Below are 72,089 nucleotides of genomic sequence, written 5' to 3' on the forward strand. Positions count from 1 at the left end.
TGCCAGGTGGAGCTAAAGACATCAATATCATCCAGATAGGCTGCACTGAAGGATTCCACCCCAGTCAGGACTTGATTCACCAACCTCTGGAAGGTGGCAGGGGCATTCTTTAACCCAAAGGCATCACAGTAAACTGATAGTGCCCATTAGGGGTGGAGAATGCTGTTTTCTCTTTGACTCCTGGGGCCATGCCAATTTGCCAGTACCCTGCAGTTAAGTCAAAGGTGCTTAGGAATTTGGCTGCACATAGTTTGTCTATCAACTCATCTGCCCTTGGAATGGGGTGAGCATCTGTCTTGGTGACAGAGTTGAGCCCTCTATAGTCCACACAGAACCTCATCTCTCTCTTTCCACCCTGTTGATGAGATTTGGGGACCAGAACCACTGGGCTAGCCCAGGGGCTCTCACAGGGTTCAATCACCCCTAGCTCCAGCATCTTGCTGACTTCAGCTTTGATGCTTTCCTTGACTTGGTCTGAGTGTCGATAGATTTTGTTTTTGACAGGGTTACTGTCCCCAGTGTCCACATCATGGGTACACCAGCCAGTTAGACCAGGGGTCGAGGAAAAGATGCTATCAAACTGTTGCAAGACTTGCTTGCAGTCAGTCTACTGTTGGGGAGAGGGCTTGTCTGAAAAGACCACTCCATCTACTGACCCATCATTTGGTCTGGAAGAGAGGAGATCAGGGAGAGGTTCACTCTCTGCTTCCTGTTCCTCATCAGTCACCATCAACATGGTGAGGTCAGCCCTGTCATTGTAGAGTTTCAGGCGGTTCACATGGATAACCCTCTTGGGTGTCTTGCTGGTGCCCAGGTCCACTAAGTAAGTGACCTCACTCTTTTTCTCCAGGATAGGGTAAGGGCCACTCCATCTGTCATGGAGAGCCCTTGGTGCCACTGGCTCCAAAACCCACACCTGTTGCCCAGGTTGAAATTCAACCATGGCAGCTTTTTGGTGATACCAGTGCTTCTGCAGCTCCTGGCTGGCCTCAAGATTCTTGGATGCCTTATCCATGTACTCAGCCATTCTGGACCTTAGGCCAAGCACATAGACCATAATGTCTTGTTTGGGTTCTTGGAAAGGCCTCTCCCAACCCTCCTTTACAAGACAAAGTGTTCCCCTTACAGGATGACCAAACAGAAGTTCAAAGGGTGAAAACCCCACTCCCTTCTGTGGCACCTCCTTATAAGCGAAAAGCAGGCATGGCAACAGGACATCCCATCTCCTTTTGAGTTTTTCAGGGAGCCCCATGATCATACCTTTCAATGTCTTGTTGAACCTTTCCACAAGACCATTGGTTTGTGGGTGGTATGGGGTAGTGAACTTGTACTGCACACCACACTCCTTCCACATGTTTCAGGTAAGCAGACATGAAGTTGGTACCTCTGTCTGAAACCACCTCCTTAGGAAACCCTACCCTGGTGAAGACACCTAGGAGGGCCTTGGCTACTGCAGGGGCTGTAGTAACCCGAAGGGGAATTGCCCCAGGGTACCTAGTAGCATGATCCACTACTACTAGAATGAATGTGTACCCTGAGGCTGTGGGAGGTTCTAGTGGGCCCAGAATGTCCACATCTACCCTCTCAAAGGGTACCCCCACCTCTGGTAGTGGTATCAGGGGGGTCTTTGGCTTGCCACCTGTCTTGCCATTGGCCTGACAGGTAACACAGGAGCTCACAAACTCCTTTTCTTTTTGGTTCATCTGGGGCCAGTAGAAATGACTAACTAGCCTTTCCCAAGTCTTGGTCTGCCCCAGATGTCCAGCTAGGGGGATGTCATGAGCTAACATTAGGAGGAACTCCCTGTACTTCTGTGGCACTACCACCCTCCTGGTAGCTCCAGGTTTGGGGTCTCTTGCCTCAGCGTACAGTAATCCCTCTTCCCTATAGGCTCTGTGGGTACCACTGACATCTCCCTTGGCTTCTGAAACAGCTTGCTACCTCAGGCTCTCAAGAGTAGGGCATTCTCGCTGGCCCTGGCACAGCTCTTCCCTAGTGGGTCCCCCTGGACCCAGGAGTCCAACCTGGTAAGGCTCAAGCTCCATGGGCTCAGTTCCCTCTAGGGTTTCCAAGTCCTCTCCCTGAGGAGAGGGGTCCTGGGAGGTTTGCTGTGTAGAAGCTGGTTCCCCAGTCTTCTTGCTTTTTATCTTGGTTGGTTGGGCCATATTTTCAGGCTCCAAACCTACTTGTTCACCCTGCTTTTTGCTCTGTGCTCTGGTTTGCACAGACACCAGTGTAGGGGCAGTTCTTATCTACAGTTAAATGTCCCAGCTTCTTACAGTAGTTACAATAGGCCTTGTTAGGATCAAAGTTTCTTCCCCTATAGGGCTGAGGCACATAGGGAGTAGTTTGGGACCCACCCACCTGCACAGGTTTTTGGGGCCCTTTGGAAGACTCAGACTTTTTATCTTGGGGATTCTCACCACCTTCCCCCTGGGGAGGTTTTGTGACCCCTTTATTTTGGTCACCCCCAGTGGCTGTCCTTGTCACCCTAGTCTTGACCCAATTCTTGGGGAGAAATTAGACCTAGGTCTACCAAATGCTGATGCAACTTTTCATTTGTGCAATTACTCAAAATGTGTTCCTTCATAAACAAATTATAAAGTCCAGTAAAATCATGCACATTGTGTCCAGTTAACCAACCATCCAGTGTCTTTACTGTGTATTCTACAAAATCTATCCAGGATTGGGTCTGGGTTTTGTGAGCCCCCCTGAACCTAATTCTATACTCCTCAGTAGTGGGTCCAAATCCCTCAATCAAAATTTTCGTCATGAGGTCATAGGACCCAGCATCTGGCCCAGAGAGGGTCAGAGGCCTGTCTCTGCATTTACCAGAGAACAGTTCCCAGAGAAGTGCCCCCCAGAGAGGTTTCTTTAGTTGTCTGATATCACAAGCCCTCTCAAAGGCTGTGAACCACTTGGTGATGTTATCACCTTCCTCACATTTAGGGACAATCCCTTTGGGGATTTTAGGATCATAAGATTGCTCTCTGTCCTTGTTATTGGTATTGCTGCCACCAGAGATGGGGGCTAAGCCCATCTCTTTTCTTTCTTTTTCTAGAGACAGGAGTCTGGTCTCTAGGTCTAATCTCTTGGCCAACTTTGCTAAGAAGTTGTTCTCTTCATTGGGGTTCTCCCCAATGTATTCCCTGGGGCCCAGTCTGCCTGTGTAGTTCCCAGGCTCCCAAAGTTTGACTCTTGGAGTCAAGGGTACAGAGACCCTTTCTTCCCTAGGAATGATGGGGGGTCATCAGTATTATCCTCCTCATCCACTCCTTCTCCCTCTGGCAGGGTGTCACCCTGCTTAGAGGGGTGGTCTGTTGCATACTCAGCCAGGAGCTCCTGGAGCCCTTTTTGGTTGGGTGCAGACCTACAGCTATTTTTTTAACTTTGCATAGGGCCCTCAATTCCTTGAAGTCCAAGTGCAAGTAAGGTGTGAGGTCGAGTTCCTCCACCATGTTTATATTATCTTCACTACTAAGCTGGGTTCTTTTGAGACATTCTAACCTGGTAGTTCTAACCCTCTACCCTAGCTTGCAGTGATTTTTATTTTTCACAAATCCTAATGTGACTTAAGCAAGGCCCTATCGACTTTTAGTATTTTTGTAAAGACCAAATTCAGAATTCTAAAGGCAATTTATGAGTTCTGTCGTGTAATCAGATGGTAACCAAGTAGTCCAACAAATGCAAGTTTGTATCCCACCGCTGATCCACCAATGTGAGAAAGTGGCTCTATATATACTGGACTAGAATGAAGTACAGTGTGTATAGAGTCCACCAACCCCAGAGGTATAACAGAGGTTAAAGTCAGAAGTGACCTTACTCTCAAAAGTGGTAGCTTGGTCGAGCAGTAAGGCAGTACCAGAGGACAGTGTAAAGCATTTGTTGTACACACTCAGCCAGCAAAGGGTTTCACACACTCAAGGACTGAACTTCCGGCCAATTGGTTTTATACCCACAGATATAGTTTTTTTATTTTTAGAACCAACAGTTATAAAAATATACTTTTCTGGTTATGAGCAATCTCATGTAAATACTTTGCAAGGGAGCAATAACGTTTGTGCACACAATGATTACAGTATTGGTAGTAAGCATCACAATCCTAAAACACACTCTAGCATTGAGCTCAATGGGTTTTCTACATATAAGTACAGTTGATTACTTTATGGATTACTTTGGTAGTTCCAGGACTAGATCTGTGATTCAGTCCCGGGGTCTAAGCTGAAACCAGCTAAGCAGAAACGTTTTAGTTACTGTGGTGAATTTTCATGAATATAAAGCTGGTTTAAAAGTTCATACTTCGAAACTTTTCAATGTAAATCTGACAATGTTATTCAATGGGAGAAAATTCAGGTTGCAGGTAAAGTACGGTTGCGTTACTTTTGTAACTCTGCACTGCTCTCCTAGGGCCAGTACTGGGGGTTTAACTTAAAACAGGTAGGTAATTGCGTTTCAGTATTTCGTATGATTTTTAAAGAATAGTTCCAGTTTTCAAAAGTAGAGACAGAAGAAATTTCATAGAAAAGGAGACAATGGGTTCCTATGGAGAAAATACAGATTACTAGTAAACTCGCTAGGGATTACTTTAGCGGTTCAGTACTGGGCTGAAAAGGTACAGTACTGGCTTCTCCCCTGGTCATAGGGGAGTACTTCGGAATTCGGACTTTGGCTGATTTTAAGTGAATATTTCCAGTTTTCCAAACTTCACACTTGGAAAATTTTCGAGTCAAAAGGAGTCAATGTTATCCAATGGCAGGTAAGTGAATTACCGGTTTCCAGGTGAGCACTTCGTTGGTGAAGTTAAGGTTCTGGGTATAAACTCAGGGGTCCCCCAGGGTCAGGTAAGTACAGTTAGTTCAATCCCAGCGGCACAGGGGCGACCGGGTGCAGAGGTAGGTAGGCCCAATGATATCCAATGAGGGAAAGGGGGCCTTCGGTTGGTGGCTGCTGGCTAGCAGGCCACGCGGCTCTGGGAGCTGGGCTCCTGGTCCCTTGTCAGGGTAAAGGAGGAAGTAGGATAGGACAAAGGGGTCACAGCCAGCGGCACTGGGGCAGCTGGGTACAGGGTGCTTTTGAGCCTTCGGGCGCTCAATATTATCCAATGAGGATCTTGAAAAGGGAACAAAGGCTTCAGACTCGGGGACGGAGACTCTCCAGGGGCGACCAGCACTTCGAGAGGTAAGTTGCGATCTTGGAGCACAGGTAGGTACCCCAAAGGGAGGCACAGGGGGCTGTAGAGCGCCGGGTGCAGGGGTGTCTTTGGGTGTCGGAAAAGCTTACCCACGGTTGGTCGCGGTTGGGGTGGCCCCTGGTTCTGAGTCTGCAGGCGTCGGCTGGTTCGTCGAGGAGGGTCTTTGGGCACTGGACTTCGGGTCCCAGTCGCCAGGGGGATGTCCTTGTGGTCTTGGTTCGGGTTGGCCCGGCCTGGGCTCGGCTGGTGCAGAGTGGTCTGGTCCAGAGCTTCCTGGTGGGCACCAGGTGGGCTGTTGCAGCAGAGCCTCTGCTGATGGGAGTCCCAATCTTCAAGCGGGTCAAGGCAGGCAGGTCCTTTGGGTGTCCCAAGGTTGCTGTCCGCGGGGGTCGCCGGGTTTACGCAGGAGCAGGTTCCGGGGTCAACAGGCCGGTAGGGCTGGGGCCAAGTCAGTTGTTGTTGCCCTGTTGTTAGCAGCTGCACGGCGGGTCTCCGTCTTCTTGATCTTCTTTCTTCTTTTTTGGTATCGGGATCTGAGGAAGGAAGGTTCAGGGAGCCCCTAAATACTAAATTTAGGGGAGTTACAGGTAGGGCAAGGGCAGGGACCAATGGGTCCCTGTCCTGGGGTGAGTACACCCCCTAGCCTGCTCCTTTCCTGGGGCAAGGGGGACAGGAGCCTAGCTGGGATTGGGCAGGGCTCCCCATCTTCAAGATGGCCGGGGCCCGGGGTCATGCTTCACCTCGCCTCCTCCACCTTAGGGGTGGAGTTAGCAAAGGTTGGCACCCCCCCTTCCTGATGTAGTTTTTCCCGCCAGTCTTCCCACCAGCGTGGGGGCAGAACTGGTGGGGGCCAGTTGCTGGGTACAGCAAATGGCCTGGGGAAGCTCTCAGAGGCGGCATGCCGTTGAAGCTTCCCCCTGTCCATCCTGGGGGAGGAGACATAGCACCTCGCCCAGGATGTGCATTGTTGCAGGCCCAGGAGAGGGGGGGCTCTCCACCTCGGGGTCCAGCAACATGTCTGCTGTGTGGCAGCCTCTGCAGCCACTCAGCCCAGACGTGGATTGTAGGTTTGGGTTTTGGAGGGCATCTCTAAGATGCCCTCTGGTGCATCCTACATTAAATCCCACACTGGCATCAGTGCGGGTTTAATGTGCTGAGAAGTTTGGTACCAAACTTATCAGTCTTCAGTGTAGCCATTATGGTGCTGTGAAGTTCGTAATGACAACCTCCCAGCACCATATACTCTTAATGGCATCACTGCACTTACAGTGCCCAGGAATTGCCCTGGGTACTGTAGGGGCACAGGGCTCATGCACCTGTGCCCTCACCTCTGGCATAGGGCACCCAGCTAGAGGGGTGACTGAAGTATGCCAGGGCAGTGGGTTCTGTGGGCATGGCACACAGGGATGTGTGCCATGTCGACTTCTTGTTTTAAATCTGTACTTAGGCACTCAGCCTGCAAAGGCAGTGTGTGGGTGCCAGGGTACAGGGCCCCTGAGGGTGGCACAATAAGTGCTGCAGCCCTCAGGGGTCTTCCCTGGTCACCATTCCCTGGTTACCTAGGGTACCATTACTAGGGGCTGATAGGTGGCCAGAGATGCCAATTGGGTTTTTTGTTTCAGCATAGTTTTAGGGAAGTAACACATGCCCTGGGTACCTGGGTGGCAGGAACTCAGAGCACACTCAGTCAAAGCACATCAGCAGTTCAGAAAAAAGTGGGAGCATACCAATGCAAGAAAGATGGCACTTTCTCACAGTAACAGAATGTTGGTGTGACTGTGATGAATGGAATGCCTGGGTGCCTGGGTGGATGATTGGGGACAGTTGGAGATGGGCTGAGCAGCAGGGAGGCTGTTCCTGGTGGGGCTGGTGTAAGAGCTGGAAATAGAGCTGGAATATGGGCTGGCAACTGGAATGTGGACTGATGTACATATAACCTGGAACCAATAAAGAAGTCTACAAACTCGTCATGGCTACCTGTGTCGTCATGTGTGCAAGGGCACAACACTATGACTGCCCCACGTCCCCAAGAAAAGGCCTCATAGTAATCAACAATAAGGGACATTGTGGTTTGTTTGAGGGCAGTACGTGGCAGTCGATCTGACCCCCCCCAGGGGGTCCCTTAGTATACTAACCATGGTAACCCTGCAAGGTATGTAAGTGGGTATTGGGTTCCAGGCCTTTCTTAAATGGACATTAACCTCCTAAGATTGAAGCATTCTAGCCACCTGAAGATACTATTTTCTTTAGTGAAATTATGTTTATTAATGACAGGGCATAGTAAAAAGTTATTTCAAATTGAGAATTTGCTGCTGCTTGTTTGATACAAATTCCATTGGCATATGCATGTCAGTAATACAATTAGTACATTGAATATGAACTAGAATGTTACAAATCCCCTGACTTCCTCACCACCACCCTCATTCGGAACCTTCATCCGATGCTGTCAGAGGCGGAGTACAAATATATCCTGTATACTTATTCCATGCTCCCCATATTCTACCCCATTTTTGGAGACAGCCTCGATGGACATATGTCGCCTTCTCCGCCACAATGGCCCCATCCATGTCTTTACACCAGTCATGGAGCGTTGGCGAGCACCGTGAACCCCACAATCTCGCTATATGGAAGATAGTTTTTTGACAGTTCGGATTTGAGGACACACTTGGTAGCAAGTTTCTAGGCAATGCACTTTCCGTTCTCCTTGACAGGTACCTGTGCAGATTAGGGTGTTTGAGTAGACGTGCATGAAGTGTGTTCTTGGGTCTTGAACAACTGTCATCTCCCCTGTGCAAGCAGATCTTGTGTGAATGTCAGATGGGACACTTTCTAGTTCGTTACTAGCCTTTCGTTAGGATTTAAAGATTTTCTTTTATAGCCAAGTATAGTTCCTTATTCTGTGCTATCATTTGCAGTCTGTGGCTTGATTATTGTCCTGCTCAGCGCCGGGAAACCCTATTGGGTAGCTGCTCGCTTTATACATCTATAATATTAATAATGGTTTAATGTTAGTTAATGCAGCTTTCCACACTGTACCAAGGGCGTACTAATCATCAATAACTTGGACTCGCCTTCTGCAGCTGCTGCTTCTCATAACTGGATTGTTTGACCTTCTTTTGGACACAATCAACATTGCAATTTATGATGGATGTCTAATGTTTTAAAGATCTCAGCGTGGCCTCTCCATGATGTGTGCTTAAACTGGTGATTGAAGAGGGAAGATGATGTGTCAGATTGAACATCCTAGTTGTACAAAAGGGTATTCTTTAACCATTTGATGGACAAATAAGAACTGCCTTTTAATAGTATTTGAAAAAGCAAGCCTAAAGGTCAATATTTTAATGAATGTACATTTATTATTTTCAACGTAAACAATATATTACATTTGAAAATATTAAAACATTTCAAAATTTAGGTTTAAAAAAAATTGTCATATACAGATTTAGGTATATTGCTTGTTTTTAAATATGGAAGCATATTTATTAATGTTAATATTGTTTCAAATATGCAAAACCTATGCACATTCTTGGCTGTATGGTAAGGAAATTTCTCTGCATGCTCTAAATATGCCATGATAAAGCTAATGGATTTGCGTACACTCAAAGATGACATGGATTTCTCTTGGCATCAATCCGGAAGGTCTATGGCTCACATGAACTAAACTTCCATTTTGCATTTCGTAAATAGCGAATCCTATGAAGTAGCTATTTAGGAAATGCAAAATGGAATGTACTAAAACTGTGATTTCCTAATATCGATTCCTACAAAGTCACAATTGCTATTAGGAAATCGCCATTTAGGAAATGCAAAAGCATTTGTTACTATGGGTCTAAGGCCGAAAGGTACAAATGGGTTTTCATTTCCAAATTTGCGATTTCCTGATAGGAAATCACTGTTTAGTAAATGCAAAATGAATAATAAATAAAGTGGTGCATGTGTAAAGCGTTCCAATGCTCTAGGGGCGAGTGGGCGCTTTATGGCGCTGCCAAAACAGAAGTTTTGGGTGCCTTTGTTTATTTTGCGCATGGTTACCATTGAATTGGATTAGATGATAATAGTATATCCTATGCGCCCATTCGCATTTAAGAAATGCTTTTCACATGGGCTTACGAAATCACAAATAGGAAATCCCAATTTGCAAATTCCTATTTTGGTAATCGTAAAAAGCGATTTATATTGGGTAGAAATTGCAATTTGCGATTGTGATTCTGCTTTTGTGCATATGGAAAGCCTTTTTAGCATTTCTTAAACGGCCCACAATTGCGATTCAGTCCATTAATAAATGCTAAATAGCTTTGTACATATGGGCCTGTATCCTCTACAGAAGGTCAGTAGAGCGCAAACTCCATTAACGTGGTATAGAATCCATCTGTCCGTCTGGTTTCACCTGCATAACAGAAACTGAGGGAGTCCACCTGCTGAGACCCATAGTTGTTCACCAGAATATCTCCATAGAGGGCACGGGACAGCTGGAGCGAAGGATACTTCTGGGCAGTGCGCCTGGGGATCTTGGCGATTGTCAGATGGAGGCTGTCATAGCTGGGTGGTCTGATGACAGTTAGTCCCTTCTCGCTGAAATTGCGCTCAAGAGTCCTAGCAAACCTGCACAGTTCTGGGGTGGCGGAGGGCTCCAAGTACAGCACTCGGGAGTGAAAGTCATTCAGTCCCTGGAAGTACAGGATGAGTGCAGGAGGGAGGAGGCGCTGGCTCTCGCACCGCAGCTCATGCAAAGTGGTTAACGCCATCTGGATTTCCTCTGGTGACTCTAGGTGGAGGAGGCACAGTGTAAGGTGAAGCGTAGGCACTGGTGTGCAGAACTCCACTAGTCCAGGTTCAGTCTTCACCAGTCGGTTTTGTACCTCCTTTACAGCACTTCGAACCTCTTCACTAGCGATTCTGATTGCAACAAAGTGGCTGGGTCTGTTCTTCGTAAAAGCTCCACGCTGAGGAAGGTCATCAGTTCTTTGATGCGTTAAATGGTCTTCTGCCTCATCATCATCACCAGAATCATAGCTGTTTTTTAGAGCAGAGTCTCCAATATCCCCTTCGGCAGCTTCAGTATCCTGCATCTTCTCTTCCAATTGACACTTTTCAACAATATCCAATATAGTGTGGTCACCCCCCGTGGAGCCAAATACATCATCTGTGCGTGTGGCCTTGTCCCACACCACCACATCTTTGTATTTAAAGTACTGGATACGATGTTTCGGTATTGCTAACACATCATACCCTACGGATGCAAAATCCTCCCAAGAGAAGGCTGAAAATGGTTTCTCAATGATGCCAAGGAACCGGTCCAGGTAGCCGATGGTGAAAGAGTCCTTAGGCAACTGATCATCCCACTGAATTCTGGCAATGACATCTTCTGCAGTTTTCATTGGGGGCTTCTTCTCCTTGGTTTCCAAATTCTCTGTTTTAGTCTTTCCTGTCTTGGGCTTGGAGGGAGAGGTTTGCTTAACTGTCCCCAAGTGGAGATTCCGGCAGCGGTCTCCAAATCGGCAACGGCCTTCAAGAAAGAAGTGGCAGGCACTTTCATTTTTGGTGGTTTCTGAATCTGCTTCTGAGGGTGTTGGCTCCATAGTCGTCTCAAATGCCATGGTGGCTGCAGACGCATCAGCTTCCGAACAGTCCTTATTCGGTACAGCAGAGCTTGTAGCACCGTCCGTTTGGTCCACGATCATCTTGCCGTCCATTGCTTGTAAATTGTCACTAGTGGGGCAAAAAAAGAGAAATTAGAAACAGTGGCGGCATGAAGCCATCAATATTTAATGTTAGCAACTGAAATTCTCATATATAATCATTTAATTAAGCTAACATTACTGGTGATTCTACATTTTTCTCATTTGACATTAGTGCACTTTTTTTCTAGTCTCTTGTGAAGTGCTTGCTCTCTACTATCCTGAGATATTAGTGCCCTATCCCACGTTGTGTTTTTATGAGCTCGAAGCAAACTCTCTGCTTGTCCCACTAACATTTTCTCTGTTTGTCTCATATTAGAACAGTGCAAAGGCTGTGAATATGTTCAAATAATGTGTCTGTTCTTTCAAATAATCCAGCAATGCTGCAGTAGGCACATTAGCGTCCTTACTGTGTGCACTATGTGGAACTAGCTTTTGGTTCCGCCTTATTGTTTTGGTTTAATGTGTTCTTTGCATATGAAAGCAGGTGTTAGTGAAGTGTCTGTGATTCAATTTTAAGAAGGCTCAGCACAGGCCTACTGGATCTGAGCGAGAGCACAGCTGGAATAAGGAGGGAAAAGCAGAAAATAATTCGGTGCAGACTTCCTTGTGATTTTACCAGAGGTTACCTGAAGAGGTTCTAGGGCAGGGCAGTACCTACTAAAGTATTGATGGGGTTTTCCTCAAGCTCCGTAGTTGGTGTGGTGTGGGGTGTCAGGGCAATAGATTGAAGTCCTAAACTACTGTATCCCACCTCTTTTGACAGTGAGATGCCTGGCTGAGAGACAACCTCTGAAATTATAGGACAGCACATGAGTTGTCAGAATCCCTTTCGATAGCCCATATAGTGTCCTAATGCTGTCAAAGGATTGCGGAAATGTAGGATGAATGAATGATAGCTCACATGAGGTGACTAAATACCAAGGTTTCCAACAGGTAGGGACAAGACCATAGTACAATATAATACGTATTTTTTAAGTGCACGGATACTCAGAGTTTCCTCAGCGCTACACATAAAGACGGGCAGAACAGAAAGCTAGAACAGCCAGGTTTTCAACAGTTTTCAAAACTCCACAAATGATGAGCAGCTACAAATTTTCCAAGGAGGAAAATTCCATAGAGTTGAACCCAGAACAGAAAAAGTCCTGCCACAATGTCTAACGTGGGGAAGAGTAGCAATGTGCTGATATCCTGAGCGAACTTTACGCTGAGGAAAGTAGCGATGTACCAACATTTAAGAAATAGAGGGTAATTCCCAAACAAAGCCTTATGAATAAAGCATAGTGTTTTAAAGTGCATGTGCTTCTCTACCATCAGCCAGAGAAGTGATTGAAGGTGGGAGGTGATCGGCAACTGTCGTGGCGCATGACAAAGCAAACGGGCTGCAGAATGTTTTACCAGCTGAAGCCTTTTCAAGGATTGGAATCATTGTTTTTTATTCCTACAGTGGAAGGACACAAATAATTTTCTTGCGGCATTTAAGTAGACAGGAAAAGTAGGTTGCACTTTTGGAAATTTTAATGTCCATAGTGAGCCTATCATCCAGCCACATACCCAGATTTTTGCAGCCTTACAAGAGGTGAGTAATGGACCCAGGTCAGCCGGCCACAACTGGGAACCTCAAAGCTGTGGTTGATTCCCAACTATTATTACCACGGTCTTGTCTTCATTTAACTTAAAAGAATTTCAACTCATCCACCCGGCTACCTCGGAGTTGAAGATTGGTGGAACCATCTTCTTTGTCATTAATGAGCGTGACATTGACCAGAGTATCGACTGCATATATAAAGATAGTTACACCATAGCCCTCGACTAGATCTGCGAGAGGCTTGACATATTCATTAAATAATGGCGGTCTTAATGAGAAGCCTTGTGGAACCCCGCTTGGCAGATGGAAAATGGAAGACTTAAGCAGCTTACAACATACATGAAAGGTACGATCCTGTAAAAAAGAAGATAGCCAGGAAAGAGCAGAATTCTGGAGGCAACACAGGACTGCATGTGATACTGTGTCAAATGCCGCACTATGGTTTAAGAGACTGGTGGAGGCCATGCCCCAAAGATCCAATTGTTTCCTAAGATTCTCTACTGCACTCGAAGGGCAGTCTCTTTACTAAATCCAGTAAGGAAGTATTTCTATTTTTTTTTTCTATTTAAAATTATTTATACAGCGCACGTACACCAGCGGTTTCATGGCGCTAGACTGACAGAGAGCTAAACATGAGGGGGAAGCTCCGATTATTTAGTTAAAAAGATTTAGCAAAGAGATGTGCCTTAAGCTGTTTCCGAAACAGTAGGTACGAAGTAGAAGCTCTAAGTTTCAAAGGCAGTGAGTTCCAAAAAATCGGGGCAAGGGTCGCAAATTTAGAGCCTCCCCATTTCTTTCTCCGGAACCGTGGGACCGTCAGAAGGGATTGGGTAGAAGACCGCAGTTCCCTGGCGGGGACATAGGGAACAATCTCAGATGAGATGAAAGCCGGAGCCGTGCCCAGTCGTGCTTGGAAGGTGATAGAGGCAAGCTTGAACTGGACACGGGCACAGACAGGAAGCCAGTGTAGGGACTTTAGGAGGGGAGTGACATGGTGGGATTTAGGGAGTTTGAACACCAGGCGCGCCGCCTGGTTTTGGATCTGCTGCAACCGCCGAAGACTATATGCAGGAATACCTGCATATAGGGCGTTGCCGTAATCCAGGCGTGACACGACCATGGCAAGAGTAATCAGTTTAAGTGCATCAAATGAGAAAAAACGGGACACCTTGCGTATGGTACGCAGTGCCAGAAAGGAGGAGGAGACCACGGAGCTGACCTGGGAGTGGAGGGTGAGTTGGGGATTAAGCTTGATGCCGAGAGTTTTAACTGAGTTTGAGGGGGCAGGTGGGGGGCCAAGGGAAGGGGGCCAGAAGATAGGGGACCAGGGGCTGGATGAACCACCCGTCAACACCAGCTCTGTTTTGTCTGGGTTGAGTTTAAGATGATTGTGGTTCATCCAGTCACGGATGTGAATCATGATGGTTTGAAAGTTAAGAGCAGAGTCGGGGGAGGAAGAAAGGTTAAAGACAAGCTGGAGGTCGTCCGCATAATTAAACACGGCGACCTCCATTTGTTGCAGTGAAAAAATAAGAGGGGAGATGTATAGGTTAAATAAAAGGGGGGAAAGGGAGGAGCCTTGGGGGACCCCGCACTGAACATTACAGAAGTCCGCAGTGAAGTCACCCAGGCGGACAGCCTGGGTGCGGTCCCTCAGGAAGGAGGATAACCAGACCAGCGCCGTACCCCCGATCCCCGCCGCCTTGACACGGGAAAGCAAGATGGAATGATCCACCGTGTCAAAAGCGGCTGAGAGATCGAGGAGGACCAGGGCCTGAGGTTGATTGGTATCCATACCCTCCCTGAGGTTGTCAAGGACCGAAAGCACTACGGACTCCGTAGAGTGTGCGGGGCGAAACCCGGCCTGGCGGGGGGCGAGGACCCCATTCTTCTCCACGAAAGAACTCAAGGCAGAAGTAACATGGCGCTCGAGAACTTTCGCCAGAAACGGCAGGAGGGAAATGGGGCGAAAGTTGGCTGGAACTGAGGGATCAGCGCCCGGTTTTTTCAATATTGTGTGTATTGTATTGATATCGCCAGGTAGGAGATATACCAATGTGTTAGTCAGTGTGTATAATAAATATAATTATTTTTATAACTACATTGTGTGGTTCTTTTTTGCTTAACTTGCACTACATGATTAGTTCTGGTAAAACAAGCTGCTTAACACTCCTTTGGAACTGAGCTTGAAAGCTGCTCTCCACAGCTATCGCTTAGAGAGCTTTCTGTGCTTGTCTAAGAACACTAAAATAACCATAAGGGTTGTCTAGATTAGTGCGGGGTGCTTCACTTAAATGAGTGTGCACCATATACTAAGCCAGCCTACTACAGTATTTCATCACAAAACACAAAGGTACAAGAGGGAGATATATCAAATCACACAATCATATTATTTGAACTGTCAGACACAAACTCACACTGTCCTGGGGGCAGCACATTCAAGTTAAATATGGAGTGGCTGCTTCAAAGACACTCTGTGTTAAACTGTAAAGGGGTCACCCACCTGCACTTTAAAGAGGGGAGAGAGATCCCCTTGCAGGTGAGTGCAGTGAGTGAATGAACCCACCTGCAAGTGAATGTCTTGACCCTCTCCAGGGGCTGCCAACAGAGGGCACACTATCAGTGAGCCGATTTTTTGTGGTGCACTGCCACAGTCCCTGCTGACAGCTACTTTACTTCTGTGCCTGAGTACATAATACAGCGCGGGCGCAGAAGTAAAAGATTCTTTGCACAGAGCCATGCCCCCATTCAAATGAGGGAATGCCCCCTTGAGATAGCACTGGTGCAACATATGTGACGGCGTTATCTATATTACAGAAGGGGCCGTACGAGCGTCCGTGCCCCTTCTGTAATACCAAAGTGCCAAAAGGGTGCACAAAGCGGGTGTAAATGCCTGTTACGCCCCTGGGGCACTTCTATAATATGGGCCCTGGCGTTCTTGGTGACTGAACCACCTGAAAACTCCTGCTGATTATCAGGCTTGTTTTTCGCACAATGAAAGTATCAGAATTTTTCATGATGGACCTTTCAGACTCCCTATAAGGAGTTTCGCTAATTTATTTTAAAATTATATTATAAATTTGATCAACTTGTGAAAATATTTTGGAGAGGACTGTGTTGGGGCAGGGGATGGGTATCACTCTCTTTGTTGGCTCATAAGGTGCAAGTCAAAGCTGCAAGGTACGTCCTCCCTCCACTTTCAGAGTTCACCCACCATCTCTGCTATATAGGAACCATGATTCTGGAGGGAGGTCTCCTACCCTCATCTGCTTTGGAGTCAATATCCCTTAGACATCCACCATCCAACAACAGTAAGTGCCTTGGCCGACTACTTGTGATTGCCGGAGACTCCTGCCGTCATCACCTACGCTCTGCCCTTCAATACTGCCTGGCCTCCAGCTAACTTGACTGTCAAGGAGGAAGACAAGTATCACGATCCTCCGCAAGCTGTGGTGGCCATCATAGAAGTGCTGCAAGTCCTTGTGGTTCAGGTCGGGGGAGAGGGGAGAAGGGTGTTCCTTGCTGCTGTTCAGCTCCTACAGACACCAGAGCCTCTGACTATATATTCCACAGAACAGCCTAATCCATTTTAATTCTCCAGCATTTGAGTGCACTTTGGAACCTCCACTGAAAACACTGCAACGGCAGCACACAGAAGGGTAAATCTTTAGCACACAACTTCAGACACAGGCAATCACTTCATGATGGTTCACCTCTTTCAGAAGGATTATGGTGCCTTTATTGAAAAGAATTACTGGGGGCTTCCCAGTACCAATTGTTTTGAATAAATGGGATAATTGTATTATAGTTGTGGAGTTAGTTCCACCTTTTTAAAGGTGGATTTATAGTAGCCATTTTTTTCCTAACACCTTATTAGAGGGCAAAGAAAAATCAGAAATGGGCTGTGATGGCTCTGAAGGCTTTCTGACCCCTTTGGAATAGTAAAAGTGATAGATTTTCTTTTTATGTGGTTGACATACGCATTCCAGTCCTAGGCCCTCCCCTGTTTAAAACTCATGTGGTTGAAGGACCAACTTACAACAAAGGTGTGTTGCTGACCTTTAGCATTGTATCGCGCCCTGTAACGACGTTATTTTGGAACGGTTCCAACAGTGAATGTCAAGGCGTGGCTGAAGTTCTGCTCTGCTGCCTCACCTGGTTAAATAATCCTGTTGCCATGGAAGCCTGCAGGGTTTACTAACATTAAACTCGATCTGTTCTGGCCAAAACTACTCAAGTAGTTTGGCTGTATCAGGCTCTGTTAGGTATACTAATTAGAGAATACTCTTGAATTGGGTAAGAAAAACTCGGAATATTTTACCCCCAGCTGTACATAGCAAGTATATGTACGCTACTGAGACGTGCTATGCTTTATGAAGCATGGACTGCAGGCAGAGCACAGCAGACCTCCTTATGCAGGCACAGAACTCCAAGGTGACATATAACATCCTTAAAGTGTACTTTATCAGTTGGATTTGTTCTACTGAACAACAAAATAACAATGGACATTGGGCCTCAGGTACTAAAATTCCTAAAAGTAAATCGTAAATTGCGATAAATACTGATTTACAATTATATATTTGGAACGTATTTTAGTGGGTTTGGTAGATGTGGTTGCAATTTGCGCACTAACTTCTACCGAATACATTGGAATCTGGCAAGTCAACCTATGTATTAATAGGTTGGTATTCGAAGTACTGCATCATTAATATGAGGTAGGTTGCAAACTGTGATTCACTTCAACTCACTGGAGTCACAGGCATGATGATTTGATGGGGGCAAGCAGACCACCATGTCTGTGTTTGCTTTTAAGAAAGCTATCTGTTTTTTTGTGTGGTTTTTTTGCAGCCAGTTTGATTAATAGAAAAACGGGATGCGTTTTTAATAAGTGCAACGTTTTACAAGCATCTTTTAGGAGTAGGCAGTGGTACCAGGGACTCCTGATCCTAAAAAGAGAAGGTAGTAAAATATTAATGTTTTGAGACTCGATTGCAAAAACTTTAATACACACCTTTACATGGCCCTTCCAAATACTAATTCAATATTTAATTGAAAACCCAAATTGTGATTCGATAACACGTTATCAAATTGCAACTTGGGTCTTGTACAGTCAAAAAAGCCATTTTGCAATCGCAGAAGCTCAGATTTGATCTTTAACACCATAACATTGCTTTGTACACGAGGCCCATTGCACTTGTGCATAGGCTGTTGTGTTCCCTGAAATTAGAAAAAAAGTGTTTCTGTACAGTGCAGCCATGAAAGGCAATGTGCACAGGGACATGCTTTCCGCTTGTGATGCTGGATGCTGTACCCGTCTTCCATAAGACTTTACCTTCCGTCAGCAAGCATTCAGTGACGCCACAACTCAGTGACTTCAGTAACTTGTGGCATCAAACTTGATTAAATTCATGAATCAACTTTGATAAATGTAAGAAAAAGATAATATGCTTTGAGCTATACAAATGACATATATGATGTTACTAAAACTGCCTGACTTTTGCAGAACATGAATGTTCTAGTGGAAATTTCAATTCAAACACTCTTTGAAAGGTAGATAAAAATGTACATTCCTTATTCTTCCTACCTGGTTGAATTAAGTGACACAAACATATCCAAAAGACGGTAGGGATAGATGACAGTTCTGCTTGTAATACAGCATTCCAAACTCCAGTAGCCAAGACCCCATGACCCACATTTTGTTCAGGGGCATATGCTAAAACTGAGGGTGACTATTTTGTATCTCAAAAACAGGTACATTGAACCTCAAACAGATCAGAATCACCAGTATAAGTGAATTACAGAAGTGTTCCTTTTTAGGCCATAGGACTCTCACCCACCAATGGTGGTATGCGTCATCCTTGGGTCCTCTCCTCATTCAGGATTTCTAATAATTCTGAATTGGCTAAACATCAAGGGAGCTTTTTTCAAAGATGTCCAAGTGGGGATCCTAATATATTAGTGCATACAATTACCTAGTGAATATCTATTTGATAATCTTTTTTAAAATTGCAGTCCTACATCTTAGAGGTCAACATGTTTCAGCCATCGATTAAGCTCGACTGGGTCAGTGGCATTCATCAGTACCAGAGATTCCTATCAGCTGTCCCTACACTGAATGTTATGTAGTTGAATAATGTAGGTGTAAGGGAAAGACAAGGTTTAAATAAACAAAGACAGTAGGGGTTATACTCACAGTTTCAAGTTTCCCCATAGTGGTTAATATCCCAAATGCGGACCCCTATTTTCCGAAAGAGGGAGAGGGTAAGTACCTCCCTATTGTAAAACAGACTCCAGGGGATGGGACTCATCACAGAACCTATACACCATACATCCTCTGCTAGATGATGATTTTGTAATATATATGAAATAGCTGAAAGTATTAGTGAACCGGTTTCTCCTGTTACTCCCCCGTTTTTTTAAGCAATATAATACTTAGAGCTGAGTGCGAGTGAGTGGCGCTTACATTAGATTACTTGCGCATGATATCAAAGTGAAAATAAACAACAACTCTGCACTGAATTCTCATACAATAACTGAAATGTTTATAAGGTTAAATTGCAATCATAATCCCATAACAGAGACATTCATGCATAGTCCGTAAACCTGACAGATGGCTTACTGTGATAATGACAGAGGGATATTTAAGTTGACATGTTGAATAGAAAGAAATTACAATATATTTAGTCTTTTTATCTTCTTAAATATGAGAGACCATGAAGGTTCAGTCCTCACAAAAATGTCTACTAGAGGGTAAGGCATAGTTTCATCATAGAACTCAGCAGCTATAATGTATAGATTCTGCCATTTCTGTGCAGGCTTAGGGTTCAGAACTGAATCTTCATCTTCAGATTTGGAGTTTGGCAGACAGGGTTCTCCCCATAACTGTAGCAGAGCACCCTGCCTGGCAAACTGAAGGTTTATCCACTCTATTTAGAGTCCCTTTCTCACGCTGATGGCTCAATGAACCTGGGGCTGTTGGTGTAGGCACACCATACAGCTTACCCTATTTAAGGCGGTCATTCTGATGTAGATGTTTTTTTCTCTAACTTTCCCATCACAAGATCCAGAGTCAGTAGAATGATTCATTTGTCACAGAAAATATACTTTTTTTTCAAATGTATTCTAAGTTAAAAAGTGCAAACTTCAGCAGCTTTTCAATTCAATAAATGTAGTCATTTAAGCTCTACACCAACACGGTGCATTTGGGGAGAAGAAATCTCCCTTCTTTAGGGTTTCACTGGAGCAAAATGTGTGAGCAGAGCAACTCGTTGAGCATGTTCCCTCAGAGAGGGAGATACATTTCCCCAAAACACGCCGTGTTGGAATGGAGCTTTAATGATAGCATGATCCAGTTTATCGAACTATATATGTGCTCAATTTTATTTAAACTCTGGATAAGTATAAAAAGTATTTTTTTTAATATAATTTTTGTGACATGCTGATAATTCTACTGACTCTTGATCTTGTGCGGTAAAAGTTTGAACTACCTGAATGGCAGGTATGTGAGAAATATTTCAAAGGTGATTTCCCCATCCCCGTATCTTTCACTTCGCACGCAGTTTGGTAGTGGGAAACCTTATAAACTACATTGTGTTTATGTCAGTGCAGATTAATGAAACTGATGAGAAAGATTACCTTTTTTCTGTTCGGTTTGCCAAGAAAAGCCTGTGGTCCACAGACAAAAAGCAAAATGATGCCCACACCCTGGGACAAAATCTTAATCCTGCTTTGGGTGTTTACTTTTCTCAAACAAAATGTTTGCTGAGTGACTGCATGAAACAAGCCAGGCACGTGGAAATATCTACATATGGCATGCTGTATGTCTGCCAGTTTTTAGGAATAGGGGTGATTGGGCCCTGTGGGAAAGAGGGTAGGTTGGGCCACTGTATACTGCAAAACACGGATTTTTTACCTATGCTACTGTTTATTTCAAACAATTAATGCCTTAACAAGAATAAACAAAACTTTATTAGTTTATCCTGACATTTTTATTTATGTCGTTTTGTTTTCAATTATTTGATAGTCTTAGTTTATAGTTTGCCAGAGAAAGAACGTCATCAACTCAACGTCTTGCCATACTGTGAGTTTACAAAACATAAATCCTACAGAAAAACACACAAATTAAAGTGTAGATCAACCAAAATGCAAAAACATGATTTGTGACAATTTATACAAACATTATTATACAGTTGCCAATGGACAGTGAAAAAAAACAAACAGATATATATTTCAGTTCCCGGGGGATGAGAAAAACTTTTTGTAAACACCCCACAAAAACCGATCCAATATCACATTTAATCTTTTATATTAGATCAGGGAGTGAATCTTTTTGGCAATCAAATGCCATTAACATTATTAACGGATGAAATGCCGTTGCCGACGCGTTTAGAGTCCAGCTGTATAAGTCACAGGACTCTCATCAGGGCTGAATGAATCGTTTACATATGGAACTGTTTAAGATAAAAAAAACGAGGAAGAATTTTTAGCAATCGTTCCTCCATCCATTATAAATTAGTTAAACATGAGTTGCATCAACAGATGCGCATACCTTCTATATAGCCACGGTTGCGCTGATCTTTAGAGTGTCGTCAATACTGTGGGTGTCACACTGCAACAGAGTAAGAAGTACGGGTCAGAGGGCAATTATACCCAGTGTGTGTGGCGCCCTACTGCACTTGTAAAACCAAGATAGTTGTATTACCTGATTAATATTTAGCTGGGCGGCGTACTGCGTGGTCGTCATCAATTTCAATGGGCTCGAAATACCGGTTTTTAAATTACATCTCTAGAAAGAAGTACAAAGCCTCGCATGAGAGTCATTCGGGGGGATGGCGGAACTTCTATGTTGGTAAAGTGAATAAAGACTTACTCGTTTGTAGGTGGAAGGAGCGCGGGAATGGATGCCGCTTTTTTTTCAAAATTCCTAACAGTCGTGTTTCCTGTGAATAACAACAGGAAAAATTTCTCAGCCGCTCAGTCAAGCCGTAAATCAGAAAGGCGGCGGATATAGTTTGTGAGTCTCACCTTAAGTTATCGAGCTCTCAGCTTTCACCGTGTCATGTCACTCGCGAGTGTGTACAAGCAGCCTGGCCCGTTCATGCGGGGTGGAGTTCAGCGGTCGGGTACTGGTCACATGGTATCACTCTGACCAATTCAGACCTCTTGGGACGCTATTGTTGGTTGAGATGCGTTGTGGGAATTGTAGTGTCAGCTTAGTGTTTCAGTAAATCATGCCTCACTGAGTCTGATTATCATAAGGAAGTAATTGTGAAACTATCACATATGTTGACCACTCGAGTAATGCTGGTCTAAGCTCTATTTACTTCAGTCATGCAGTTAAGTCCTTTATTTACACTGTCGAACTAACATAATTAGATACGCCTCTTTGCGCAACAATACGCTTTCGATGCATGGTGATTGGATTTTAGGGTCAATCCATGTTAGTACAGTCCACTTAAAATAATTTTCACCATGCTTCTTATTCAGAAAATGTTCGACCATAGGTGCAGATAGAACTTTTTTCTTTATTCTCGAGCGGTGCTGTGTAATCCTGACGTTGATAGATTGGCAAGTTTTGCCAATGTATACTCTGTTGCATGGGCACACCACAGCATAGACCACATTCTTGGTCTTACAATTTGTGAACATGTCATGTTTCCATTTGACCCCTTCATGGTCGAACACATTTCCTTCAAGTGTCGTTGAGCAGGACACGCAATTACCACATTTGTGGTGGCCACTTATAGGTTTTAGGTTCCACTGTGCTATCAGATCGCTCTTCTGTTTAGGGATGTAACTATCAGCTCTTACAAGTCCCTGCCCTATGCTTGTGTTTTTACGCAAAGTGAAAATGGGTTTCTGTAGGGGGTGCTCAAGACTTTCCAATAAGTGCCAGTTTTTTAAGATGATACGTTTAAATTGATTAGTATGTGAACCAAAAGTCGTTACACAAACCAATTTGTCTAGCTCACCCTTCTCTTTTATCTGTAGGAGATTTTCTCTTGGAGTAAATCTAGCCCGTTTCTTGGAGTGTTTCAATAATTTTTTGGGGTAACCCCTTCTAGCCATTTCCGTGCAGAATGTTGTGGCATGGGACTCAAAGTCTGCCAAATCTGTGCAGTTGCGTCTTATCCGCAATAGTTGCCCATAAGGGAGATTCTCTTTTAAACACTGTGGGTGGGAACTTCTGTAATGAAGAATGGTGTTTCTATCTGTTTCTTTTTTATATATGGTAGTTGTCAGCCTTTCTGCGCTGACGCCTACTGTGACGTCAAGGAAGGTCATTTTGCTTTTACTGGATTCCATAGAGAATTTAATGTCATTGTGCCGAGAGTTGAGCCATTCATGAAAATGTTCAAGCTCAGTCTGGCTCCCCTGCCACAGGAGCCAGACATCATCAATATACCTGAGCCATTTGTTTATGTTGCCGCAAAACGGATTGTTCTTATATATGAATCTCTCTTCATATTGTGCCATATATAGCACAGCCATCTCCGGCACATAGGGACAACCCATGGCGGTGCCCTTTATTTGGACGAAGAAATCATTTTCAAACTTGAAATAATTACTACGTAGTGTAATTTCTGCAAATGCTAGAATGAATGAAGTGGGAACCCTATGTGGTCTGGCACGTTGGTCTAGATATAATTTCATCACCTGTAGTGCCTCGTCCTGGGGGATTTGGGTATACAGCGAGGTGACATTGAGTGTCACCATCACCTGTGTTTCTTCATTGAATGTTTGCCCTTCTGTTTTTGTGATGAAGTCAGTTGTATCCCTAAGGTACGATTTAACCTCCAGTATGAATGGTTTTAAAAAGAAATCAATATATTTAGAGACTGGCTCTAAGACAGAGTCACAGCCCGAAACAATTGGTCTGCCTGGTGGTGCCCGATCATTTTAATGAATTTTTGGCAGGAAGTACAGGATAGGTGTTCTTGACAATTTTTAATTTAGGTATTCAAACTCCTTGGGACCTAGGAATCCTTCCTCCAGTCCACCCTTCGTTATTTTAGCAATCTTGTTTTGGATTGCGTGCAACGGGTCCTCCTTGACCGGTCTGTACCACTCTCGGTTGTTCACATGTGATTTGCCTTCATCTAGGTTCAATAGTGCGGGGCCAAATCACCACTGCCCCGCCCTTATCGGCCTCTTTTATTACAATCGATGTGTCTGCTTTAAGATCATGAATTGCAGATGTTAGGCCTTTACTGATGTTATTCTGTAAAAATCCTTTTTTCTTTTCTAGTTTGGTAAGAGATGATATGACCGCTTGTTCGAATGCAAGAATGTTTTTAGGTACATTTTGTGTGGGGGTAAACCTAGATTTGACCCTGATTCCAGTAGTTTCCTGGCTTGACGTCACTTCAGCGTCTGCGAAAAAGGCCTTCAACCTGATTTTGCGGCAGAAGTCCAATGCCTCTAGCTTAAGTTTAGTAAAATCCGTTTGTTTATTTGGAACAAACTTGAGGCCCAAGCTTAAAACCATCTCCTCATCGTTCGTTAGCTGTTTATTTGAAAGGTTAACTATAGTTGACTTCTCTAATTCTTGTAGTACTTGTTGCGAGTCCGCATCCGCATGTAATTTGAGATGTCATCAGTGATGTCACTGACCATGTCATGAATGATGTAATATGTGACATCATCAGCAGTGGATTGCGGGTGCGCGAAATATAGTTAGTACAACTAACTATATAGGAGCAATTGCAATGGTTTTGTATGAATGAAATGTCCAGCTAACTATAACACCCCTAAAACTTATAGTTTTTTGAGTGAATTTTAAAGTTTTTTTAAATGCTAATTCCTAATTATATAAGGCCTGAAACCTATGGTTTTTCAGTGAATTTGCAAGGTTTTTTAAATGCTAATTCCTAACTATATAAGGCCTGAAACCTATGTTTTTTTCAGTGAATTTGCAAGGTTTTTTAAATGCTAATTCCTAACTATATAAGGCCTGCAACCTAAGGTTTTTTCAGTGAATTTGCAAGGTTTTTTAAATGCTAATTCCTAACTATATAAGGCCTGAAACCTATGTTTTTTTCAGTGAATTTCAATGTTTTTTTAAATGCTAATTCTTAACTATATCAGGCCTGAAACCTATGGTTTTTTCATTGAATTTCGAAGGTTTTTTAAATGACAATTTTTAAATGTATTAATTGTTATTTTTTTATACTGATTTACTACATTTTTGCATGCAGGTGCTCAGAGGGCACGCCCCCTTTTTACAACACTCTGCAGCGCAGCTCCATGGCGCTTACTGGAGATACCTGTTGGACTAGTTCCCTCTAGGGCAACTCTGGTTTGAACAGGAATTAATTCCCCAACTTAAACTGTGAAAACGCGCCCTGTAGAGTGTTCTAAATTGGGGGATTAAGTTCCCTTGCATACTGGGGGTCCCTGGGGCCCAACTAGCCCACCATGAGCCTCCATTATGCGCCAGAGGGCTGCGTAGCTTTTCCCCGGGGGCGGCGGTCCCCGGGGCAGTGTAGGGGGGGATTGGGCCCCCCCACACTTCTTTATCACTATGCCCCGCGATTTTGTCCCCCCGGGGGGTAATTTGAAAAAAAAAAACGGGTTTAAAAAAAAAATGTTGGGCCTTGGGGGTCCTTGTGGGACCACCTGGGCAGGCCTAGGGGGTCAGGGTGTTTCTACCCTGCCCCCTTTTTGTGTTCTACACGTTTGTTTTTCTGCTTTCTTGTGCCTCGGTCTTCCGAGCACAACATGGCTGCCAACACTTCCTGGTTTGAAGTGTTGAAAGCCAATGAGCATGCAGCTCCTTCTCGGAAAGTTTTAGAACTCAAAAAGGGGGCAGGGTAGAAGCACCCTGACCCCCTAGGCCTGCTCAGGGGGTCCCACAAGGACCCCAAGGCCCCCAATTTTTATTTTTTTTTGTAAAATAGCGGGGTGCGCGTACCCCGCGATTTCTGAAAAAATAAAAATAAAATTTGCCTTGGGGGTCCCCTTGAGCAGGCCTAGGGGGTCCGGGTGCTTCTACCCGGCCCTTTTTTTAGTTCTACACGTTTGTTTTTCTGCTTTCTTGTGCCTCAGTCTACCAAGGCACAAGATGGCTGCCATCAATTTCTGTTTTGGAGTGTTGACAGACAGTGGCAGCCAATCAGCATGCAGCTCCCCTTGCATACTGGGGGTCCCTGGGATTTTTGAAAAAATATAAATACAATTTTCCTTGGGGGTCCCTGTGGGACCCCCTGAGCAGGCCTAGGGGTCAGGGTGCTTCTACCCTGCCCCCTTTTTGAGTTCTACATGTTTGTTTTTCTGCTTTCTTGTGCCTCAGTCTACCGAGGCACTTGATGGCTGCCATCAATTTCTGTTTTGGAGTGTTGACAGACAGTGACAGCCAATCAGCATGCAGCTCCCCTTGCATACTGGGGGTCCCTGGGGGCCAACTAGCCCACCAGGAGCCTCCAGTATACACCAGGGGGCTGCGTTGCTTTGCCCCGGGGGGGCAGCAGTCCCCGGGCAGTGTGGGGGGGATTGGGGACCCCCCACACTTCTTTATCACTATGCCCCCGCGATTTAGTCCCCCCGGGGGGTAATTTGAAAAAAAACAGACCAGGTTAAAAAAAAAAAAAAAGTGGGTCTTGGGGGTCCTTGTGGGACCACCTGGGCAGGCCTAGGGGGTCAGGGTGTGTCTACCCTGCCCCCTTTTTGTGTTCTACACGTTTGTTTTTCTGCTTTCTTGTGCCTCTGTCTACCGAGCACAAGATGGATGCCAACACTTCCTGGTTTGAAGTGTTGACAGCCAATGAGCATGCAGCTTTCTCGGGAAGGCATGCTGATTGGCTGCCATTGTCTGTCAACACTCCAAAACAGAAATTGTTGGCAGCCATCTTGTGCCTCAGTAGACTGAGGCACAGGAAAGCAGAAAAACAAATGTGTAGAACTCAAAAAGGGGGCAGGGTAGAAGCACCCCGACCCTCTATGCCTGCTCCGGGGGTCCCACAAGGACCCCCAAGGCCCCAAAAAAACCAATTTTTTTTCCGAAAAATCGCGGGGTGCTCGCACGGTGCGCGCACGAGTACGCGCTTATAGATATATACATTTTTTCTCTTTTAATTTTCTCAGGAACTACTGGAGGGATTTACACTATTTAACCAAAAGTGTGATCTGCGTACCAGACTCTACCATTTTGCCAAGTTTGGTGTAATTCCGTTCAGCGGTTCGGGCTGTAGCCGTGTCTAAAGGTCCTATGGAAATTAACATGGGGAAAACACGTTTTGGGACCCCCCTTTTTTCTCGGCCCCCGCTTGACGAATCTACCCGAGACTTTCAGGGAAGAAGCGGAGCGGAACGGGCCATCTTCTTTGAGAAATTCGCGAACATTCAACAACCGGCGCACTCCAACTTTTTGTAATTCCAAAGCTAGTGCTTAACTTTATTTATCAATTAACAAGCATGCTTTTTAGCATGAAAACAAAACCACCAACGTTTCGGTCTCAGCCGAGACCTTGTTCACGGTGACGCCCTCTATTTTTTTCACCGTTTTTAACCATTGAACACATCATCTCCTGTTCTTTTCACTTCCAAGGGCATTATGGTAGTTGTAGTATATTCAATATTGTAATTATTTTGTTTGCTTTATATTTCACAGTTCTTAGTCACATCTTATGTACATCTATTGTATGGCATACTTTTGCCAAATATATTTTACAAATTCAAAAACCTTATTTTTAAACAAAACATTACTATCCTCTGGTGGATTAATTATCAAGCTTTGAATTATCTTCATCTCATCCTCTAGTGGAATTAAAAGAAGGCTGCTGGATGTATTAGGAGTATTTGTTATGTTCTCCTGCATCCAAGTGTGGTCTACATGTTTCAGCCAGGCCTTATGATTAAAACTGGCTTTCCTCAGGACCAAAGAAGTGGTGGTGCAATTACGGATGTCCTCGAGACAGCAAGAGGTTCATCGCAGATGCCGACCGAGAGTATCGGCCACAAGCGCTGCCAGGACGACTCCATGGGGCATTGATGGCGTATTGCCAACTAATGCTTTGAGAGGAAATCCCCCTCCTACACATAGAGCACCTTAGCGAGTGCTTCACATTGACCAACCACACACTCACTTAAATTAAGATAATTGCACCACCACTTCTTTGGTACTGAGGAAAGCCAGTTTTAATCATAAGGCCTGGCTGAAACATGTAGACCACACTTGGATGCAAGAGAACCTAACAAATACTCCTAATACATCCAGCAGCCTTCTTTTAATGCTAACAGCGGCCCAGTTATTAAAGTTTAACCCCTTCGGGGCTGATGACGAGCTGGGCTCGTCATGGCGTAGCCTCCTCGCACGCTCATGACGAGCCCAGCTCGTCATGAGCCCCACCCTCGGGGGAAGCGCCAGCGCTCCCCCCGAGTCAGCCCGATTTTTTTAGTTTCTGCGGGGATGGCAGGGGAAGACCTTCCCCTGCCTCCCCCCGCCCTCCCCGCCCGCGTCATCAATGACGTCAGCGCGCGAGGCGCGCTGACGTCACCGGAGGCTCCTTTTGTTTACCGACGCGCAGGGAAGCCATTTGCTTCCTGCGCGTCGGATGGGAAAGAGGTTTGTTTTGCGGCTGGGGCGGGGGAGATTGCTTGTAACTTCTAACGAGGGAAAGGAAAGGCTTTTCCTTTCCCTCGAGGGCACTTTAGAGGTTTCTTGCTGCACGATCGTGCGATCGTGCAGCAGGAATGTTAGGGATTTTTTTTTTTTTTTTCATGGATGATCAATTTCGTAGTTCGGGGAGCGGCCCCTTGGGGAAGGGTCGCTCCCCTTGTTGGGGGAACATTATCTATGAAGTCTTCTCTTTGCTGCAATGTTGTTGAAAGGCCGTTTTTTCTACAAAAATGCCGATGGGGGTCATTTATAAAGTAAAATAATAGTGCTCATTGTAATGAAGGATGCAAGTGCCTCTGTCCTTCATTACTTATACTGATGTGTGTTTCTGAAGTGGCTAAAAAACACACCTGTGCTGCCTAGGCAAAGCTCACTAGTGTTTTTGGCCTGATGAATGTTTTTTTTTTGTGTGCTGCTTTTCAAACACATGCTTTGTCTCCAGTGACCATGTGTGTGTTACTATGCCATGTGCGAAGGGGTCCCTTGAGTGAGCTGTCCATCATAGTGGGAAGCTCACAAATGTTTTTGGGCTGTTGATTGTTACCTGAATTTGTGCTGCAACTCTAGCGCCATCTTTGTCTCCATTGACCATGGGTGCGTTACTATGCAACTGCACAAATGTGCGCAGGGGTCCCTTGAGTGGGCTGTCCATCATAGTGGGAAGCTCACAAATTTTTTTGTGTTGATGATTGTTTTCCTGAGTTTGTGCCGCAACTCGAGCGCCATCTTTGTCTCCAGTGTCCATGTGTGCGTTACTATGCAATTGCACAGATGTGCGCAGGGGTCCCTTTGTGAGCTGTCCATCATAGTGTTTGGGGTATGCACGAAACATGTCGACGATAGGAGTTGATAGGTACATCTGGACACATTACGTTTAGGGCAGCCTATCTTTCCACCCCGTTTATTACCACCTAGAGGCAAGAATAAAGTTTATTGTAAACCTACTGGGCAGGTATTTCACACATCACATAGTCCACTCCTCAAATACACATGCACCACACATAGTCTAATAAAGTGCTCCTACGTAACTTTCGCAAGTCGCAGCACGCCCCAGCCCGTAGAGGACTGGGATGGCCCCAATGATGAAGCATGTCACCGTGGGGCAACCCTGGTGAGTGAGGGGACACCTAAAAGAGGAGCATTTCTCCCCTTTTTTGTACACAATACCATATTTTCACAATCGACCCCAGTGTGTGTTGGTTGTTATCTGAATAAACTAGCAACGCTCTTAGGTATCTGGAAGCAGAGACCATTTGTTCATCATAGTGGGAAGTTCACAAATGTTTTTGGGCTGATGATTGCTTTCCTGAGTTTGTGCTGCAACTCGAGCCCCATCTTTGTCTCCAGTGTCCATGTGTGCGTTACTATGCAATTGCACAGATGTGCGCAGGGGTCCCTTGTGTGAGCTGTGAATCATAGTGGGAAGGTCACAAATGTTTTTGGGCTGATGAATGTTTTTCTGAATTTGTGCTGCAACTCGAGCGCTTGCTTTGTCTCCAGTGTCCGTGTGTGTTACTATGCCATCGCACCAATGTGTGCACAGGTCCCTTGAGTGAGCTGTCCATCATAGTGGGTAAATTTAGGAAAGATGGTGCACTCCGCTAGTTGGTGGGCGTTGCCAATAGGGGATCTTCTGTGTGAGTTCACATGCCTCTTATGTGTATAAATGGTCAGAGACTGTTGAGAGCAGCAGATGGGGAGAAAGAAGCTCCTGGTCATAGGAACTGTTTTAGGATTGCGCTTGTGAAAATCAAGGATGCAAGTGCCTCTGTCCAGCATCGCAGTTAACCACAGTAATTCTGTTGTCCCCCTCCCCATGAGAATCCCTGATGATGTCAGCGCGCACAGCACGCGCCAACATCTTCAGGGATTCCCAGGCGGTCGGGAAGCCATTTGCTTCCTGCGCCTGGAGGTGTTAGGTTGGTTTTGAGATATTTGGGGGGGTTTGCAAAGAGGCTTCAGGGGAGAGGTAAGTGATTTTCCTCTCTTCTGATGTCTCTTTGCAGGGCATTTCTGGCTCACGGTCGCGCACAGCATTGCGATTGTGCGGTGGAAATGCCCTCACTAGCACCAGGGATTTTATTTTAGATTGTAGGAAGTGACCCATTGTGCAAGGGTCGCTTTCAGGTGGGTCGGATTTTAAATTTAGATGTTCTGGCCCCCCCCCCCCCCGGTGGGCAAATCAACCCGTACTTTTGTCCGTTTTGCCCTTTTTGATGGCCCATCTGTGTGGATGTGATTTTGGGGGTACATTTGTGTATTGTTTATTCATTTGTTATGTTGTTTGTGAAATGTAGTATTAAATTATTTTTTTTCTTCTTTGTTTTTGATCCAGGCTTTTGCTGTTTGTATTGGTGTAGGTTGTGGTTCGGTTAATGCTGGTTTTGCAGCTTGTGTAGTTGCATGTGCTTGGTAAGTAAATGTTTTTTGTACTATTTTTCCTAGATAAATGTGTTGTTATGAAAAGTGAAGTTATTGCTGTTTGTGTGGCTTTGTGTTTCTTGATTGTTAACTTTTTTTTTGTATTGCTGCTTGATGTGTACTTTGTCTAATCTATACTTGTTTTTTTTTCTTTCCAGTGGGATTTCCTTTCTTTTTGCTGTGTTTCAGCAGAGTAGGTGCTGGTGAGTCTTCTTATATTTGGTTAGATTTGAATTGTTTTTGAGTGTATTGATTTTTGTGTGAAGACTCTACCTTGTTTACTTCTTCCTTTGCACAGTGTAGGTTGTTGTTCACTTGTGTGTGTAGTCTTCTTGATTTGTAAGGATAATGGCTGCTCGCAGGATTACTGCTAAGCAGGTTGTTAGTTTGCTTTTTGAGTCTTCCTCTGACCATGGTCCAGACACTGACTCCGATTCGGAGCTTGAGTTAGGTGCAGAAGATTCAGGCAGTGAGTTTTCTCTTCGCATGGTATCATCGGATGATGATTCTTCTTCTAGTGCTGATGAAGTGCCTGTGGTAGAGAGGGACATTGATGTGCCGGTAGAGAGGGAAGAGCCATGTGAGCGGCAGCCTAGGTCCTCAAGGTTTCCCTTTTTTTCTCGTCAGGAACAGGCAAGTGTGGTAAAGGCTGCGCCCAAAAGGTTTCACATTGCTGTGGTGCGCCAAAGGTTATCTGGTGCTGCTAGTCTTCCTGTTGTTGAGCAGCATGAGGCATCTGGTGCTGCTAGTCTTTCTGTTGTTGTTGAGCAGCAAGTGGCATCTGGGGATGCGAGTTCTTCTGTTGATGTTGAGATGCAAGAGGCAGCTGGGGATGTGAGTTCGTCTGTTGGTGAAGAGATGCAAAATGTATCTGGGGATGCTAGTATTCCTGTTGGTGTAGTGAGGCAAGAGGCATCTGGGGATGCTAGTGTTCCCGTTGATGTAGTGCAGCAAGAGGCATCTGGCCTGCAGGCTAGGGTGGCTTCTTCTCCTCATGTTAGTGATGACGTCTGGGTTGCCCCTGGCATGGTGCAGCCGGAATTGCCAGACTTCACTGGTGTTCCAGGGTGTAGAGTGGATACTGACAATTTTTTGCCAATTCAATATTTTCAATTGTTTTTTGACGATGAGTTTTTGCAGGAGATTGTGGAGCAAACTAATTTGTATGCAGAGCAGTATTTGAGGGACCACAGTGCCAGCCTTAAGCCCCATTCCAGAGCTACCCATTGGTCTCCCACATATGTTGAAGAGATGAAGAAGTTTTTGGGATTAACTTTTTTGATGGGCTTGCTAAGGAAGCCATCAATGTCTTCTTATTGGTCCACTAGTCCCTTGATGGCAACATCTATATTTCCAGCACTTATGACTCGTGATCGATATATGCTTCTTCTTCGCATGATGCATTTTGTTGATAATGATTTAGCGTTGCCACGCGATCACCCTGATTGTGACCGTCTTTTTAAGATTCGGCCTGTCCTTGATCACTTTGTTGATCGTTTTCCTGAGATGTTTGCACCTGGAAGAGAAATAGCTGTGGACGAGTCTTTGGTGTTGTTCAAGGGCCGCTTGGTTTTTAGGCAATACATTCCTAGTAAGAGGGCACGCTATGGCATCAAACTGTATATGCTGTGTGACAGTGAGACTGGATATGTTTATAATTTCAGGGTGTACACCGGTAAGGATTCCAGCATTAACACTTCTGCTTGTCCGTCCACTTTTGGAGTGACTGAGAAAATTGTGTGGGAACTAGGTAGACGATTATTTAACAAAGGCCACCATTTATATGTAGATAACTTCTACACTAGTGTGCGTTTGTTCAAGGAGTTGGCCAAAGTGGGCACTGTTGCATGTGGCACGATGCGCAGTAACCGGAAAGGTTTTCCAATAGAACTTGTTTGCAAAAGGCTTGTGCGGGGACAGTCTACTGCATTGCGATGTGGGAAGCTTCTAGCTGTGAAGTTTTCAGACAGGAGAGATGTTTACATGCTGACTACTATCCATGACGAAAGCACTGAAGCTCTGCCAGTTCGGGGTGAGACTGCTGAAGTGCGTAAACCTGTGTGCATTTTAGACTATAATAGGCACATGGGTGGTGTTGACAGAGTAGATCAGAGGTTGGAACCTTATGCTGCTCTTCGAAAGGCTTACGTTTGGTACAAGAAGTTGGCTATCCATCTTTTCCACTTGGCATCCTTTAATGCTTTTGTTGTTTTCCAGAAATCTTGTCCTGAGTCAAAGATGCCTTTTGTTAAGTTTCAGGAGACTATAATAGGCAGCCTTGTACTAGTGGAACAGGCAAGTGTGCCAAGATTTGGAGTGGTGGAGGAAGTGGCTAGACTGAAAGATCGCCACTTTCCAGAATACATTCCTCCCACAACTGCAAAAGACAAACCCACTAAAAGATGTAGAGTCTGTTGGCGAAGAGAAGTGCGGAGGGAGTCTCGTATGCACTGTCCTGACTGTCCTTCAAATCCTGGATTGTGTGTGCCAGCTTGTTTTAAATCGTACCACACACAAAAGAAGTTTTGGGAGTTTCATTGAGCTTGTAAGTGTACTGTCTGGTTTGTTTTCTGTAATATTTTTTTGTTTGCTTTTAGGTTTGCATTAGTGCAAAGCATTTAGGTTTTGAATTTGTGTTAGCAGATTTGTAGGTTTCTACATTTGATTTGTGGTATTTCTTTAAAAAATTCTAATTTTGATGGTGGTGTGTGCAGGATTGTGCTTGGATTGTTGGTGTGCGTGGACAGGCGCTTGGCTGGTGGTGTGCGTGGTCTGGTGCTTGGCTGGAATAGTGCATGGATTGGAGTTGTGCTGGGGGGGTTAGTGGATTTTTGCTTGGCTGGCGGAGTGTATGGTTAGGTGCTTGGCTGGCGGTGTGAGTGGAGTGGTGCTTGGCTGGCGGTGTGTGTGGAGTGGTGCTTGGCTGGCGGCGTGTGTGGAGTGGTGCTTGGATGGTGTTGTGTTTGTGGAGTGGCGCTTGGCTGGTGGTGTGCGTGGAGTGATGCTTGGCTGGTGGTGTGTGTGGAGTGGTAGTTGGCTGTCGGTGTGCGCTGAGTGGTGTTTGGCTGGCAGTGTGCATGGTCTGGTGCTTGGATGGTGGTGTGGGTGGACTGGCGCTCGGCAGGCGGTGTGTGAGTAGTTACTTTCTGTTGGTCACTACACACACTGCTAGTTGAGTGACACTCCACACAGTCCATCATTTTGTGTAGTTGCAGTGTCAGAAATGTGGGCGTGTGAAAGTGATGGGCCCTTGAATGGCGCTGTTTGCTGGTGTGAGTGTTGAAATGTGATGGGTCCGCGGCTGGCGGTGTGAATGTTTTGTATGTGTCACGCGTACGAAAGGTGTATGAATGGCCTGTAAAGAGGTTGGTGCCTTGACGTGGCTTTACAGCTCACGAGCTGCGAGTCAGTGGTTCAGTTTATCATACTTTCAATTATACGCAGTGTATTTCATTTTTGATGAAATTACTTGCGTATCCAATTGTATGTACTGAATCATCACTCACCCTCGTGCCAAATCCAACCAGTATGTGTGTGTGCTTGCGGATTAGATGGGTGTGCAGTAATAATTGTTTTTTTTCTAATTTCTGCAGTAGGGTGTACCTTGCCCCTTATTGTGATTGTTGTTATGTGTTGCTTTTCCATTCGGATGGTGTCAATGGTCTGGTTTGTATCAGGTATGAAAGGTGCGTGAATGGCCTGTAAAACGGTTGGTGCCTTGTCGTGGCTTTACAGCTCACGAGTTGCGAGTCACTGGTTCAGTTTTTATGCATTTATTTATTGACAGAGCATTTCATTTTTTTGAAATATCTTGTTAATAAAATTTTATGTACTGAACCATCACTCGCCCTCGTGCCAAATCCAACCTGTATGTGTGTGTCTTTGAGGAATAGATAGCCGTGCTTGAATGTTTGACTTTTGAGTAACTCTGTTAAGGTGTGGTATCCTTTTACTTGGGAGAACAAGGGGAGCGCAGGGTGGTAGGACTTTTTTGCCGGCACGGCGATCCCACGCCAAAATGTTTGGAAAAGTGCTATTTTTACCTATTTTTAAGGTTTGCAAGGAGTTCTGGGTAGGAAAACATTGGTGGACCCACACATGCCATACCTCCCTGGACTCTCCCGGGTGTCTAGTTTTCAGAACTGTTTGGGTTTGCTACTTTCCATAGAATACCACCCATCCCGGGCCAAAAACTCAGGTGCCTCCCCCCCAAAAAATCAAAGTTATATTGCTTCAGGGTATTTTATATTCACCACTGTTAGATTTGGACCTTTTCCTGTTGCAGCCACTATGGCTACCCACGCAAGTGAGGTACCGTTTTTATCGGGAGACCTGGGGGAATGCTGGGTGGGAGGTAATTTGTGTGAGCCCAGTGATGCCACGCTTTCCCAGACTACAACGTGTGAAAAAATTGATTTTTTTCTGCTAAAATTGAGGTTTGCAAGGGATTCTGGGTAAAGGAACGTTGGCCGATCCACGCAAGCCATACCTCCTTGGAAGCGCCCGGGTGTCTACTTTTCAGAAATGTGTGGGTTTCGTAGGTTTCCATAGATGGCTGTCTCGCACGGGGCCAGAAACCCAGGTAACCCCTAAGTCCACCAGCTTTTGCAAGAGGGGTTACCTGGGTTTTTGGCCCCGTGCGAGACAGCCATCTAGGGAAACCTACCAATCCCACACATTTCTGAAAAGTAGACAACCGGGGGCTTCCAAGGAGGTATGGCTTGCGTGGATCCTCCAACGTTCCTTTACCCAGAATCCCTTGCAAACCTCATTTTTTGCATGGTAAAAAATCAGTTTTTTCACACGTTTTAGTGTGGGAAAGCGTGGCATCACTGGGCACACACAAATTACCTCCCACCCAGCGTTCCCCAAGGTCTCCCGATAAAAATGGTACCTCACTTGCGTGGGTAGGCATAGCGGCTGCTTTAGGAAAAGGCCCAATTCATACTGTGGAGACAAAAACTTTACCTTTAGCCAAATAATCTTATTTTTTGAGGGGGTCACCTGAGCTTTTGGCCCGGGGCTTGGCAGGCATCTTTGGAAACTACCAAACCCAAACAGTTCTGAGAACTAGACACCCAGGGGAGTCCAGGGTGGTATGGCATGCGTGGGTCCCCCAATGTTTTCCTACCCAGAAACCCCTGCAAACCTGAAATTTTGGTCAAAAAACCCACTTTTCCATACTTTTTTGGGTGGGATCTCGCTGCCGGAACAAATGTCCTACCACCCAGTGTTTCCCTTGTTCTCCCGAGTAAAATGATACCTCACTTGTGTGGGTGGGCCAAAGGCATGTGACTTAGGCTGGGGTGCTTAATTTGTAAAACGTAAATATGAGTAAAAACTACTTTTTTCAAAATTCATTTTTGGCGTATTCTGCTTTGGGGCACCCACACAAGTGAGGTATCCTTTTACTCGGGAGAACAAGGGGAACGCAGGGTGGTATGACTTTTTTGCCGACCCGGCGATCCCACGCCAAAAAGTTTGGAAAAGTGCAATTTTTACCTAATTTTAAGGTTTGCAGAGAGTTCTGGGTAGGAAAACATTGGGGGACCCATGCATGCCATACCTCCCTGGAGTCCCCCGGGTGTCTAGTTTTCAGAACTGTTTGGGTTTGCTACTTTGCAAAGAATACCACCGAGCCCCGGGCCACAAACTCAGATGCCCCCCCCCCAAAATCAAGGTAGTTTTGCAATAAGGTAATGTAAATTCACCACCGTACAATTTGAACCGTTTCCTGTTGCAGCCACTATGTTTACCCACGCAAGTGAGGTACCGTTTTTTTCGGGAGACCTGGGGGCACGCTGGGTGGGTGGAAATTTGTTGATCCACGCAGATTCCAGAACTTTCCACCACAGAAATGTGAGGAAAATGTGTTTTTTTGGTCAAATTTTTATGTTTGCAAGGGATTCTGGGTAACAAAACCTGGGGGTAGGCAGGCGAGTCACCCCATCCTGAATTCCCCTGGGTGTCTAGTTTTCAAAAATGTATAGGTTTGCTAGGTTTCCCTAGGTGCTGGCAGAGCTACGGCGCAAAAACAAAAGGTAGTCTTTTTGTCCGAATCGTGCTAAATTTCACTGGGAAATTGAGGTGCGACCATGCTGCGTTTTGCGCTGTTTCATGTCGCAGCCACTATGCCTACCCACGCAAGTGAGGTACCGTTTTTTTCGGGAGACCTGGGGGCACGCTGGGTGGGTGGAAATTTGTTGATCCACGCAGATTCCAGAACTTTCCACCACAGAAATGTGAGGAAAATGTGTTTTTTTGGTCAAATTTTTATGTTTGCAAGGGATTCTGGGTAACAAAACCTGGGGGTAGGCAGGCGAGTCACCCCATCCTGAATTCCCCTGGGTGTCTAGTTTTCAAAAATGTATAGTTTTGCTAGGTTTCCCTAGGTGCTGGCAGAGCTACGGCGCAAAAACAAAAGGTAGTCTTTTTGTCCGAATCGTGCTAAATTTCACTGGGAAATTGAGGTGCGACCATGCTGCGTTTTGCGCTGTTTCATGTCGCAGCCACTATGCCTACCCACGCAAGTGAGGTACCGTTTTTTTCGGGAGACCTGGGGGCACGCTGGGTGGGTGGAAATTTGTTGATCCACGCAGATTCCAGAACTTTCCACCACAGAAATGTGAGGAAAATGTGTTTTTTTGGTCAAATTTTTATGTTTGCAAGGGATTCTGGGTAACAAAACCTGGGGGTAGGCAGGCGAGTCACCCCATCCTGAATTTCCCTGGGTGTCTAGTTTTCAAAAATGTATAGGTTTGCTAGGTTTCCCTAGGTGCTGGCAGAGCTACGGCGCAAAAACAAAAGGTAGTCTTTTTGTCCGAATCGTGCTAAATTTCACTGGGAAATTGAGGTGCAACCATGCTGCGTTTTGCGCTGTTTCATGTCGCAGCCACTATGCCTACCCACGCAAGTGAGGTACCGTTTTTTTCGGGAGACCTGGGGGCACGCTGGGTGAGTGGAAATTTGTTGATCCACGCAGATTCCAGAACTTTCCACCACAGAAATGTGAGGAAAATGTGTTTTTTTGGTCAAATTTTTATGTTTGCAAGGGATTCTGGGTAACAAAACCTGGGGGTAGGCAGGCGAGTCACCCCATCCTGAATTCCCCTGGGTGTCTAGTTTTCAAAAATGTATAGGTTTGCTAGGTTTCCCTAGATGCTGGCAGAGCTACGGCGCAAAAACAAAAGGTAGTCTTTTTGTCCGAATCGTGCTAAATTTCACTGGGAAATTGAGGTGCGACCATGCTGCGTTTTGCGCTGTTTCATGTCGCAGCCACTATGCCTACCCACGCAAGTGAGGTACCGTTTTTTTCGGGAGACCTGGGGGCACGCTGGGTGGGTGGAAATTTGTTGATCCACGCAGATTCCAGAACTTTCCACCACAGAAATGTGAGGAAAATGTGTTTTTTTGGTCAAATTTTTATGTTTGCAAGGGATTCTGGGTAACAAAACCTGGGGGTAGGCAGGCGAGTCACCCCATCCTGAATTCCCCTGGGTGTCTAGTTTTCAAAAATGTATAGGTTTGCTAGGTTTCCCTAGGTGCTGGCAGAGCTACGGCGCAAAAACAAAAGGTAGTCTTTTTGTCCGAATCGTGCTAAATTTCACTGGGAAATTGAGGTGCGACCATGCTGCGTTTTGCGCTGTTTCATGTCGCAGCCACTATGCCTACCCACGCAAGTGAGGTACCGTTTTTTTCGGGAGACCTGGGGGCACGCTGGGTGGGTGGAAATTTGTTGATCCACGCAGATTCCAGAACTTTCCACCACAGAAATGTGAGGAAAATGTGTTTTTTTGGTCAAATTTTTATGTTTGCAAGGGATTCTGGGTAACAAAACCTGGGGGTAGGCAGGCGAGTCACCCCATCCTGAATTCCCCTGGGTGTCTAGTTTTCAAAAATGTATAGGTTTGGTAGGTTTCCCTAGGTGCTGGCAGAGCTACGGCGCAAAAACAAAAGGTAGTCTTTTTGTCCGAATCGTGCTAAATTTCACTGGGAAATTGAGGTGCGACCATGCTGCGTTTTGCGCTGTTTCATGTCGCAGCCACTATGCCTACCCACGCAAGTGAGGTACCGTTTTTTTCGGGAGACCTGGGGGCACGCTGGGTGGGTGGAAATTTGTTGATCCACGCAGATTCCAGAACTTTCCACCACAGAAATGTGAGGAAAATGTGTTTTTTTGGTCAAATTTTTATGTTTGCAAGGGATTCTGGGTAACAAAACCTGGGGGTAGGCAGGCGAGTCACCCCATCCTGAATTCCCCTGGGTGTCTAGTTTTCAAAAATGTATAGTTTTGCTAGGTTTCCCTAGGTGCTGGCAGAGCTACGGCGCAAAAACAAAAGGTAGTCTTTTTGTCCGAATCGTGCTAAATTTCACTGGGAAATTGAGGTGCGACCATGCTGCGTTTTGCGCTGTTTCATGTCGCAGCCACTATGCCTACCCACGCAAGTGAGGTACCGTTTTTTTCGGGAGACCTGGGGGCACGCTGGGTGGGTGGAAATTTGTTGATCCACGCAGATTCCAGAACTTTCCACCACAGAAATGTGAGGAAAATGTGTTTTTTTGGTCAAATTTTTATGTTTGCAAGGGATTCTGGGTAACAAAACCTGGGGGTAGGCAGGCGAGTCACCCCATCCTGAATTTCCCTGGGTGTCTAGTTTTCAAAAATGTATAGGTTTGCTAGGTTTCCCTAGGTGCTGGCAGAGCTACGGCGCAAAAACAAAAGGTAGTCTTTTTGTCCGAATCGTGCTAAATTTCACTGGGAAATTGAGGTGCAACCATGCTGCGTTTTGCGCTGTTTCATGTCGCAGCCACTATGCCTACCCACGCAAGTGAGGTACCGTTTTTTTCGGGAGACCTGGGGGCACGCTGGGTGAGTGGAAATTTGTTGATCCACGCAGATTCCAGAACTTTCCACCACAGAAATGTGAGGAAAATGTGTTTTTTTGGTCAAATTTTTATGTTTGCAAGGGATTCTGGGTAACAAAACCTGGGGGTAGGCAGGCGAGTCACCCCATCCTGAATTCCCCTGGGTGTCTAGTTTTCAAAAATGTATAGGTTTGCTAGGTTTCCCTAGATGCTGGCAGAGCTACGGCGCAAAAACAAAAGGTAGTCTTTTTGTCCGAATCGTGCTAAATTTCACTGGGAAATTGAGGTGCGACCATGCTGCGTTTTGCGCTGTTTCATGTCGCAGCCACTATGCCTACCCACGCAAGTGAGGTACCGTTTTTTTCGGGAGACCTGGGGGCACGCTGGGTGGGTGGAAATTTGTTGATCCACGCAGATTCCAGAACTTTCCACCACAGAAATGTGAGGAAAATGTGTTTTTTTGGTCAAATTTTTATGTTTGCAAGGGATTCTGGGTAACAAAACCTGGGGGTAGGCAGGCGAGTCACCCCATCCTGAATTCCCCTGGGTGTCTAGTTTTCAAAAATGTATAGGTTTGCTAGGTTTCCCTAGGTGCTGGCAGAGCTACGGCGCAAAAACAAAAGGTAGTCTTTTTGTCCGAATCGTGCTAAATTTCACTGGGAAATTGAGGTGCGACCATGCTGCGTTTTGCGCTGTTTCATGTCGCAGCCACTATGCCTACCCACGCAAGTGAGGTACCGTTTTTTTCGGGAGACCTGGGGGCACGCTGGGTGGGTGGAAATTTGTTGATCCACGCAGATTCCAGAACTTACCACCACAGAAATGTGAGGAAAATGTGTTTTTTTGGTCAAATTTTTATGTTTGCAAGGGATTCTGGGTAACAAAACCTGGGGATAGGCAGGCGAGTCACCCCATCCTGAATTTCCCTGGGTGTCTAGTTTTCAAAAATGTATAGGTTTGCTAGGTTTCCCTAGGTGCTGGCAGAGCTACGGCGCAAAAACAAAAGGTAGTCTTTTTGTCCGAATCGTGCTAAATTTCACTGGGAAATTGAGGTGCGACCATGCTGCGTTTTGCGCTGTTTCATGTCGCAGCCACTATGCCTACCCACGCAAGTGAGGTACCGTTTTTTTCGGGAGACCTGGGGGCACGCTGGGTGGGTGGAAATTTGTTGATCCACGCAGATTCCAGAACTTTCCACCACAGAAATGTGAGGAAAATGTGTTTATTTTGTGAAAAACTTAGCTTTGCAAGGGATTCTGGGTAACAAAACCTGGTGGTAGGCAGTCGAGTCACCCCATCCTGAATTCCCCTGGGTGTCTACTTTTCAAAAATGTATAGGTTTGCAAGGTTTCCCTAGGTGCCGGCAGAGCTAGGGTGCAAAAACTACAGGTAGGCACTTTGCCAAAAAAGGGTCAATTTGTAACTGCTAAATTTAGGTGTGACCACGTTGCATTTTCCGCCGTTTCCTGTCGCAGGCACAAGGCCGACCCACACAAGTGAGGTACCGTTTTTATCGGGACACTTGGGGTAATTCAGATTTGTAAATCAACTGTTATTACCAATTGAGCTTTCATGCATTTCTCCCTTTGAATGAAAGACATTGAGTAAAAAAAAAATCTTTATGAAAAATGACCAATAATTCTCATGCTAGTATGAGTATTCCCAACTTTGAAAATGTGCAATTATATACTGTTTCTGAAGTCTATAATTTGTACCCAATTCAGAAATACATAGGTGTCTTTCATACAGATTATTCCATGTATACATTTTCCAAGACAAAGTGCACTATACCCAGTAAATGAAAAAATACCATTGCAAGTTGCTGCTCAGTTTTTGGATCTGGGTTCGTCGGGTTCTTGGTGAAACTACAAGTCCTATATATCCCCACAACCAAGAAGGTCTAACGGATGTAACGGTATATTGCTTTCCAAGAGCTGTCAAAATTAGAAAAAGTTATAGGTGAAAACGTTGAGACAAAAGGCTGTTTTTTTCAACAAAATTTCAAATATTCCAATATCTAACTGTTAGTTTCTATAACGAAACCTTCATGGATTTAGACAAATGACCCCTTTCTGAATTCAGAATTTTGTCTACTTTTCGAAAATGTAAAGCTTTCCAGGATCCATTATTGCTTTCAAACTCATTTCTACCATTAACTGGAAGGAGGTGGAAAGCTCTAAAAATAGCAAAAATAGGCTATGTCCCAGAAAAATGCCAAAACTGAGTGAAAAATTTCGGTTCTCTGACAAAAGTCTGTCATTCCCTGAAAGCTGAGAAAATGGAGATTTCAGCCCCACAAACCTTTTTGTGATACCATTTTCAGGGAAACACCCAGAGGCTTTCATTTGCAGCCCGTTTTTCCCATTTTTCTGAAAAAAACAAAAAAATCACTATATTTTGCTACATTTCTGGGCCCCCTCCAAGGGAATCCACAAACCCAGGGCGCCTTTAGAATCCACATGATGTTGGAAGAAAAGGACGCAAATTTGGCGTGGATACCTTATGTGGTCAAAAAGTTACAAGGGCCTAAGCGCGCACTACTCCAAAACGCCAAAAAAAGCCTCAGCACAGGAGGGGAAAAGGCCTAGCAGCGAAGGGGTTAATTTTACCCTCGGGTACTGGAACCCCTGTATAGCATTTAAACTTTCACTTTTACTTCACTACACTGCACTCTCAGTAACATACCTGCTCCGCTGTAACCAGGCGTCGAAGCACACCCGGGACACACTCGGTGTCACTGGGTGGGCCCGATGATGAAGCATGCCACCAACCAGGTTGGTGGGTGAGGGCTTCATGAGCAAACACAATGCTTTGCATCCGGTCATATAGCTTTTGAGTCTATGTTAAATTCACAAATAGGCTAGTCCTTATTGATTCTACATATAAACCTAGGGGATACGGCCTAGCTTTCTAGTCATCTCTCTCTCTTTTGATAAAGATATGGGTCAGCATATCAACATACATGAAACACAACTATTGCCTTTATCAAAAAATCACGTAATTATAATCAAATGAATATTTCACACAGTGCAAAGTTTAATAAAATGATTGCCATAAAAATGTTTTAGTAAAGTTTTATCTAAAGAAAATCAACCTGTCTGAGTCCTTGAAAGGAGCACTAACTAATAAATTAGTGACTCCTACTGCTCATTTATTATTCATTTTTTATTGATTTTGTGTATGTTCCAATGCCCACCCAGGTTACCTACATGTTTCATTTTTGATGGGGGTTAAGGTGGGAGCCACACTTTAAAAAAAAATTATCTGAGGGCTGCCCACACGTGAAACCCCACAACATTTTTATGTTGGGGGCAGCAAGGCAAGCTCCCAGGGCCGCTGTGGCCCCACTGGCTTTCTGCTAGCGCAGGAACTGTTTTTATAGTGGGGTGCCCGGTACCCAATCAGTGCACCCCACAACATATCCCACATTGTCAGCTGCGGAGGGAGCCACAAGGACCCCGCAGCTCAGCCGGCTCCCCTGCCAACACCCATCCCAGGTGCAGCGGAAGCCTGCATTGGGAGCATTAGACTTCACTGCCCATGCTCTTGTGGGCAGAGAAACCACAGTGTCCTGGAGAATGGGGTCTCCGGACACTGCAACATGAGCCGGCCCAATAAGGGAGGGCACACATCTCTATAATGTTATTGTTTACAGGCCCTGGGTTCCCCTGTCCTCTAAATAACTATCGGCTTTGGTGAATGGGGTCCCTGAGGCCTCAAGGAGACTCAGGAATGGGGGTCACAATGCCTCCCCCCCTCTCCTTTACACAAGTATCGACCCAAGGGAATGGGTTCCCCAGATTCTGGAACCTGCTTTTTCCTTTTTTTTCGTCACATATTTTTTTTTATCTTCCCCCCAGGCCTAGGGGGCCGTCTGTCAAATTTGCTGTGCCTGATTATTCGAATGGAAAAATGAATACGAAAAATGCGTTGGCTACACCTCCCTCACACCCCATTCCCCAATGTTTCTCAATCTCCGTTTGAAGGACTACCCTGGGCCTATTCAAGAAGGAGCTGAGGTGGAAGAACATTTTTATGGGAAAGTTTTGTGAAGACTCATTAAACGGAGCCAAAGTTAAACGCAAACCAAAAGATGCCTTTCGTGTGTAAACGTGGCCCTCGCTGGGTACTGTGTACAGTTATTTAGGGCACTGTGCTAATATTCGCACATTCACACATGTATTGCTTAAGTGCTAGGGTCAGATTCCAGATGAGTGATGCGTCAGATGGTATAAGATAGAGAGGTAACGTAATGTCTGGGGAAAAGAGCAGAGCGGCGTGTGTGGGTCGTTAGTAATGTTGTACAATTGTACCGAGTCGACAAAGCAAGGGTACAGGCAGGGGGCCAGGCAGAATCTGCGGTTCAGGGGTCCTGGTTTGCTGCCCCATTTTACGTTTCGTCGTGGTCCCGATACAAAGGTCTCTCTAGACGTCTTTCTGTAAACTGCTAAGATAGCTCCGTGGTTGTCTGCCTTCAGAGATGTGTTTCAAACCTGGAGTTCGGAGATTTACATCTTTTCATAGGCTTTGCTCAACATTTCATAATTTCGACAGGGCTGTCTCAACATTGTATCCATGTAATAACATTACCACTATTGAGTCAAATGACTTCCTTACGATACCGCAAGTGTCCAGTAAAAGATGATATTTAAAAGACGACAATATTCTGACTATAGCTCGTTTGCTTGAAAGTTAAAGGTATTATAGTTACCTCTCGCTGCTGCGTCCCGTCCGTACCTCTTGCTGTGTCCCGTCCTCTTGACAACCAGGTAGGTATTTCCTCGTGTCACGTCATATGGCAGCTGAGCTGATGCCTGCAGCTGGCCCAGCCCCTCTGCGCATCTGAGTCATGGACGCCTCCGCCCTTCACTGTGGCCCGGGAGGGGCACTCTAGTCTACATCATCGTGAACTTTACCTCCCGACGGGCGACGGAAGGAGTCTAAACCAGAGAGTCAGATCGACTCTGCAGCTGCAGGCATGCCGGGGCAGTGGAGGAACATGCCACTCCACTTTACGCCAGCAGAGGGCAGCCCTCCATTACAAATGTTGCTAAGCGCTGTGTGTAACATCAAAAGATCCTTTGTTACGGAGCGACTAACATAAAGATACAGGACGTCATTTGATAGATCCCCTACACCCGCAATGACGTCATCGGGTGAGCCTTCCCCGTACCTTAGGCATACCTGCCAAGTTGTCAGTTCCTTAGGTGTGCGTGTGCCATGCTTATAAAACATGTGTGACATTTTGACTGATGCTTTATCGTGAGCACAAAATGGCAGGTGTATCCACGGACTTGAATAAGTCTCCGCTTAAATTACCCCATTTTGAGTCATTTAATACACTGTAAACGTGGCATCACTCCTCAACAGCGTGTACACGATCTCTAACCCACTCCTGATTCTGTTTCTCATTCAGAATATTAACGAATAAGTATGTATCCTTGGCTAGGTCCAGGAAATACAAGGCAGAATTATATTCTGCCTTCATTTTATAGAGGAGGGAAGGTGCTTTACAACGGGCTGCCCTTACAGGGAGGGAACATATAGTAACCATGGCTCACCACACTGACATTCGATAGCTCAATCCACCATAAGCAAAAAAGAGGCACCCAGGGTTGGAAAAGTGCACAAGTGGCAAGCTGTTCCCTAGAAAAGAAAATCCGTATACATCATGGGCCTCATTTATGAAAAGTGACACATCGCTGCATGAAAACTTTTCATTGCGCCCTCATTGCCACATACTGGATGCGTCATACTTACTGCAAGACGCATCATGTCGCAAGGAATTACAGATAGGTCAGTATTTCTGACGTATCTGTAGGTGCAAAAATGACGCATTTCCGGAGTGTGTCACAAAAGTGACACAACTTCAGCATGGGTCATTTTGGGCAAGTACCATTTCAAATGTGCCTGCATCAGTCTTACGCTTGCTGTTAGGCAGGCGTAAGATATTGACACATTTGTGTCCTAGAAGTGGCGCAGTGAAATCGATTTCACTGCGTCACTTTAACGAGGCTTACTTGCATTGGAACGCCCACCCTGCATACATTATACTTGGCGCAGGTATAATGTGGTGCAGGGGTTTACAAAGAGATGCATCTACCTATATGTGTCACTTTGTAAATATGACGCAACCTGGCGCATTTTTTTTTGCCGCTGGTGCGTTACAAAAATTGACGCACCGGCTGCGCAAAAGGGACTCAAGGGCTCATAAATAAACCCCCATATGTGATATGTCCATTTAAAAAAAGCCTTTTTGAAGCCAGCAATGCAAAAATGCATTCTGGGACTTGCTTTTTCGTTTTTCATAAGCTGTTGGCTAAAATCATGGATTGACGGTGCATCACAAGTTTCACACTATATGAATATCTAAGAACAAGTTAAGCATCAGAGTTCGCGGTTGAGTTATGGCTGGTGGTAGAAGATGGAACTAACTGTAACAGATACTGGGATTTCATGGGAGTTAGCTGCTCTGCTATTATCACCAACAATTATCAAAAATGCAATTGCACAACACAAGTTAAACTCCCCAGAATGCGGAACCATTTGCTGGCCCGGGATATAGTAGGACCTTTTGTAGAGATTTTATCAGATTCTGGGAGTTTATCACAGGTGGTAACACATAACATATATTTGTAAAGCGCACGTTTACCCCCAAAGGGGTATCTTGCAGTTGAATAAGATATGTTTATTATAAATATGTACTGTGTGGGTCTGGGGGTGTTAGTCTGAGTTTTGGGAAGTTGTCCTTTGGGCAGAGAGTAGGGTGATCATCTCATTCCAGGTCATCGGGACAATGTCTTAATTCCTGAACTTTCCACCTACAATCACTGATTGCAACTGTTAGTCTAATTAGTTCAATGTAACAAAACAATACTACATAAAACAAGATGCATTAGGCTCTCACTGAAAAGTCCTGGACTGGAAACCGTATCCAACAGTGAGCTGAAGGGAGGTGGTCACCAGAGTGGAAAGGCCGTGGCTCCATATTCTGGATCCGGGACCTGCTATATCAGCAGATCTACTAAGGACCAGCATCAGTGACCCTATACAATACATGCATCAGTAGTATTTCACAATATATGCATCAGGGCTCACAAATTATCAGTATATAGTAGCACTTTAGATTAATGAGAGCCATAAAATAAGACTGAAGATCTACATATCTAAGTTATCTAAATTCAAGTGGGGCATATTGTTATCAGAGATTCAATGACCAATAAACCATCATTAGAAGAAGTGTTCCTTCGAACTGTTGTTGGATCTGTCATAATGCTTGCTTATGGGAATGCAATGAATTGTGGGATGGCGTTTCCCACGATCACCCCTATGAAAATGCAAATTTACCTGTGAACCTATGGCAAATGCAGATATTGTTTCAAAATATAGGTATGCCTACCACAAAACCTCTGCTCAAATTGTTTACACTTGATGTGAAGTATTAGCATGCATATTACCTTATGAGTTTTATTTAACAAACATGGCACAATAGTTGCATCATATCCTGCAGTCCTTATTTTAGTGGGAACCATTAAGGGCGTGGTGGAGTGTCTGGCCACTGTAGTTCTTAGAGATGGGTTTGGGACTGTCTGTAAATGAAGTTATAGTAAATTGTAAATTGATACTTGTATAGCGCACTACTCACAAGGGTCTCAAGGCGCTTGTACGAATACCACTGTGGAACCCATCCTGGCTTTCCCTGTGAGGTGTCCACTCCTGGGCACCACCAAGGGGGAGGCCAGGCATCCTTAGTGTTTTGTGGGCCGTTGTGGTGATTAAGCAAGCTATTGCCCAGAGTTGCACTCCATGATTGGAATAGGCACCGAGGCGAGAATTATCAGGTCCGTGGAATTTTTTGCCCAAGACCCGCCGAGGCGGGGAATTGAACCCTGGTCCCGGGCTACACCTCTGCATCAGGGTCTGCCGCTCTAACCATTGAGCCACACTTCTCTGTCTTACTCCCAATCATCTCCTACCTCTAGGTAATCCTCCGCTCTATCCCACTCATGTATATCTCATGCCTTCCCTTTTCAGCTCTCCTTCTCAATTTCCTCCCTCCTTGATTTTGCAACAATCCTCCTTCGCTCTTGTAGTGTCTTTCTTCACTCTTTTGTTCAGATTTGGCCCCTTTCTCTTTTTTACTTCAGCCCATTCTAACTCTCCCTGGTGTCTTCCTCCACATTTTACCTCTCCTAATTTCTGTTTCCACCTTGCTTCTTTCCATCTCTCTGTTTCTCAACTCCATGCTCACAGTACATCTAGCTCTCAGCAAAATGCTCCTTAAAAATAAAACTTATCTTTTATGTCATTGGTTGTGTGCAGGTCGGACTCACCTCGTGCACAGAAAAATGCATCCATTCACCTGGGTGGTCTATTTTTTACATTCAAGAACCCCCTACTCAGAGGTGGTTGAAGACTTCCAGGCACTAGTTCGGAGGGTTGAGTAATGACCCATAACTTGGTGTAAGTCCGATCAAACAGGCATGTAAATGTAAATGTAGTATACTTGTGAAGCGCACAGCTGCCCCAGCAACAGGGCGTCCCGGCGCTGTATAACTCTGGGGAACCCGTCCTGGCTTTCCCTGTGGGATGGTCCCTTGCTGGGAGTCCCCAAGGTGGAGCCAGGCATCCCCGGAATTGGTGGGGCCGTTGAAGAGATTAGGCAAGCTAATGCCCAGAGTTGCCGAGTGGAACCCCTGATTAGAGTAAGCACGAAGCGAGAATTATCGAGTCCGCTGACCAAGGTCCACGACCCTGCCGCGTCGGGAATTGAACCCTGGTCCCAGGCTGACTTCTGCTCTCAGGCCTGCCGCCTCTAACCAGTGAGCCACACTACTCCCACAGTACTGCAGTCTGCTGCAAGCATAGTCCACGAGCTGGTGCTAACAGTTGATGCCACCATCTGTCGATTCTGTTGTGGAAGTGGAGTAAATGGGAATGCAAGTAGTAAGCCATTAACCACTTCCACGCTGATGACGGAACTGCTCCGTCATCAGCTGCGGTAGCGCTGTGCTGATGACGGAGCGGTTCCATCATGGCCCGCCCGACGCGCCTGCGCGGTGCGTTCTATTGAGTGGGCGGGGCCATGACGGAACCGCTCCGTCATGAGCACAGCTCAACCGAGGCTGGTGACGGAGCGGATCCGTCACCAGCATGGGCGTGCCGCGCGGCCCCCCCCGCCCCCTTAGCGCTGCGGCGGAATAGCCGCCGCAGCGAAGAGGTTAACATGGAATCAGCTTTCTAACTCGGGTGTCAGTCTTATGCATCCCTTAGTCTGGTCAGCCATTGTATTGTAATGTATTGAATGGCCGGATTTATATGGTGCTTACTAACCCTATGTGGAGCGCTGAAGCGCTTTCCTACACGAATAGCATGCTACACACCATGTAAGGTATGTGATTGGACGGCTGGTGCTTTTGTTTTGATCCTATGTAAGAAGTGTTTTCATGTCATGTGCTGAACACCGAGGTGCAGTTATCGCGTTATGGGATGCCGTGCGTAGCAGTGAGTTGGATGATGAAGCGTAAGAGACAGACGCAAGGTTTTATGGTTTTCAGTATGCTGTTAGCTCTGAACAGCTCTGCAGGTCCCTTTATGGTATTTCATATGATGTAGTCTGCTAGGCTGGTTACTGCACTGGGTTGTCCAATCTGAGATTTTGTTTATAGTTGTCATGAGCTGGCATGGCTGGAGGGAGAGAGAAGTGGATAGAACTTTAAGGATGGGCATTTTTATTATCAACCCAGTGAATTGGCTATACTAAAGTACTCCAAAACTGTCCAGTAATGTGTGAATGATCTCTTCAGCTAATCCATGCCTGTCCATTTGGTAATGTCTGTTTTTTCTGCCTGTGCAGTGCTGGTGATGGACAACCTTCATAGTAGATATGTATTATGTGAATTTATTAGGTATACATTACAATTTGTTGCTGACCACTGCATATTATGGATATGGTATTATTGTGGGCCATAACAGTTAGATAAAGAAGTACATATCTATATAATGTTACAGTGACCTGTAGGTCATCCCTTTTCTGCTTACCTGCATAATGAAAGCAATTTTCTGGTTGAGTTGTATGCAATTTGTAGGTTGTAAGCTGAGAATTTCACTTGAGAGTGTGACTGTTTTCTAGGTCCTGTTGCCCAACTACAGGTGATGAATGTATTTAGGAAGTGTATGTGCTCCTAGGTGCTTCCAATGCTGGCTGGTACGGAGTTCCGGAGCTTGACATCTTGTATTGAGAAAGCAGTGCCTCCTATGGTTTTCTTATGGTAAGATGGTTCGATGATAAGTGGTGCAAGCCTGGAGCAGTGTTCTGTTTGGTTTGTATTGCTTGAAATTACCTTGTAGGTATAGAAGTCCTTTTCCTTGGGAGGCTCTGTGGACAATGCTGAGTGCCTTGGGCATTGCTCTTCTAGTTCAGTAATTCCCAAACTAGGGTCATGCGTTATCTTGGGGGAAAGTGGAGAAGAAGCCTTGCAGCAGCATTTTGGATGAGTTGTATTTGCATGTAATCAATGTCGGTTCACCAAGGTATAGGCTGTTGGCATAGTCAAGCTTGGAGTTTACGTGCGTGGGAATGGCTTGCAGTTTATGTTGGTATGCAAGGTATGGGAAGATGGAACATACAGGCTGATTCATCAATCTCCCGTTTTGCGAGCCCCTAATAGCGATTCATAACGAATCGCTATTAAGGACTTGCAAAACGGGATTCATGTAGGAATTGCATAAAGAAATGCGATTCCTACACATTCCTTATTTGCGATTAGCAAATTGCTAATCGCAAATAAGGAATAACTCCCCATTCATTCCTATGGGCCAAAAGGCCCATAGGAATGAATGGGGAGCAGGCCCGGCTCCAGGAATTTTTATATGGGTGGGCCAAGGGCGCATTTGGGTGGGCCACTGCGGGCTCAATGTGTCGCTTCTGGAGGTAGCCTACAAGCCCTAGATTACATCATATGTACTTGCAAACAGGCAGCATGATACAACGGATTGCTTCTGTGTGTACATGGAGCGTTATTTGAAAGTAAGACCAATTTATTGGTGTCCCACCACTGACCTCTTACTCGGTAGACAACTTTACTACCAACCTCCAACAGTGCACTTCATCTCTCCTTAGCCCCTTTCAGTCATGACTTCCTCATCAGACTCCCTCCCTACCACCCTCCACCAGTGTCCCTCATCACTCCAAAGCCCCTCCCCATGACCACCTCCTCAGACTCCCACACAAATGCCCTCCACCAGTGCCCCTCATCGCTCCATAACCCCTCCCCCATTGACCCCCTCCTGAGTCCCTCACTGCCACCCTCCACCAGTGTCCCTCATCGCTCCAAAGCACCTCCCCATGACCTCATCGGATTCCCTCATTGCCACCCTCCTCCCAGACTCCCCCACTACCACCCTCCACCAGTGCCCCTCATCTCTCCGTAGCTCCTACCCATGACCTCCCCCTCCTCGGATTCCCTCATTGCCATCCTCCAACACTGGCCTTCATCTCTCCGTAGCCTCTTCCCCTCATGACCTCCTCCTCAGACTCCCACCCTCCACCAGTGCCCCTCAGTGCTCCATAGCCCCTCCCACTTACCTCCTCCTCAGACTCCCTTCCTACCACCCTTCACCAGTGCCCCTCATCACTCCAAAACCCCTCTGCCTCATGACCTCCTCCGACTCCCTCCCTACCACACTCCACCAGTGCCCATCACTCCAAAGCCACCCCCCCTCAAGACCGCCGCCTCAGACTCCCTCCCTACCACCCTCCACCAGTGCCCCTCATGACCTCCTCCTCAGACTCCCTCCCTACCACCCTCCACCAGTGCCCATCCCTCCAAAGCAACCCCCCTCATGACCGCCTCCTCAGAGTCCCTCCCTACCACCCTCCACCAGTGCCCCTCATCACTCCAAAGCAACTCCCCCTTATGACTCCACCAGTGCCTCTCATCACTCCAAAGCCCCTCCTCCATGACCTCCTCTTCAGACTCCCTCACAAACAACCTCCACCAGTGCCTCCCATCTCTCCGTATCTCCACCCCTCATGATGTCCCCCTCGGATTCCCTCATTGCCACCCTCCAACAGAGCCCATCATCATTCCATAGCCCCTCTCTCATATGCATTTTATTTCTTGTATAGCGCTACTCGTAGTGTAGGGTATCACAGTACTGTACATCACACACACATTATGCAGACACAATGATTCATAAAAGTATCCAAATCAGCCTATAGGGAATGTCACATAAGCTAATGAGGATTACCAGGTGTAGGAATCACATCTCATCCATGCTGCTGGGCAATATGTATGAAGAGGGTTGGGAATGGAGAACCACAAACACAGGATTTAAAGCATACCCCAGTGGTTGGCTCTACTGAATAGAAATTATATCTGCCCAAACTCTGAATTGCAACATTAGAATAATGAAATACTGGGAAAATTCGAACTAACTAGCAATACAAAAAAAAAAATCTAATTATACCATTCTGGTTTGTATACACGTCTTTGATCACACTGTCCTATGTTAGGGTTGTATCTTCTGAATCAAAGGATCTCTGTGAGAATGGCAGTAACCCACTGAGCTATCCACGTTAACTACAGTTCTATTGCATTTAAATACTAGAAACCAAAAAAAGAACGCTCTCCAGCAAGATCAACAATCCCCAAGGTCATCTGGACATTTAATTGTCGTGCATCCTTGCAGAACCACTCATGAATGATACCAACGATTTAAACACATGATGTAAATGAAATATACACGGCTAAGTATGTCTTTCTCACAGATTTAAAAAACACAATAGCCACACATTCTCTTACCTGCTCCTTACGAACTCTGTCACAGCCGGATCGGATAAACAAACAGCTCAAGGGGTCAGGAAGGTCAGGAAAACGAATCGGCAAAACAAACTCCTCTTCGCCAGCTGAAAAGAATTAATTATCCACGCAGAAGGACGGTACACAAATCCAGTTCCAACGAAAGGATTTGTCCCCTTCGCCGTGCCCCTGATGTACCTGCACGAGTGAACGGGGACACAGCCCACCTGCCTAATAGGAGATGCGTGATTGGGGGTGCGAGCCCAGGCCCAATCACGCAACTCCTAAAGAAAGATAACGTTCGAAGAACGTTTTAACTTGCAGTGGCCATATTCTGCTGGCCTTGCTGGCGTCACTGCCAGGGCCGGCCAAGTTTATGTTTGGGTGGGCCAGGCCAAAGTTTGGGTGGGCCCGGCCTACCCGGCCCACCCGCTAGAACCGGGCCTGATGGGGAGTATTCCTTATTTGCGATTAGCAATTAGCTAATCGCAAATAAGATAGCGATTTAAAGGGTGCCAGGGGTGTCCAAAGGACACCCTGTAGCACCCCTTAAATGCAAATTGAAACAGGTGTTGCGCACACACATGTCCAAAGGACATGTGTGTGTGCAACATGCAAATTAGAAAAATGCATTTAAATGCATTTTTCTAAGTTTTTGCTATTTACCGAGAGGTCTGATCTCTCTGTAAATAGCGGCCCAAATCAGCATTTTCGCAGTTTTAAAATGCTTCATGAATTGCATTTAAGGAATCTCAAATAGAGATTCCTTAAATACAATTCTGCGCAAATGTGCGAATTCTTAAATAGCGAATTTTGCATTTGGGATGATGAATCCCAAATGCAAAAATTGCACTCGCAAAAGGCAAGATTCTGAGAATCCTGCCCTTTGCGAGTGCAATTTAGCTTGATGAATCAGGCGGCTAGTGTTTTCATTGTGGATAAGGCACTCTTTGTGACGTTGTTAGCTTGAGTTATCCAAGATAAGTCTGAATCCATGGTTACTCCCAGTTTTCTAACTTTTCTTGATGTTGTAGGAGGGGCTTCAATTTCCTTAGGCCATATGACAGTAGGCTGGTAGTTAAGTCATTGTCCGCAAGTCACAATCTCTGTTTTTGCAGTGTTGAGCTGTAGATGGTTCTTCATTATCTATGTGTTTATGGCTCAAATGCATACATAGAGTTTTGAATTGTAGAGGTCTTGGCGCCTAACCATTTAGAAAAGGATTTAGGTGTCATCTGCATAGGTGTATCACAACGCAAAACCTTGTAGGCACAAGGTGGATAACCTGAGCACTCCTGTGTGCTAATAAAGCAAAGTGTATCCAAAATGTAATTGAATGGTTCAAAGTTTTATTCACTTTGTAACCAATCCTTTGGGTCAATTTGTAATTACAATGTTGTAGTTCAAATAATTTTCATGCGAAAGAAACCAATTTTCATAACATAGTAGTATCCAAGGTTTTCAGAAATTCCCCCTGACGAAGAGCATGCTGCTCGAAATGCATTGGGGACTCTAACCATGTACATGATGTTACTTTTGGAATTTTTGAAAAGGATTGGATACAAAGTGAATAAAACTTTGAACCATGCTTGGGGAAGGTGCCTGCATGCGCGCTATGCTGGATAACATTTAAGCGTGCTGCGCTTACTATTACTATTTTAACGCTCGTTTTTTAAAATTGTGTTTATTTTGCCGTTTTTCTTGCATTTTAATTACAGTACTGTTCTGCCCACATTCTTGCACTTTAAACTGTGCCCTCACCGCGTTTTAGCGCGGAGTTTGCTGTCCTCTTGTAGCCTCTTCGTGGTGCCTGGCCGCCATCTTGGGGTGGTCTCTGCTTCCACGCGCCATTAGTCAGAGCGCTCTAGCGCTTTTCAGTAGCCAGGTGAGCTGGTACTTAAGGCGAGCTCTTCTGCTGCTCGCGCAGCGGTGACGCGCAGCGGTAGCGCCGGACTCGCGCCGGAGTCGAGCCAGAGTCTGCCCGTCTGCGCCCATCCGCGCTAAGGACGCGCGGGGCGGAGCGGGACTTTCTTTTTCTCGCTCTTGGAGTGTCAGGATGATTACCTACTCTAGTGCCTCGCTAAGCGCCATTAGGGATTCCTTCCCGCGTTGCTCTGTTGCATTACATCATCCGCTGTGTGGCCCATGTCAGTGTGTCTGTAAGAAATGGTCGCTGGATAAGCCTGTAGGTATTCGTGCCCCTGTCACCTCCCCGGCTCTTCGAGCCCCGTCGGGTGTCTCCCCTACGATTGGAAGTTTGGGGCACGGCCTACGATTCTTAAATCTTAATACCAGATCTCTGGTAAAACACCACCTATCCATTGCAGATCTTATCTTGGATGAGAAGCCAGACTTGCTGGCCTTAACGGAAACCTGGCTTCAGGACACCGATGATGCCATAGTCAATCTTGCTTGCCCGTCGGGCTACTCATGTTTTACATCTAATCGCCGGTCTAGAGGTGGAGGTATCGCCTTATTTATTAAATCCGCTTTCGCATGTACCTGGACGGTCTTGCAGATTGCCGGATGTGAAAGCGCGCTGTTCAAGGTCATCGTTAGCCCCCAGTTCTCGCTGTCAGGGATGGTTGTTTATTGCCCCCCGGGCAGCGATGCTGCTTTTAGGAATGCTTTCCCGGAGGCAGTGAGCTCATGGGCTACTGGCTGCGCTAATTTTTCGATTCTAGGTGACCTCAACCTCCATTTTGACAGGCTAGAGACTTTGGCTGTCAGTGGCTTTCTGGCTGACTTAGAGGCACTGCAGTTGATCCAGCTGGTCTCCCAACCCACACATGTGGCCGGTCACACTTTGGATCCGTTTTTTACGAACCTATCGGATGTCCAAATTGTGACGGTCGCTCCGGTGGCATGGTCTGATCACTTTTTGGTGTCCGCCTGGCTACCCCTTCCTGCCGCTCCTACGATTCCATCTTCTAAGTGGATTCCTCGGCGCCACTGGAATAAGCTCAGGCTAGAAGACCTCCATTACATCATGGCCGCTGAGCCTTTAGGTCCTCTGCTTAGTGCTACTGCGGGCTATGACCTGTTCTGTAACTGGATTACTAAGGCGCTCGACGCCCTGGTACCCATCATTTCCAGTAAGTCCAATTCTCGACAGGCCAGCCCCTGGTATGACAACGCGCTTCGCGCCTTGAAGTCCGCCTGTAGACGGGCAGAAAGGGAGTGGCGTAAGTCGTATGACGCCGCTAGGAAAACTGCTTATCTGGCTTCAGTTAAGCTATACCATCGTTCTATTTGTAGAACCCGGGCGGCGTTTTACGCAGCGGAATTCCGTAATAGCCTCAATCCCACCAAGACCATCTTTAAAACCATAAAAGATCTGATGGCAAAGAGAGTTGCTCCGCAGTTGGATAGCCCCATCTCCCACTGCGAAGCTCTAGCCACTTTTTTCTTGGATAAAGTTAAAAACATCTACCAGGCATTTCCAAGCACTGTGCTACGTGTGATCCCTTCGAGGGGTTCCAGTAGCTGTCCATCACTGCACTCTCTCCCCACTCTCTCTGATGAGGAGTTTGCTAAGTGGGCTTTGCGAGTCAAATCTGGCTCACCTACAGATCCGCTAAGATCTGCCCTCTTCAGGGATGTTGCTTTTCAGGGACGCACAATAGTGTGTTCACTGATCAACCTCTCCCTGACCTCGGGCCTTGTTCCTGCCAAGTGGAAGCAAGCGGTGGTCTCCCCGATCCTAAAAAAACCATCTTTGGATCCTTTAAAACCAGAGAACTACCGCCCCATCTCTTTGCTTCCTTGGCCGGCCAAAGTCATGGAGGCCCACGTAAATCTGGCCCTCGCGGAGCATATGACCCGAGCCAATGTCCTTGATCCCATGCAGAATGGGTTCCGTGCTGGTCACAGCACGGAGACGGCCCTTCTGGCAATGGTTGAGCACTTGCGGACTGTGTTGGATGCAGGTCAAACGGCAGCGCTTATTCTATTAGATCTTAGCGCTGCCTTTGACACCGTGTCCCATCGCATCCTTCTACACCGCTTAGAGGACATTGGCATCTGTGGCTCGGCTCTGCAATGGTTCCGCTCCTTCCTCAGTGATCGCTCCTTCTGCGTTGCCACCCCTCCTTTTCAGTCCAAGTACCATCCTCTGGACCTGGGGGTCCCCCAGGGCTCCTCGCTGAGTCCCACGCTTTTTAATCTGTACGTGCAGCCGCTGGCTGAGGTCGCTAGGCAGTGGGGCCTAACCATGGTCTCCTACGCCGATGATACTCAGCTAGCGGTTACGATCAGCGGGGATGCCGAGCAGGATGCCCCCAGGTTCCGGAATGGACTGAGAGAGGTGGCCAGCTGGATGAATAACAACTGTCTCCAGCTGAACGCAACAAAAACGGAGGTGATGATCGTTGGAAGGGATGCGGACCTTTGGGGGGACAGATGGTGGCCTCCTGAGCTGGGGCCGGTCCCGGCTCCAGTCTTGGAGCTCAGGAATTTGGGAGTATGGCTCGACCACACTCTGAGCTTCGTGACCCATACCAAGAGAGTGGCGGCTTGCTGTTTTGGGGTATTACGTGGGCTAAGACCTCTGCTCAAATTTTTTGACGCCCCAACAAGACAGCTGGTCATCCAGGCTATGATTATCTCCCGGTTGGACTACGCTAGTTCACTCCTTTTAGGAGTGAACCAAGCTGAGATCCTTCGTCTACAACGGGTACAGAATGCAGCAGCTAGGGCGGTGGTCGGTTTACCACGGACTTGTCCCACTTCTAACGCCTTGCAGTCCTTGCACTGGTTACCGATCAAAAAGAGAATTCATTTTAAGGCCCTTAGTTTGGTTTTTAAAATCCTGCTAGAGTCGGCTCCAGAGATTCTCAATAAACTTATCTCTCCCTATGTTCCCACCCGTCCACTCAGATCTTTGGGTCAATTCCTTGTGGTCGTCCCCCGCTTCAGACTCTGCCGGATGGGTGGACGTTCCTTTCGGGTGAAAGCTGCGATTCTGTGGAATGCACTCCCCTTGGAAATCCGTCTCTTGGATGACCTTTTATCTTTTCGTAGGGCTCTGAAAACCTTTTTGTTTTAATTTTTTTTTCTTTCGAGTATTCCTGTTTCTTGTTGCTGGTTTTAGTGTTGTGTTATGTCTGCCTTTCCCTGCGCCAGGACGCTCCTTCGCTGGAGCAGCTGTGCGCATTAAAAATGTAAATAACATAACATAACATAACAATTACATTTTGGATACACTTTGCTTTATTAGCACATTTTAAAGTATCTTTACAGATTCCGATATTGTGAAGTCTTTCAAGTAGGGTATGTTGGTGGACAGTGTCAAACACAGCCAATAAATCCAGAAATAATAAGGCATGACTTTTACTTTTGACTCCAGAGTGCTTAGAGCACCATGACCTGGAGGAGGAAGGCAAATACCATGGCGGCATCACCAATCACTGTCCCCGCCTAGGGAAGAAGGACATCCGCGTGTCCATTTTGGATGGAATAAGCGCTTAATGCAGAATGACTCTTCTTCCATAATTGGACGAAATCTTGCTGAATTTGTAGGAAATTCAGCGTGATTATACTACATGGCATTACTAAGTTGCACAGATCCCCAACTATGACAATCATCATTACTTTCTCAATACAACTCAATTCAAACAAGCAAGGTACACAATGTAAAGTTCATAATATGGAGCGTATAAAATCACTAATAAATACATTAATGCATCAAAGTGCAACATACCGATTTTCAAGACTGTTAGTTGCAATATTCATATAATTTTCAATTATGAGAATGCCTTGCAGATAAATCTATCAGCATGCCCTATCTACCTTCAATTACTTTTGTAGTTTCACTATTAATAAATATGTATTTACTTAAATATGCCAAAAGATAGAGAGTGGTCCTCCTCGCCAAAGGGAAAGGACACAACAATGACACCAAGTCAAAAATAACTCCCTTTGGGACTCCTCAATAGCATACTCGGACAATAAACTCTCAATCACACCTCATTCATATACAAACTATCGCAATCGCCAAAGGATAGTATATAAATGCTTTATTTACTAGGTGAATGCACAATTAAAAACTCTTTATCATATATATAGAGATAAATCAATAAAATACATTAAACAAGGAGTAATGCACAGTCAGAAAATAAAATACAATCTAACATTAACTTTTTTCCCTATAGTGCACATTAAGCAAATTAATGTCTCAAAGTTTACACAATTTAATCAATCAACATTAGTATTTTATTCACAGTTTAAAATCACGTTGTATGCATATAAATATTTATTTAAGTAACATCACATAAAAAATACATCGATATGATACAGGACGACCAAAGGCAACGCATTTCGGTGGCAGTAACAGGTCCAAACCACCTTCTTCAGGCTTTCTATAAAAACGTGTCCAGGAATCCTAGCATCTATATTAAAAGAGAATAATATATATCTGTATGGATGTGGCTCTTCATTAAACAACACCATCTTATATTTTAAACACAGCATCCCCATTGAAAAAATCACCCATATACAGTACCATTGGCATTGCCAAATATTCAAACATTACTGTGTGTCACACATACCAAACATCATGCAATCCAGGAATATGTTATCACTTATATATGTCTTCCCAAGAGTTCGAGCTCTAATTCAGCTTTGAACAATACCAATGAATGGTTGGAAGATAGACATCATACATGTCACGTCAGATCCCTCTCACTTAGGATGGCCGCCTGCTGTTTTGCACAAAAGATATATACCATGTGAGCAAATAATTTTCTTTACAGACCCTGAATAACAATTTATGTCAGATTTTAATTAATCTCAAAATTATTTTCCGTACCAAGGGCATATACTCAAAAAATCAACTAAATCTTCATAAGCATGGGATGTCAAATAGCAGCTCATATTCAGGTCGCAAATTATTTTGGGTCAAATTGGGTACCCCTTTCATCCAAACTCTTATCCAAAATAGTGTTGACTGAATGAAAGGGTATCCCATAATTGGGTAGGCCTGGACAAAACTGTAATTATACCAGAGTAATTTGATTAATTTTGTCTTACTCTAGTGACAAGAAATTACTGACAATTACGCCTGCTCGAGTACCTTGGGACAAAAATGTCTACCCCAAGAGCACAGGAACAGAGCACGATCGTCTGTTAGCTGCTGCTGTTTGTGTTCTGTTGCATTCAGTCAGCGGTTTTGTATTTGCACAAATTGCCTCCTTGGGTGCTTTTGGATGCAAGGGTGCATTTTGCGCTAAGAAAAAATTGCCCCCCCCCCGCCCCCTTAGAGAAGAGGCCATGTTGTGTATGGCTCCTCCATTACTCCTCTGTCCCTGCATAGTTCTTGAAAGCAGGTGCAGGTGATTTGGCAGGCCATAGATAAAGTAAAATTATAGATGGGCAGCAGTGAATAATGTGGATGTTTATTCACCTCAGGGTTCTGAGTGACATCTTAGACAAGTCAAGCTCCCTCTTATTTGATGCCACTCAGAATCCTTAAGTGAAAAACATCCTTGTTATTTATGTTACCAACTATAATTCTATATATTGTGACTGTAAATGTGATGATTAACAAGCAGAGTGGAATTCTTTGTCTGCTGCAAATGTAATGTCCCTTCCCATGCCCCACAACTCTATCCATGACACAGAGTTCTGTCAAGAAATTATTTTGGAAACAGGTAAGCCAATTTAGTGGTTTCCTGCTTCAGAGATCTGTTTGGAACCTCCAGATCAGAGAGTCAAAATCGTAGTTAGATAGCCGACTAAACATTTCATCCATCCAATAAGGATGACTCACCCATTCTTTCTTTAAAAGCAGACAATAGCACATTTTTAGTAACAGTGGGTTTTTCCTACCTGAGGAAAATACTATTTAAAAGACACATTATTCCCATGGAATCTCTGGGTTTGGTGGAAAGTTAAAAGTAGGAAAATTACCTCTATATTTGTTAGAGAGGCAATTACCTGTCTATTAGCACCTCTGGCTGTCCCCCATAGTTTAACACCCAAATATGTCTGTGCGTCATGTCAGATGGCAGCACTGCATCTGACAGCTCACCTAGAACTCCGGCACAGCCCCATCAACATCTTGGAATCATGATTGCTTCCACCCTTATACAGGGCCAGACTGGGAAACCAAAGCAGCCCTGGCAGTTTACTTAGAACAGCCCCTGCCTGGCCCCAGGAAGCTGGAACACTAGGTTATTGCTTTTGTTACTGGGGCCGATATTGCAGCATCTGCCCCTACTACTGTAAAACGGCGAACAGCGTTTACAACGCAACTTTTACAACGAAGTACCTTTACGACGCAACCATTACAATGCAACTTTTACAACGACTTGCGCTGGGGGGCGCTCTAGGATAGGAAATAGTTTTAATTTACTATCCAACACCTTCCCTACTATCCACAGGGACTGGAGTTGGAATAGTAAATTAAACTATTCACTATCCAGCGCCCCCCAACGCAAGTCATTGTAACGACTTGCGTTGTAAAACTTGCGTCGTAAAGGCATGCGTTGTAAAAGCACGCGTTTTAACGACGTACATCCCTGTAAAACGAGCCCCCACCCTTCCAGCCTCTTGGGGAAACGGCCGATGCACGGTACGGCCAGTCTGGCCCTGACCTTAACTATGGCCCAGGAGGGGCACTATGATTACATTTACCTATCTACAGTGGTGGCAAGCTTAAATAAAAAATGGTGAGTCGCGAAAGCGCACAACTCACCATAAATTCGGAATGGAAGCACGACCGCTGCAGCACTTCTCATCGCGGTCCACAAGCAGGAAAAGGAAGGACATCCTTCCTTTCTGCTGGAACGTAACTCCAACCAATCATGGAGCTGCTCTCATGCTATGAAAGCAACCGTAGGATTGGTGGGAGCATGTTCACCGAGTGCTCATTTTGAGGCTGGGGGCCTGTGCTAACAAATCCCAGGCTGTCTCACAGCCTTAGGATTGCTGGGTCTGCAGCGCGCATGTCGGGTTGGCCGTCGCAAGATGTACAGCCACTTCATTATGTGTACTGTAAACCAGTGCTGTCATCATGCATGTGCAGGATTCAGCCTCCCGTCATCGCGCTGTAAACAGTGCAAGTTGATGAGGTGGCAAGTAAATAAAATGGCATTGACATGCCACTGTATTTATTTGTGCTTGCCTGCTGTGCTTGCAGCAGGTGGGGCGATGCTCCTCTGCTCCTAAGGAGGAGCTGCCCTTGCCTATGTACCGCAAACGAAGGGTGTCTAGATTTGCACTTGGAGCAAAGTAGTGCACAGTGATGCACAACATAAATTAATTTTACTTGACATTATTAAAGCCTGCGAGTACAATAAAAAAAACTGTACAGGACCCCACATGCGCTCACATAACCTTTGGTAAATAGCAGGGCCGTCTCTTGGGCGGTGCGATTGGTGCCGCCGCACCGAGCGCAGACTTGGGGTAGGAGTGTCATTTTGAGAGTATATTCTCATCTTAAGTGCACCTGCTGCCTTATTCCTGGCCTCCAGCAATTTTCAGCCATCAATTAAAATGTCAAGATAACTCCCGTGATTAATGGTCTTTCTGGAAAGAGATTGGAGGGTTGTCTAGTGAAAGTTTTGACCCATTTTAAGGTAGTGCAGTGGGTTAAAATGCCTGCTGCTAAGAACGTGTTCCATGCAGATAAAAAAATGCATATAATGTAAATAAGTCAGTGTGTTACTGCTTCTGTAAGAGAGCTTCTTTTGTTACTTGTTTATAAGTTGAAATCATAATATAGAACTTTGTGCTATTAACTGTCATCAAAGAACTCCGTGCAAACGGCAAGGTAAATTTTAAAGCTATATGTTTTTTTGCTCAGTCTTTCATTATCCTAACCTTGCCAAAAGAGTTCATTTGGGTAGAAAACAATTTCTATTATTAAAGCGAACCCCCCTAACAATGATATTATGTTTTAAATTCTGAATTTGCGCTTTTCCAGAGTAAGGACTCTTAAACTTTTATTGCTTACCAGTTTCGATGGCATGTCACTCCTACGTTACTCCTGTCTGATGTAACATTTCCTATACACTGATTTAAAAAGATATGATTGTCTCTGTGCAATGTGTGTGATGTAAAGTGCTCAGACTGAGAGACGGTGGTTATCGAGACTTAAGGGGAACTGTTAAAGGGTACTAGTGAGATAATCTGTGGCAGAGGTGGTAATTGGGGGAGATGGGGGATGCCAACAAAACTTGTCGCACAGGCCACCACCAGTGTTAAAGCTGGCCCTGGTAAATAGCCCTTTTCATACATGCCAATAAGCTGATTCAGGCAGGAGACTCCCGATCTTTGAAGCAAAAAATGGCATTACTTTAGATACCTCCCGCCTAAGATTAGCCCTGCTTCAATAGAAGCCAATCGGGAAAATACATTTCCTCGTTTTTTCGTTCAAAATCTCCAACTTTCCAGTTTTAAAATATTAGCATGTGATGCCGCGCTACTCCAGAAATATTTTCTAAACCTTATCACCTTTTCCTTGAAGTTTCAAATCACACATTTTACTCATCAGTGGGGCCCATAACACTGCGAGTCACACATATATACTCTATTCTCTCTACTTCATGGATCGGTGAAATTCAAAGGAGAGCTGCTGGATCATAGCGGGGTGTCTAAATTAAAATAAATATTTATAATATGTGCACCTGCAGTTTAAATTGTTTACCATGGTTTTATCAAAGAGACAATTTATTCAGACACACCACCATTGATTGTCGATGGACCTGCTAGTAAAAAGTAGGCTAAGGATGAACAAGACCAGCTTAATTCTAGATTTATCTAATTTTTATTTAAAGAAAAATGTTCTAGCATGACCTTCATTTATTCACTCGTAATTCGTTTAATGCAAATAGATTTAAAGGAAAGAAAGAAATCTAGCTCATACATTTATTCAGTTTTAATTCAAAATTGATAAATAAACATGTTATTATTAAGATTATAGAACATGAATATTAGCAAAAGACACAATAGGTCCCAAAGTTCACCTCCCTATTCTCTTTAGCTATTAACCTCATCTAAAAACTCCGTATTCACTCAAGCAAAGTTAAAGTTTAGGAAAATGTCAAAGTTCTTACGCCTCAGGAAAATTCAGCATTCCGGCAGCATGTCAGGATACACAGATGGAAAATCGAAGAAGAGAGTTTTTTCTTAAGTCCAGACATACTCTTTTATACCCTTTTTCTCTAACTAATCTATCTAAATTCTGAAGCATTTGGGGTCTTCAACAGTTCTGATTGGTTAGTCCAAGGGGTGGATGAGCATAACCTCATCATCTTATTGTTTTATTTCCGCATGATCATCTCAATGAAAATGTTCTTTGTTCACAACATATCCGCTTCATTCTTGTCCTTTAAATGGTAATATTGGTCTGCGTTCTCACGCTTTCTCATCACGGACGACCATTTTGTTGGCACTCAGCTGGACTTTCAGGGCACATTGTCATTGAACCATTCCGCTCTGGCATTAGCAGCTCATACTCGACTTGCAGCTTTTTCTATCACGCACATGCGTACTGCATCTCAATCTCGAAGTTATAGAAATGTCCATTTTGTTCTAGGCCTCATAGGCCTGAACGGGAACTATTATAGAAACAGACACAATCAAATGTTAATTGTTGAAATATAACCCTTCTGTTTACCTTCCCCCTTACTAAGGTATCCCTGTTCGTTATTACCTAGCAAGATAAAGCAACATATATGCGTGATTTACTCACCAGTCTTCATGTTTTTGCCACAATTAAATAAACAGAAAGCACACTCATTGAACGAGACAACATCACTTAATCACTTAGTTAGTCGATTATAGTTTGCAACACTTAGCAAATTAGTTTTCCCAAGTGTAATTGTGTGTGCATTCTATTCTACCGTTGGTTAGTTTTCAAAACCACACGATCAATTCATGTTATTGTTATGAGCAAGTGACTTCACGAGGGATATACAAAATTTTGTTTTTCCACCTTGCTCCATCACATGCTGGGGAAGTGGATGAACAGCCCAATCCCCTTCGCACCAGCAGAGGGCGGCATAGCACTTCTCTACAGATGGTGCAGCGCTGCTCCATCTGAAGTTGGTAGTGGTTGGTACATTAGGTGGCGTGGAGATCCGGCATGAATCACGTTTCTTGTAGTCTTTAAGTAAATGGTTTCATGGTGACACTTATACCTATCAGTTGCCAGAAAGATCTAGCATAGCTGAATTTAAAAAAAAACAGCTCTTGAGAGGCCAGGGCAGGTTGCATCTAAAGTGATGCCAATTTGAGGTACCAGCCTGACAGAAGGAAAGACGGGTGCTTTTGCCGCCGCAGAAGATGATGTTTCTTTTATTGATATTAAGAGCCAGTGTGTAGGAAGGGGGAGTCTCTGGTTGGCGCAGTGCAGCACTGGCGACAAACAGGGCCTCTCTCTTCCTCGTCAGGGCTGAGGGTTACCTCTAAGAACAACCTCTGCTTACCCTCTAGGTAGTGTGGCGCAAGCAGTCTAGGCTAATCTCTGGGGCACATAGGGTTAAACATTTGCAATATCATACCACCACAACCAACCCACCACACAATGACACCAAACTGTTTTGTAGTAAAAAATATATTCTCTTTATATATTTTTAAAATCAGGCTTGTAAATACAGTTTGTTACTTTAAAGGATTGCGAGGTTCCAGTTACTCTTATTTATGTTGCCACAGTTCTTTTTAGTAATGTACAAGTCTTTATATGCACTTCTGAATGTTTTCTCACTTCCTTGTAGTTCAAAAATGGAGATTTCTCTGTTAAGGCGCTTTTGTTATAAATCTCCTAATTTCACAGTTCTCTCAGTGTTCTTTCCTTTCAAAGAGAAAGCCCCTCTCTGTTCTGGGGCTTTGGGACCCTCCTCGGCCTTCGGAGCGCCTTGCAGCGCCTCTCCTGCCTTCAAGGGTGAAACTGACTCGGCCCCTACCAACTCTCACGCATCTCGCGGTAGGCTTGGAATGGACACCAGAGAGGGCCTCGAAGAAACCCTGGGCCTTTTCCAGAGGTGGGGGCTGAGCTGCGGAGCAGAGCAGCAAGCAGGCGATGAGAGGAGCCTCTGGGGCCAAGGCACCTTCAGGAATGCTTTCTTTCAGGACTTGTCAGTGCAGAGGGGTCCCTTCTGACAGCGGAGGATCTCCGGGAGGCAAGGCACCCTTCACAGTGCGGTGCGGCCTCTCCTGGGGGGGCAGAGCAAGGCAGGGCATACAATTGGGAGCACACAGCGCGGGCTAATATGCTGCTTGCTTAGCACACAATACCTTCGTGTCCTTTTCAGCTTCGGTGCGGCCGATGCCAGGCAGACGTCCCTGTTGTGGTGCCTTCCAGGAGGGTGACGTGGCACGGAGACCACAGGAGCACTAACCTCGAGGTTGGCGGTGTTCAGGGGACACAGGCTTACAGGCAGGGGCTGCGTCTTGGGTTCGCCTGGAGAGGGGTGCAGCGGATTGCGAGGGTCTCTGCAGGGCTCTTTCCTCCCGATGGGCACACGTACTGGAGTCCGTCTCCTCTTCACTTTCCACAGCGCGGGGGCAGCAGAAGGTGGTGATCGGACCGGACAGGTCCTCTGCTTTGCGTTGTCTCTTCCGGTCGGGGAGGCAGTCACGGGGCTGGGGTCAGACAGGCTGACCTTTGCGGTGCGAGCTGCGACGGCAGGAAATTACGGTGCTTGGCAGGACAGGGGTTAGCACAGGTCCTTTAGGGCGGTGATGCAGAGTCGACAATACACAGCAGCTGTTCCTCTTCCAGACGGGGGTAGCGCCCACTGTTCCTGGGGCGCTGGTCAGGGGGCAAGTTCAGCAGCAAGCCCTTGGAGATCTTTCAGCAGAGTTTGGCACAAGTTGAATAAAAGCAAAGTCTTTCCGTCTTTCTTCTCCTGCTCTCCTTCAGCAGCAAGGCACCCACCACAGGCCAGTCTCTTGGGGTCAGAGTCAGTACTTCTCCATGCAGCTTCCAGGGTCCTTCTCTTCAGGCAGAGCTTCTTCTTTGCGCAAACTGGATCTAATTTACAAGGAGCAGGGCTCCTTCTTTTATACCCAGTTTCTTTTGTTCTAGCAAGCCAGGGGGGCCTCTGCATAACTGCTCCAGTCTCTGAGTACTTGTTGTGGGTACTTCTGGCTTCTGTATTCAGTGTGAGTGCAGGCACATCAGCCGCTCCCCAGGGGGGCGGAGCCGGCATTGTGAGGGCAGGAGTGGCCTGAGCACTTTGTTGACAAGCTTCGGTCCTTCCTGGGCCAGGTGCAGGCTGAGTCATCAGTCGCTCCCCAGGAGGGCGGAGCCAGCATTGTGGAGGCAGAGCACAGCCTGATGCATCATTCAGGGGAAACTCCCACCACCCACTAAGGTGTCATCTGGCTATTCACTACCTGTCAACTCCCAGCCCTGTCACTCACACACACCAGACAGTCAGATCCACATCCAAGCAGAGGCGGGCTGAAATGGTTAGGCAAGCAAATGCTAACTTTCTAAAAGTAGCATTTGCAAACACAGGATATTAAAATAAACTTTACTAAAAGAAGTATTTTATTATTCTGAGTTCAGGCATACTAAACATGAATTTCTACCATGTTCCCTGAGCCTGCTGGGATTATAGAGTGTAATAATTCCAGCAGCCCATCTGGCCTAGAAGGGAACAGGTAGCCTTACAATAGTGAAAAACGACTTTGGTAGTAATTCACTATTAGAACATGCCACACACATCAGGGCATGTTCTACCTTACACTACAATGCACCCTGCCCTCAGGCCTACCATAGGGGTGACTAATATGAAGTTAAGGGAAGGTTCAGGGGCTGGCAAGTGTGTGCACTTGCCCAGCTAGCATGACAGTACCAGACTGCACGCAGGTTCTGCAATGGCAGACCCTAGACACATTTTAAGGCTGCTTCTGTGGGTGGCGCAACCAGCGCTGCAGGCCCACTAGCAGTATTGGCATTCACAAGCCCTGGCACTCCTGGTGCACTTTACTAGGGACTAACAGTAAATCCAATGAACCAATCATGGACATCAATCACATGTACACTTTACAACAGGGAGAGCATATGCACTTTAGCACTGGTCAGCAGTGGCAAAGTGCCCAGAGTCATTAAACCAACAAAAACAGGTCAGAGAGAGTATTGGAGGAAGGCAAAAAGTTTAGGGATGACCCTGCCAAGAGGCCCAGGTCCAACACAACCCCCTTCCAGCCAAAACGCAGGGTAGACCAATCACCACTGTGATGGGCTTCCCTGCTTTGGGCGATAGAACCTGGACCTGGCCCGCAACAGCAGGGGCACATTCCAGTTCTACGCCAATCTGCACCTCCTTCAAATCCTCTGTTCATACTCTCAGGGTCCACCAAGCCAATCCATGGGAAACCCTTCTCTACACCTGTGGACACCACCTGTGCAGCCTTGAACCTTAATTCGCTCACAGGTGTGTCCCAACAGGCAGACAGAAAAATGTCACAGTGGCCACTGACAGTAGTCAGGAATGAGACCCAAGCCTTACGCCTCTCAGGGCTCTCAAACCTCTGTGGCCTTAAAGAGTGGGGGGCATTAGCCCCAGGTGCTTGGCACCCTTGGTCCCCTCTCCCTCCTGTCAGGTCAGGTATGCCATCCTGGCACTGACCCACCAGCCTCAGGTCTGTACCTGACGGCTGTACTAAAGACTGGGGTGGCCTCTCCCACACCCGGTCCTCCTCCTGGGGGCTCTGTACCCTCCCACCTGGAGTGGTACCCCCTTCCAGAATTGTCAGGGCACCTGTGGCAGGTGACCTGCACAATTCGCCCACCAGTTCAGGGGTGCTATCCTGCAACTGGGGCACCAGGTCAGGGGGGACACCCTGCACCTGGCCCTTAAACCTAGTGTCTAAACCCTCAAACTGCACCGGGGTCAGAGGCGAGGACTCCCTCCCTCTGCACCCCCTTCCACAGTACTGCCCACTCCCAACTGGAGTGGTACCCCTAGAAGTGACATGGGCCAGGACACTGATTACAGTGGCCCTGCCCTCCAGGTCAGACAACACCTGACCCTGGCTTCTCAACTCAGGGACCCAACCCTGCAGTTGAACACTTGCCTGGCGCACCAGGACTTTCCGGGGAGCACGCCTGCCCCCCCTGAGGGTGGCACATAGCTCATGTGTCGTGCAACAGCCTGCCCGGCGCGGATCTCCCAACCCCTGTCCCTCTGACAGTGCGGGAAGATCCCCCAGGACAGAAGTGGTGTCCCCCTGGTCATTCACTCGGGACGCAGCCCTGCTGGCTGGCCCCTGACCCACTGGTTCTTCCACTGGGGACTCTTTCCCCCTCTCGCCCCTCTTTCTGGACTTCTGCACCCTCCCAACTGGAGTGGTACTGCCAGTCACCAGAACTACTGGAGCCCTGTTTACAGAGCCTCCACGTTCTCTAGCCACTGGGGGATCCCCCTCAGCGGGTGACTCATCCGGACAGCCTAGGCTCCCCACCTGGTGTTCCCTTAAAGAACCATCCAGGCTCTGAGACTGAGGTTGGGCACTACCGGGACAAAACCCATTCTCACTCCTTCCCCTTAAGGACAGGACGTGAGGCCCTACACCCATCTCACTACTACAGGACCTAGCTGGGCTACTCTGCGCCACTTCCACCACTCTGGGCTGGAAGATACCTGAGACACTCCCCACAGGATCACACCCCAATGCCTCTCCAGACCCTCTGGAATCCACCACAAGGTCTGCCTCCAATGTGAGCTCCCTGGGGCCAGAGAACTCACTCTCAAACAGGTGTTGGCATAGCTCTGGAAAACTGGGACTTAAAGTATGCTCTCCCACAATTGGATTACACAGCCCCTTAGTAGGGTTAACCAAATTATCCTTCACCTCACCATCCAGCGCCTCACACACATACTCCACACCATTCTTCTGAGACTGGCCAGACAGTAGCGAACTGTCTCTGTCACACAACCCACACTCTTCTGGGCGGTCCTTACACTCACCCACCAGGACCTCAACCATGGGGGAATCCCTCCCACCACTAGGACCATGAACTCCTACGCCAGCTACCCTATTCCCTTCAGGGACGCTGCGCACTACTGGAGCTACCTCATGCCCTTGAACCTCCTGGTGTATGTTAACCCCCTCCAAGTCAGGTGCCATACCTCTAGGTGCGCGCGCTATGCTGTCTGCACTAGATACCTTAATGTTGCTGCCACCATCTGAGCTTGACTCCACCTCCAACTCAGCAAAGCTCAATCTCTGAGCTACACACATTTCTTGTTGCTGGGCTGAAGCCCTCCTGGCCTCACGCCCCTCGAGCTCCAAGTCAAGTTTCCTCATTCTTAAGTCATGCGCAAGCTCCATTTTCATTTCTTCCAGGGCTAACTTCCTAGATTCTAGCTCCAGTTGGAAATTCAATTTCAGCTCCGCCAACTTCATTTCATGTATTCTGGCCTCCTTCCTGTCCATCAACTCCTCTGGCGACAGGGCTCTACCAAAATCCATGATGCTTCCTGTTGGTTCAATTTCCATTCTGACTGATCCAGGCATGACTTCACAACAAATGGGGATTCTCTCAGTAAAACATAAATCAAAAAAAGTCTGTGGCTTAGTTACTGGACTGTCATCACTGTGCAATGGTCAGTAGTTAAGGTAAAGACACTGCAAACGTAAATTCGCTATCCTCACCGCTGCGTCCAATGTAGGAAGGGGGAGTCTCTGGTTGGCGCAGTGCAGCACTGGCGACAAACAGGGCCTCTCTCTTCCTCGTCAGGGCTGAGGGTTACCTCTAAGAACAACCTCTGCTTACCCTCTAGGTAGTGTGGCGCAAGCAGTCTAGGCTAATCTCTGGGGCACATAGGGTTAAACATTTGCAATATCATACCACCACAACCAACCCACCACACAATGACACCAAACTGTTTTGTAGTAAAAAATATATTCTCTTTATATATTTTTAAAATCAGGCTTGTAAATACAGTTTGTTACTTTAAAGGATTGCGAGGTTCCAGTTACTCTTATTTATGTTGCCACAGTTCTTTTTAGTAATGTACAAGTCTTTATATGCACTTCTGAATGTTTTCTCACTTCCTTGTAGTTCAAAAATGGAGATTTCTCTGTTAAGGCGCTTTTGTTATAAATCTCCTAATTTCACAGTTCTCTCAGTGTTCTTTCCTTTCAAAGAGAAAGCCCCTCTCTGTTCTGGGGCTTTGGGACCCTCCTCGGCCTTCGGAGCGCCTTGCAGCGCCTCTCCTGCCTTCAAGGGTGAAACTGACTCGGCCCCTACCAACTCTCACGCATCTCGCGGTAGGCTTGGAATGGACACCAGAGAGGGCCTCGAAGAAACCCTGGGCCTTTTCCAGAGGTGGGGGCTGAGCTGCGGAGCAGAGCAGCAAGCAGGCGATGAGAGGAGCCTCTGGGGCCAAGGCACCTTCAGGAATGCTTTCTTTCAGGACTTGTCAGTGCAGAGGGGTCCCTTCTGACAGCGGAGGATCTCCGGGAGGCAAGGCACCCTTCACAGTGCGGTGCGGCCTCTCCTGGGGGGGCAGAGCAAGGCAGGGCATACAATTGGGAGCACACAGCGCGGGCTAATATGCTGCTTGCTTAGCACACAATACCTTCGTGTCCTTTTCAGCTTCGGTGCGGCCGATGCCAGGCAGACGTCCCTGTTGTGGTGCCTTCCAGGAGGGTGACGTGGCACGGAGACCACAGGAGCACTAACCTCGAGGTTGGCGGTGTTCAGGGGACACAGGCTTACAGGCAGGGGCTGCGTCTTGGGTTCGCCTGGAGAGGGGTGCAGCGGATTGCGAGGGTCTCTGCAGGGCTCTTTCCTCCCGATGGGCACACGTACTGGAGTCCGTCTCCTCTTCACTTTCCACAGCGCGGGGGCAGCAGAAGGTGGTGATCGGACCGGACAGGTCCTCTGCTTTGCGTTGTCTCTTCCGGTCGGGGAGGCAGTCACGGGGCTGGGGTCAGACAGGCTGACCTTTGCGGTGCGAGCTGCGACGGCAGGAAATTACGGTGCTTGGCAGGACAGGGGTTAGCACAGGTCCTTTAGGGCGGTGATGCAGAGTCGACAATACACAGCAGCTGTTCCTCTTCCAGACGGGGGTAGCGCCCACTGTTCCTGGGGCGCTGGTCAGGGGGCAAGTTCAGCAGCAAGCCCTTGGAGATCTTTCAGCAGAGTTTGGCACAAGTTGAATAAAAGCAAAGTCTTTCCGTCTTTCTTCTCCTGCTCTCCTTCAGCAGCAAGGCACCCACCACAGGCCAGTCTCTTGGGGTCAGAGTCAGTACTTCTCCATGCAGCTTCCAGGGTCCTTCTCTTCAGGCAGAGCTTCTTCTTTGCGCAAACTGGATCTAATTTACAAGGAGCAGGGCTCCTTCTTTTATACCCAGTTTCTTTTGTTCTAGCAAGCCAGGGGGGCCTCTGCATAACTGCTCCAGTCTCTGAGTACTTGTTGTGGGTACTTCTGGCTTCTGTATTCAGTGTGAGTGCAGGCACATCAGCCGCTCCCCAGGGGGGCGGAGCCGGCATTGTGAGGGCAGGAGTGGCCTGAGCACTTTGTTGACAAGCTTCGGTCCTTCCTGGGCCAGGTGCAGGCTGAGTCATCAGTCGCTCCCCAGGAGGGCGGAGCCAGCATTGTGGAGGCAGAGCACAGCCTGATGCATCATTCAGGGGAAACTCCCACCACCCACTAAGGTGTCATCTGGCTATTCACTACCTGTCAACTCCCAGCCCTGTCACTCACACACACCAGACAGTCAGATCCACATCCAAGCAGAGGCGGGCTGAAATGGTTAGGCAAGCAAATGCTAACTTTCTAAAAGTAGCATTTGCAAACACAGGATATTAAAATAAACTTTACTAAAAGAAGTATTTTATTATTCTGAGTTCAGGCATACTAAACATGAATTTCTACCATGTTCCCTGAGCCTGCTGGGATTATAGAGTGTAATAATTCCAGCAGCCCATCTGGCCTAGAAGGGAACAGGTAGCCTTACA

The 72,089-nt window shown here is 46.1% G+C and overlaps 1 protein-coding gene across 2 annotated transcripts; it reads right to left on the reverse strand.

The window, feature by feature from the left end:
* Positions 1–8,527: 8,527 nt before the first annotated feature.
* Positions 8,528–44,246, reverse strand: LENG9 (leukocyte receptor cluster member 9). Of its 2 annotated transcripts, XM_078655070.1 has the most exons (5): positions 21,482–21,627; positions 21,327–21,396; positions 21,159–21,242; positions 21,006–21,065; positions 8,528–10,900 (listed from the first exon to the last, which is right to left on the reverse strand). In XM_078655070.1, the coding sequence occupies exon 5, from the start codon at positions 10,882–10,884 to the stop codon at positions 9,520–9,522; it is 1,365 nt and encodes a 454-aa protein (XP_078511196.1). In that variant the 5' UTR covers positions 10,885–10,900; positions 21,006–21,065; positions 21,159–21,242; positions 21,327–21,396; positions 21,482–21,627; the 3' UTR covers positions 8,528–9,519. The 2 variants fall into 2 exon arrangements, with proteins under 2 accessions (XP_078511196.1, XP_078511195.1); XM_078655069.1 differs by lacking the exons at positions 21,006–21,065; positions 21,159–21,242; positions 21,327–21,396; positions 21,482–21,627 and adding an exon at positions 44,071–44,246.
* Between the last annotated feature and the right edge of the window lie 27,843 nt (positions 44,247–72,089).

Source organism: Lissotriton helveticus, chromosome 7 (assembly GCF_964261635.1).
Source record: "Lissotriton helveticus chromosome 7, aLisHel1.1, whole genome shotgun sequence".
Classification (NCBI taxonomy): domain Eukaryota; kingdom Metazoa; phylum Chordata; class Amphibia; order Caudata; family Salamandridae; genus Lissotriton; species Lissotriton helveticus.

What these genes read in the sequence shown, in the direction of transcription:
- LENG9 (XM_078655069.1), bottom strand. Translation starts at nt 10,884, where the DNA reads ATGGACGGCAAGATGATCGTGGACCAAACGGACGGTGCTACAAGCTCT.